The 71,188-nt window shown below is 38.5% G+C and overlaps 5 protein-coding genes across 7 annotated transcripts; 2 read left to right on the top strand and 3 right to left on the bottom strand.

Moving 5' to 3' along the window:
- Nucleotides 1–4,446: 4,446 nt before the first annotated feature.
- LOC115741869 (flavonoid 3'-monooxygenase-like) lies at nt 4,447–6,026 on the bottom strand. Its single transcript, XM_030675885.1, has 3 exons — nt 5,691–6,026; nt 4,929–5,174; nt 4,447–4,860 (listed from the first exon to the last, which is right to left on the bottom strand). Exons 1-3 carry the CDS (start codon nt 6,024–6,026, stop codon nt 4,447–4,449), a joined length of 996 nt encoding a protein of 331 aa, XP_030531745.1.
- A 30,557-nt stretch (nt 6,027–36,583) lies between these two features.
- On the bottom strand, nt 36,584–40,295 carry LOC115741850 (protein CHROMOSOME TRANSMISSION FIDELITY 7). Its single transcript, XM_030675864.2, has 6 exons — nt 40,042–40,295; nt 39,450–39,726; nt 39,272–39,367; nt 37,980–38,048; nt 37,119–37,468; nt 36,584–36,888 (listed from the first exon to the last, which is right to left on the bottom strand). Exons 1-6 carry the CDS (start codon nt 40,209–40,211, stop codon nt 36,747–36,749), a joined length of 1,104 nt encoding a protein of 367 aa, XP_030531724.1. The 5' UTR covers nt 40,212–40,295; the 3' UTR covers nt 36,584–36,746.
- A 798-nt stretch (nt 40,296–41,093) lies between these two features.
- Nucleotides 41,094–46,800, top strand: LOC115741849 (mediator of RNA polymerase II transcription subunit 27). 2 transcript variants are annotated; one of them, XM_030675863.2, is made up of 8 exons: nt 41,094–41,519; nt 41,787–41,952; nt 43,934–44,405; nt 45,716–45,775; nt 45,874–45,942; nt 46,043–46,086; nt 46,168–46,360; nt 46,392–46,800. In XM_030675863.2, exons 1-7 carry the CDS (start codon nt 41,231–41,233, stop codon nt 46,322–46,324), a joined length of 1,257 nt encoding a protein of 418 aa, XP_030531723.1. In that variant the 5' UTR covers nt 41,094–41,230; the 3' UTR covers nt 46,325–46,360; nt 46,392–46,800. The 2 variants fall into 2 exon arrangements, with proteins under 2 accessions (XP_030531723.1, XP_030531722.1); XM_030675862.2 differs by having other exon boundaries at nt 46,168–46,800.
- A 1,350-nt stretch (nt 46,801–48,150) lies between these two features.
- Nucleotides 48,151–50,969, top strand: LOC115741851 (ribosome biogenesis protein NSA2 homolog). The gene is made up of 9 exons (XM_030675865.2): nt 48,151–48,272; nt 48,390–48,509; nt 48,639–48,706; nt 49,357–49,465; nt 49,554–49,622; nt 49,872–49,929; nt 50,293–50,528; nt 50,604–50,655; nt 50,741–50,969. Exons 1-9 carry the CDS (start codon nt 48,270–48,272, stop codon nt 50,806–50,808), a joined length of 783 nt encoding a protein of 260 aa, XP_030531725.1. The 5' UTR covers nt 48,151–48,269; the 3' UTR covers nt 50,809–50,969.
- A 787-nt stretch (nt 50,970–51,756) lies between these two features.
- Nucleotides 51,757–54,770, bottom strand: LOC115741936 (protein LEAD-SENSITIVE 1-like). Of its 2 annotated transcripts, none has more exons than XM_030675976.2 (4): nt 54,651–54,770; nt 54,536–54,617; nt 54,204–54,277; nt 51,757–52,679 (listed from the first exon to the last, which is right to left on the bottom strand). In XM_030675976.2, the coding sequence occupies exons 2-4, from the start codon at nt 54,553–54,555 to the stop codon at nt 52,000–52,002; spliced, it is 774 nt and encodes a 257-aa protein (XP_030531836.1). In that variant the 5' UTR covers nt 54,556–54,617; nt 54,651–54,770; the 3' UTR covers nt 51,757–51,999. The 2 variants fall into 2 exon arrangements, with proteins under 2 accessions (XP_030531836.1, XP_048138819.1); XM_048282862.1 differs by having other exon boundaries at nt 54,536–54,624; nt 54,661–54,739.
- Between the last annotated feature and the right edge of the window lie 16,418 nt (nt 54,771–71,188).

The raw sequence follows: 71,188 nt of genomic DNA, 5'->3' as shown, positions 1-71,188 counted from the left end.
TCAAAAAACTTCATGCACTGGCACCTATGAGGCACTTACACTCTCTTGGGGTATACGTGTTGTATCCGACACTTTTTGACACTCCGACACTTCTCGACATGCGATTGACCCTTGATCAAGACTCTAGATATGTCGGCGACATACGAGTCCAGTAGCCCGACACACCATTTTGACATGCACAAGTCAAATTCAAGCATTTTCAATAAATTATGGATCAAAATATAAATTTATCAAAAAAATATATACTTAAGTTATATATCCAGTCGCCCCAAAATTAATATACTCAATTAGCAACAAAAAAAAAATAATCGTGATAGAATAGAAGAAGAAGAAGAAGAAGAAACTCACAGCTGATATGGTTTATCATGTATATATAAAAATATACATTTAATATACATATCCTAGCATGTCGAAATTCGGGCTTTTTTTTATAATATGGTAAAAAATATGATTATCAAATTACGTGTATTTTAAATAAATTTACCAAAATAAGGCATGTGCGCCTCTTATAGAGGCGCACATGCCCTGGATGCCTCTATAAGAGGCGCACTCTTCATTTTTTTTTTTTTTGTGGCACATGTTTTTTAATTTTATATTTATAATAACCTTTATTTATAACATTTATATTTATACAATTTTATAATTAATAGATAAAATTGCTAAAAAAAAAGCAAAATGCATAAAATAAATTGGTAAGATACATAAAGATGAAATATCCAAATTAAAAGAAAGTACAATAGTTGATAACAATCCATGAAACCGAAGCCGCCCTCCGCCGACCCATCACCCCAGGACCCCTTGTGCCTCAAGCCCGCGAGCCCCGTTCCACCGTCGCACCCCCCGAGTTGCCATCGTGTCGTTGTCGTCGTCATCCGAGTCGTCGCCAAGTGTTGTCGCCGCCATGTGTCGTAATCACCGCTGCCATCGTTGCCGACCACGGTTAACTAAACCAAACCGTCATTATACTAATTTAACCCATGGTTAACACTAATTAAACTAATTCTAAGTGCAATTAACGACCTAATCAGAGATGGTCTTTAACTCACAACCTAACAATGGTTGGGGATGACACATGGCGGCAACAACACTTGGCGACGACGATACGGCGGCAACTCGCGGGCATGGCGGTGGTACAGGGCTCATGGGCTTGCGGTGTAAGGGGTTCTCGGGCAGTGGGTCGGCATAGGGTGGCTTCACTTCGTGGATTGTTATCTACTGTTGTACTTTCTTTTAATCTGGATATTTCATTTTTATGTATCTTACCAATTTATTTTATGCATTTTGCTTTTTATTTTTTTTAGCAATTTTATCTATTATTTTATATATATCTATTAATTATAAAGTTGTATAAATACAAACGTTATAAATAAACGATTATTATAAATATAAAATGAAAAAAAATAAAAATTAAAAAAATGTGCCGCAAATTTTTTTTTTTTGATGAGTGCGCCTCTAGCATTTGTGCGCCTCCCTTAGAGGTGCACATACCTTATATTGGTAATTTTTTTTAAAATACACATAAATTGGTAATTATTTTTTTACCATATTATGGAAAAAAAGCCCTCGAAATTCTATATTTTTTTAGAATAACGTGTTGGAGTGTTGTGTTGTGATGTGTCGTGTCGTTTCGTGTCGAGTGTCGATGTCGGTGTTACTTAAATTGGCACAACAAAATGTTTATAACTGAATTGACAAAAAAAAAAAAGATTTAGAAATGAATTGACACGATAATAAATTTGTGGATAGTGCTCATCCATCACGAATCAATACAAGTTGAAAGACCTTTGACGTGGGCTTGATGGATTGCTTACCATCGGGGTACCCATTTCAATTTTGACGCACTATCTCGACTTCATACTATGATTTCCTCCGGGATTGTGGTGAATTTGAAGAAATTCCCACTTGAAAAAAGATCTCTTATGGTAAAAGATATATTCTTACTGATAGTCAGGCAAGAAATAGTTGGAATCTTATGTTTGATATTCAAATTACAAAATCAAGATGTTGCAGATAATGAGTACAAAACCACCAATTAGGAAAATCGGATGGTTTGTTGCACATTTACTCACGATTCTCATGTCTTGGTCCTTTCGAAATATGCATATCATCTCTAACCAAAAAGAACGATTGCCTAGTATTCCACCAATTAGTAATCATAGCGTCGAATCATTAAGTCCATTAACATGTATTTAACCATTGTGGATTTTTCATGTTGTATTACCAATTTATGATAAATCTTCATAAGATAAATTTATACTTTTACAATGACAGGTCGTAATTGATGTACCGAAAAAGTTATCCAAAACAACATACAGTTAACAAATCTACCATAAAAAGACCAAACTCTTGTAAAACAAATAACGAAAAGAAAACCCAAAAGCAAAAAATAGTTAATATGCAATATATATTATTCGACATTTCAATTAATATGCAATATATATTATTCGACATTTCAATTGTTCATATACTCACTTCGTTGAGGACCAAATTTTCGTAAGTAACTTTCTCTCTTGGTCAAAAGTTGTGCGGGCATGCACTCTTTGCATACTCTATACTGCGTTCGATCTTAACTCTACCTATTCGCAAGCTAAGTAGCACCGACACAGACAACGACATCGATAGGTGACAAGTGACACATAACATGGCATGACACGACGCGACATGCTAACACGTCATTTCTATAAATAAAAAAAATAGAAAATTCTGACACTTTGTATATTAAATGTATATTTTTCTATATACATGATAAATATATAAAAATATTAGCGGTGAATTTCTTCTTCTTATTCTTTTGTTAGGGATTCACAATTAGTTTTTTTTTTTACTAGCTAGGTATATGACATAAATGTATATATTTTTGATAAATTTATATTTTAATCCCTAATTTATTGAAAATACTTAAAATTGACCCCATGCTTGTAGAAATAGCTTGTTGATATGCTAGATTAGCATATGGTTGGTGTGTCTAGAGTGTTGACCACTTGTTGATCACATATTGAAGAGTGTCGGAGTGTCAAACACGACACGAAGGCCCTTGGAAATCGTTAATACTTCCTAGTTCGCTAGAGCCTATACTACCTTGTCGCACCCTCATCGGGCCTCTTGATGGCCAGGCAAATGGACCTGCCTGTGTCCTAGACACAACTATCACTTTGCAAGGGGTTGGAAGAAAATAAAGAAAAAATAAAAAAAATTAAAAATAGTAAAATTCATAAATTTAAAGAAAAAATTAGAAAAATTGTCCACGTCGGTGTTGGTCATGCCACGTAGGGCGGACGGCATTCACATTAGTGATTTTCGGCTAAAATTGACCTATGAACTTAATTAACAAAATGTGAAAAAGGTTTATGAGCCAATTGGCAAAATTGAAGGTTTTAAAGCTGAGTTGACCAAAATGTAATAGGTTTAGGACTTTTTAGACAATTTTCCTGTGTCAATTGACTATCCTTTTATGGGGCAATGAGTACATTAATGGGGTTAGTAGATACATGATGCTTAAATAATATGTGTGAAAACTCTTCATATGAATTATCTCCAAGGGAGCAGTTTTTGAACCGGACAATGAGCACGACAAAACATCTGGCACAACTTTAGTCGGTAATTCCGTATGATGCTTCCTAGGAGAGAATTCACGTAAAGAGTTGGAGGGTAGATGATGTTGCTGTTCATGGTCGGCCGCTTGTTTTCCCGAGAGAAAATTAGACGCCTCTGCTCTCTACAATCTGAAGGAACCAAGTTGATTTTGATTTGTTTACTTGTTTGAGTTTTCAGGGGGAGATGGTCTCTCAGTTAATTCATGTTTATATGGTTACATACATTGCGTAGTGCACTTCAATCCTTATTCTTGCTGGTGCAGATTTGAAGTCTTCGGTGATCAATGCATATGTCAGGAAGTGTGCAGTAGAAGCATGGATGCCTTTGTCTAATCACTAAGAGAGAGCTCAAGTTCGAGCCCGTTAACATATTCAGTGTGACTTACCTTCACTTAAAAGTTTAAGCCAATAAGCTATGGAATATATTAATTGCTCTACATTACATCAATTTTGACTTTCTTAAATCTAAAAGAGTTACTTATTAACTCTCTTGACAACATTAAAAAAAAGTTTTAACTTTAAAAATTAGTAAGAGAAATCATTATGATTGCAGATAATACTGAATGTTAATCCCGATTTGTAAAGAGTGTCGTGCTTAACGTTAAATAATTAGCCGATTTTGAAATGCTTCAAAACTTAGCAGTAACCATGTCTACCTCACTTACGAGAGCAATGATAATTCCAGTAAAAGGAGAAATAAATGAAGAGTAACGACGCAAAAGAAGATAAAGAACACACTGTATGATTGGCTACATTTACAATCTTACAATTATTTACGACGCACCTTTCAGACTTATTGCTGATTATTGCACTCATACATTTACAATGTTAGGGCACACTAGTATAGACAGATTTACCGCGGCTCAACTCTCGCTAGTGCTCTACAACACGGAAGCTTCATTATATTCTTTCTTTTCTTTGGAAACATCCTTCTCATCCATTCAGTACTCATCATTCTAATACTCATCTTGTACTCAAAGAGTGCAGGATTGGACAACCTCGGCGTAGGAATCACGACAAGAGGTTCTTTCTTCTTCAGATTTATGCCGAACTCCTCTGAAACATCCAGGTTCTCCTCACCACCGCCCAGCAGTTTCCATTCGAAGGAGTGCACAAGCGTAGCGAGGGAGTACAGCACCACCTTGTCTCCCATCACCGTCCCAGGGCAAATCCTGTGGCTCGACCCGAACGGTTTGTAATTCAGGGCACTCCCATTGAGGTCCCACTTGTTGTCCGCACCGGCAAACCTCTCCGGGTCAAAGTTCAACTGGTTTTCCCAGATAGAAGCTAGGGTCCCTATGGATGGCCATGTGTTGATCAGGATCCCCCGACGACGCAGGTCTCATTAGGGCAATGAGGCATCAATAGCGGAAGGGCGGGATGTAACCTTAGAGTCTCCCTCATGACTGCTTTTAAGTAGGGGAGGTCGTGCAGGTGTGATTCTTCCATCATGTTGTCTTTGCCTACGACTTGCTCAAGCTCTCGTTGGGCTTTGGACATCACTTCGGGGTTCTTGATCATCTCGGCCATGGCGAACTCGACCGAATTGGAGCTCGTCTCAGTCCCTCCAACTACCATGTCCTATCCATGGGCAATCATCACCATATAGAATTGGATTATAGAATAATCAAATCATGGTATATAAAATCGGAGTATAGGATAAGCTCTTGTTGTGACTATGGTGTGTTACTGATGTAACATTAGGGACGACTTTTTCAATATAGGACTACATTAATATACAAGTGATGTTCAAGGAAAATATTTACGTCTTTGGGGACCATGTTTTTACTATGTTAATATACAAGTGATGTTCTGATTAGTTACTGAAACTGGGGCTGAAGAGTAACGCGCTCTCTATTAGTTAAACACTCATGATAGAGTTATGTCTAACATTCAATGGAATTTATCTTGGAGCTTTTGTCGAAATATGCGGAGTTGGATGACGTGGATGAGTGAAAATTGATAATATTCCATTCGCATGATGATATACAGAATGATTTGTTTAATATACTTCAAAGTCTTTAATTTACGTATGTTCATCTCTTTGTCATATATTTATGTGAGGAGATTTAGTTTTTAAACAATAAATGCACATACCAGAAGTAGGGCTTTGAGTTGAGTCATGGTGAATGGGGCACCCCCATCCAAGTCCCCATCTGTCTTTAGTCTGAGCAAATATTGCAAAAAGTCCTGAGTTGAATTGACTTCATCACCAACGTTTTGATTCCAACCTTCTTCGTCCATTTGCAACCTGTTGGCAATCACCATATTGCAAAAACTATCAAACCTGTTGGCTAAAATGTTCGTCCTCCTCACTATGCCTTGCAAGTCGAACCGGGCCAAGCCGGGATAGAAGTCCGAGATGTTCGGCTTGGCTGCCAAAGCTATCATCTCCGTTATGATCTCCTGAAACTCCGACTCAAGCCTCGCCATCTCTTCGATTTTTTTTTTACAGTGTTACCCCATATCATGCTTATGACCACATTGAAAGCGGTCGCAAACACTTGGTGCCTGACGTCAACCCAACCCTGTTGTACAAATACTGCACAGTTTGCCGGACCGTCTTCTTGTAGAGCAGCTAAACCGAGTTCAGAGTGATGTTGCTTAACATCTTTAGGGTGCAAATTTTTCTTGGGGTTCTCCAATGTGGCCCGTACGGGCTAAAAGCCACGTCGCGTCCCCCGGTAGGTCCCAGCTACGGCTGCCGCGGTTGGCGAAGATGACATTGTGTTCATTGAGGACTTCATGAGCCACAGAGGAGTTTACCACGATGACGGTCTTCCGACCTAGTCGAAGGTTCAAGATTGAGCTGTAGCTCTGAGCCAGGAGGGTCAAGTAGGTATGAAACATTGGGTCGATAAAGGAAGGTTCCTCACTAGGGGAAGCCCACGGGGGCCCTGCGGCAGTAGCGATGCTTGAGAGTTCTGTCTCACGGACTTACTGTGTCACGCCCCGATCCCTAGGCCTGCAATAACCCTACCTAAAACGCCTCAGGTCATAAAAGAACGATGTCCTAGACACGTCACCGATCCATTATTTTATCTTATTATTAAGCGCATACGAAACGTGTAACTCCCAAATAATTATAAAATTAACAGGGATAGAAAAGTAGGAAATCACACCAGACAATCCTTTTTATTTATTTACTGTTAATCCTAGGAAGAACGTATATATACAAGCCCTACTTTAGAGCCACTTCCCACAACCCTCAAAAAATACCAAATCAGGATTATGAGTTAATACTACTCCGTGCTACTCAAAAAGAATTTGCGAACACTTCCAGCTTCTAGCTAAAGACCTGAAAAATATTTAACAACAACGGGGTGAGATATAAAATCTTAGTGAGTAAACGCCTAAGTCTGAGTAGGATATTGACTCGCTTAAGACATCCTAAGCATGTAATACAATAACGATGGTAAACTAATAGCGTGCGATCCTTGCAAACGGTTTACCTATCACATAATCATATCCAAAATCAACAGTCCACCACCAAGCACATGCAAGCTTACCCCACCTTGGTCCACACATTAAAAAATTCATATATAACATGCAATCAAATGCATACAATCAAGGCACATAACTAGAACACTCATCATAAATTGCATGCACAATGCGCCACACGTGTTCCAGTTATTAATGACTATTCTCGGTTTTAGCAAAACCATGCTCTTACGGTAGGACCAGGTACCATTCCATTCCTTCGGCAACGGTAACCGACAAACCATGTGGTTCCAAGTACTCTCGGCATGAATTAACAATCAGGCATTCCCGTAGGGAGTGTCGGTCCGTCATAAAGTGCGACCGGTATTTAATAAGTCGTGTGGTTTCAAGTACCCTCGGCACGATTACCGGGCTCGAACCCTCATACTCGGGGGTGGGTTTCGTCCTCACGTACTCGAGAAGATGGTATCCATTATGTGACCGCACACGCACGACGGACAACCAGCCAATTTTATATTTTTGTATTTAATCCAATGCACACACACAAACAATCATGCTCAAAACTTGGCTCAAGGCCATTTTCATGCTTAAAATGTCAGTCCATACATGATCACATAAATACACATATTGTCCACCGGACTTTGCATCTATATAAATAGGATGACCAGTCACAACAATCAAGACACTAAACGGTCATCAGACAATCACCCAAAAATAGTAATCCAATAAACAAGTAATTAACGTAACTAAGTATCCCGACTACGATTAATTAATATAATTATTGCAGTCCTAATTGATTGATTTAATTAAGACTTAATTAGCAATTAATAAATCTCAAATATAAATAATTAAATCTATCTTAATTAATTAACCCGGATTTAGTTAATTAATCCATCTCGATCAATTAATCCATGCTTCGATTAATTGTCACCTTAATAATAAACTAATTCGATTTCATGTAAATAATGCAATTATAATTTAAATAAATATATCTAGCATCCGCTAATTATTCTAATCGCAATCCACATTAGTTATTCTAATTCTCGAACACGCTTAATGCCCTAATCAGAGTTTAGGGGTAGACTCACAACTCCGGTATTCGATGTTGAGTCGGGCGCAGCGGTGACGAAAACGGCGACACTATTTGAATCGGGTCTCCGGTTACCGTTCGGGTTTGGTCGGGGTTGGCGATTCGGGTTAGATCTCGGGTCTCGTGTCAGGTCATTGGTTTTTGGGTCGGGTCGGTTCAAATCGGGTACTGTTCGGGTCAGGTCGGTGGGATTTGAGTCGGATAAGTGGGTTTCGGGTTGGGTTCATTCAGTGGCAAGGGTCGGGTCTCTAGGTTTTAGGGCTCACATTAACAAAGGGACTTCGGGCAAGTTCGCTTGGACCGTCGGGGTCTCGGGCTGCTGGTTTCCGGCGGCATTGGGCTGAACAGAGACCGAAAGGGGTCGGGTAGAGCTGGTGCTGGTTGGTGACGGTCCGTGGGAGACCGAAAGCGGCGGAGCCGTGACTCGTGGATCTTGGGCGAGGCGCAATTGGCGGAAGGAAGGTCGTGGGTGGTTCGGATCCGGGTTGGGGTAGGGCGCGCGCTTCGGGAACTAGTGTGGCAATCGGGACGAGCTCGGATGGGGGTCTCGGTGGCTGGAACGGAGGAGCCGGTGTCGGGCTTGTGGCTACCGGAGCTTGGCAACGACCGGAGGTGAAGGCGTCGGTGGGGGCCAGCGGGACACGAGCCGGGGTGACGGGCCGCGGCGGCTAGGTGGTATAGGTTGCGACGATGGTCGGAGCAGCTGGGGTGGTCGGGCGAGGAAGTTGCTGCAGAAAAGAAAGAAAGAGAAAGAAGATGAAGAAAGAAGAAAGAAGAAGAGGTCCGGAGAAGGGGTGGAGTCCGGTCACGTGAAGAATGAGGGAAGAGAGAGAGAGAAGAGAGAGTACATGGGTTGGTGGCGGAAAAACTTGAGGACAAATGATGTAAGCAATGATGTCATCGGCTTTGGGAAATGAAGAAATTGGGCGGCCGAATTGACACATGGAGGCCACAATAAATCAACTCACATAAATAACCTTGTCTTATACTACTAAAAATCTGGAGGCATTTTGGTAAATTGACAAAATGGGGACTGGTGGACATTTGGCTCAATTGATTGAGGGCAAAAATGGTATTTCAACATTTAGTGTTCGGACAAGATTGAATGTACGTGTGAAGGGTCTTGACACTACAAGTCAACGTTTGACTATTCAAACTTAACTTTCTCCGACGGATGTCCCGGAACGGCCAATTATCGTCTCTTAAATCCTCAAAATCCAAATTTTATTTTCCACGTTGGAATTCATAATTTTTCTTACGGACACCAAATTTCCAGGACATCATATACTGCATGCCCATGTATCGATTAAGTAGCAAATGAGGGCAAGAATGGAGAGTGCAACCAAGACTTCTTTAAGTAGATTGTTTTGTGGCCACCATGCCATGCAATGTTTGAGAAATCAGACAAGTAGGAGGAAAGGGGCATTTTGAAATCTCGAATAGAAGTATAGTCCAAATTTGAAGATCGACTTTGGCAAGTTTTTGTGATCTAAACTTTGCGTTGAAGGTTGCATATATACGGGGTTTCTTGGCTTAAGATAACAAACACACAATTCAGAAATTTGGTATCCCGAGCTTTCTAATGTTGTCCACAAGCGAATGGTATCACTTTGAGAAGCATTTGGTATTGTTGTATCTAGCAATATCATCTAAAGGGGGGTGAATATGTGATCTTAAACAATTTTGACTAGAAAATACGGATCTAAAAGAACCAAGTCAAAATGTACATAGAATCTGAATCTGAATATGTGCAGTTTTGATTCTTAACAAGAGTATGTAATTTCTAGATATGCAGATTCAGAATATGAACACCAATATGCAATATTCTATCAAACACAATGATAAAAATTTAGAGATAGAGAATATTGCACATGACGATTATAATGGTTCGACTTATATCAAGCCTACGTCCACTTTCCCATGTTGACAGTTGATTGGTTGGATTCCACTAGATGAATCAATGGAGGTTTACAATAAGTGATGATACTCTCTTTGATAGATCACACTATCCTTTCTCAATCACTCTTACAAAGCCTCTTAATGATTGTCATATAAAGCTCACGAGGACAATTATAAATCTGAATAACTTTGGCAACTTGGAATTTATGATTCTAATCCTTCACCATAGTAGCACCATGGATCTCCTTTTATACTCCTTCACCCCCAAAATAGCTATTGGACAGGTCTTCAAAGGATCGCTCTTCAATCGCTGATTGTATGCTATCAATCTTGATTGAACGAGACTATATCTAGGGAGATTTCGTGGCCGTTGGTATTGAATCCGAACCCTTCAGATTCAGTCGCCTGAACAACTCAATTTTCGATTTCCATAAGTGGAGTTCTTCAAATATTGAAGTTTTCTTGTCCAATAGAAGGTAATTTCCAATCAAGGATATTCTATCAATCATGCTGTAGAATAATCCTGTCAAACAAAGATTACAAACTTCCACAAATACCTTAGCAGCAACGGACATATGTTAGACATAGGTCTTCAAAATCTGGAGTCAATATATTTCACAGCTTATGAACAATCTTTAGAAATAGACTTCAAAAATAGAAATAGTCTTCCGTATTTGAATATTTCGCTATGCCCGAACAATCTTCATAAACAAAATTAGTCTTCAGAATGCCTAATGTAGATGCAATATCTTAAGCTCCATCTTCCGGTCCCTCCAATCGTATTGGCAATTGCGGGTTTACCTTATTGTTCACCTATCCAAGGTCCTTTCAAGCTTTACCGAACTTCTCGTTCTAGGCTTGTTCACCTTCTACTTAGGTACCTCAAACTCACAGACACCTCTACGCTCAATCCTTGTTCACCATTGATAGATAACTCATAACCTTTGGACGATCTGTTTATATACCATCTGCATAACGACTTGTGCTTTTTTCACCTGGTTCTACTCAATCAATAAATACATTAGTAGCCTTTGATTATTTTGTCATCTTCAAAAACATCACAAGGGATTTTCTTTAACAATCTTCCCTTTTTTATGATGACAAAACAATCTCCGAATATGTAGATGTGCAAACTTGTTTCAGTGATATTCAATTGTGTATACTTGAAAAGTAAACGAAATACGCTTATTTGCCAAAAAATAATAATTTAGATCAAGGCAACATAAGTACATAATACAATCTCCACTTTGAGATAAACACATGAGTTATTAGGAGATAACGGATAAATTGAGCATAATAATATATAGAAACATAATTGCAGCTCAATATTATCCATCAAATAAAAACATATATATAATCAATCGGCACATATGCATATATATATATATATATATATATTCTATCCCCTTTTTTGTCGTAATCAAAAAGCAATAATAATGGAAAGGGTATCACGTAGAGAATATTTCATCGCTTGCAAAGCATCTTCTACACTCTGAATTTAACATAAAAGATATGAAATATAGCTCATGATTTCTAAGTCAATCAACATGTATGTTCATGAACTTATATCAAATGAGCACGAATAAATTTCACTTCCTTTTTGTCATAATAAAACGATAATATAGATTACAAATTTGTAATGACAAAAAGTAAGGGAAATGGAAAATCCACTAACCAAATTACGTAGAACTTAGCAAGTTCTAATGTACATTTACATGTTCTTCCATTGTCCGACTAGTAATCAAGATTGGGATTGAAATTAGCTCAAATTCAACAAGACTTTCCCATGCTTGATCAATGCTTCCTCTCAATTTGTTGCTTCTAAGAGATGATTCTCTCCCTCTATTTAAAGCTCTCCCTAAGTGTGAGAGATGGATTTATGAACTTCGAAAACATCAATAATCACATGCCAAATAGGGATATCAATTTCCATTTTAGTTGCATCTTCAAGGAGTATCGTTCTTTTGAACAGTTTCTGAATATCTCCCATTGAATCTAATCAATGATCTCCTCTTGAATTTGATCAGTAAACTCCCTCTGAATCCAATCATTTCTTTCCTTCTCCCCCGGCCATTAAGAGTGCGTCAATGGATGTGCCATAATATTGCTGATTTTCACTTCAATTGCAACTTCAAGAATGCAATGACTGATCCGAGTATCCTCAATACTATCATCCTTGTGCACTTTTTCTAACTCCCCTTGCGTCCGAGAAGGGAGATTTTGTCTTTCTTCTCAAGTTCTCCTCGAGTCCGAATAATTTCTAGAATGATGTTCCGATGCTGATTTATGGGATTCTAATCAACCTCAACATTCATTTGCTCATGAAATAGAAGGTTTTCTTCAATCAAGCTCATCTTGAATTAAATCTGCATAAACTCAACAAACTTCTTGCACTGATTTGCGTTAAATTTATGATGTCGCGCATAAATCTATCATCCCCCTTTTGAATAAATAGAGTAATAATTGTAAGCATCTCAAGTATTTCAACGAAGATATCACTTAACCTTTCACATGATACTCTAGGGGCGTGCTCATTATATTTTGATATGCCTTCAAAGATTTGTGAAAGTTGTAAGCGAAAAAGAGAATTTCTGATCCTCCCAAAATATTGCAAAATTTTCTTCCAATATTTAGATCAAACTTTCCAGACATCTTTCTTCAGATTCTAAACAAACTTTCCAACTTCATATGGAAAGATTCTTTTACAACCTGCAATTTCTTGTAGAAGAGATAATAATCTTTGCAAATAAAATATGAAGAATATCACATGCATACCTTCCTTTGAATTGCAGATTGAACTTGCCAATTCTAAAATATAATTTTAAAATAAAGCAAGAATATATATATAAGTGTATTGCAATGAAATCTATTAAAAACAAATAGAATTTTCTTAAGCATGAATCTCATATGCATATCGAGAATATATTGCTAATGATGTTCGTAAAAAGAAATGTAAATGTTTGAAGCGACCGTTTCTTATAGAGAAGAGAATAAACTTTCTTTCTTAGAAAATATTCCTCATTAAGATCCTTCTTCGATTGCATCATGATCTGCGTTCATTTGCAATCAATCTTTCCTTGTAGAAAATCCTGTAATAAACTCATTTCCTTTTTGGTATCCAATGAAATGGATCCTTTCCTTTACATTAGCGTAAAATAAGGAAACTTCTTCAAATTCCAAGGATTCTTTCCATAATCTTATGGCATAACAAGAAATAATGTAATTAAACAACATACCTTAAGTATCTCACCTTGCAGCACAACTAACGATGTGAAACATCACAACTTTTCAAAACACAAAAGACTGAGTCTAACTCATATTGAGATGGCCAACGATTTTGTAAAAACATCTTAATAAAGTATTTTGGGAAATAATATCATGCATAACACAAAGATAACGTCCAATTTAAAATATGATAGCATAAGATTCTTTCTCAACCATAATAATATGTATAAAAATATCTCTTGAAATTTTTTTTATGCAAGATAAGATCGGCGAGCATCGATCAAATAAATCACATTAACTCTATGCAAGATATCAACCAAACACTTAATCTCATCTTATGAGACACCACCACACGAGTTTTCTAAAAAAATATTTCTAGCACAACTAATTATTGAACACGTCACATAAAAAAATAATGAATCAACCAAAGTACCATATCAAGTACAATGAGAATTTAGATAAATGAAGTATATTCGCAAAGCAAATTGAAATATAACAACACACCAATTTCTCTTTTTCTTCTATTTTATTCCTTGCAAGAAAAACAACTCATATTTTCTTAGGTACCCAAATGGGTCCATTTCTGTTAGAAAAAGCATCATATCTCCAATTGATTGATTTTGATTTCTCCCAATCATGTGGAAATTGTTGCTTATTGTGATTAGGATCACCACAATTCGAATAACTATAATAATGAAATCCAATAGACTTGACAAAATGCTTACTGAAGTGGTTTCTATAATGTTGGATTGAAGGCCTACAACTTAATCGCTCCTTGACCTTCGAAAAAACATTCTTGATTTCACTTACCTCTTCGTAGCCAAGATCGGATTTGTTGTAGTACGACATTTGTATGGAGAGGATGTGCTCCAACGTCTTTGAGCCGAGAGAAAATTTCTTTCGGATCTTTTGAACAACTTCCTTATGAAAATTATTCTCCATTTGCAGAAGATCCTTCTCTTCCTTAACGAAGGAATTCTCCTTTGCCAACTCAACGACCCTTTTCTTAATCGTAACAGTTTGTTGTCTCAATTTAGAGACTTATTTTTTTAATTTAGAGATCTTTTTCAAAGCTTTTTCATGTTCCATACATAATTCTTCAAAAGGATCTTCATCATTGAAAATAGGATTTGAGCAAATCACCTCACCTTCTTCAGAATCAGATTCAGCCATTAAACAAATATGTGCGAGTTCTTCATCATCGCTGTCTTCGCATTCGGCATCACTCCGAATCTCCGCTTTTAGAGCCTTTTTGGACCTCTCTTACTTGCCTTTCTTTTTCTTTAGCAAAGGACAATTTGGTTTGGTGTGCCCCTTTTTCCTACATTCAAAACAAATCACATCCGTACCTTCTTTTCTATCGTTGAAAGTCTTCTTTTGATCGACTTGTTTGAATGGATTTTTCCCTTTGAATTTTCTTCCCTTCTTGGCTATTTTTCTAAACTTTTTTACCATGGAGCAAGCTCTTCATCGTCCTCTTCATCATCTTCGGAATCTAAATCATCAAAATCAATGTTAGATTTTAAAGCAATCGACTTCTTACCTTTTGTATCATTTTCGTTGTTGACTCGTTCTATCTCGTTGTAGAGTCCCAACAAGTTCGTCAATGGATAATGATCTGATTGTTTGACATTCTTGAATGGACGGTTTGATGTAGTTCCAATCATCCGTAAGTCCTCGAAGAATCTTGCAAACCTTCATAGGTTCAGAAATAGGAGCACTTGCCTTGCAAGACCACTTCTAGAATTTGAAATCAGTCAATCACATCAGCAATTGACTCATCGGGCTTCATTTTGAAGGCTTCATAATCACTTAGCAGAATGCTAAGATTTGTTTCTTTCACTCATTTCCTTGAAATGTGACATGAAGTTCGTCCCATATAGTTTTTGCTAATTCTTGTTTTGCAACACGATTATATAAAGGAGTAAATAGCGCGTAGAAGAGTGCATAAACAACTTTGGAATTGAGTTCTTATCTTTTTGCTCTTTCAGTATTCGATAGGGTAGGAGTATGAGCATTGTTCCCATTTCCAGAAGTTACAGTAGTGGTAGGATTTACTCCTTTAATCACAACATCCCACATTTGATTGTCTAATGCCTTGAAGAACCACTTCATCTTATTGCACCAAACATTGTAATCTTTTCCATTGAAATAAGGAGGCTTGTAGTTGAACTGTGCATCACTTGATCCCGAAGAAACATTGCTAAACATGATAGATCGTTAACTCATAAGAAAAAATACTTCAAAATATTGAGCAACCTGCTCTAATACCAACTTTGTATCTAGCAATATCACCTATAGGGGGTGAATAGGTGATCTTAAACAATTTTAACTAGAAAATGCGGAATTAAAAGAACCAAGTCAAAATGTACATAGAATCCGAATCAAAATATGTGTAGTTTTGATTCTGAACTCGAGTATGCAATTTCCAGATATGCAGATTCAGAATATGAACATCAATATGCAATACTCTATCAAACACAATGGTAAAAATTTAGAGATAGAGAATATTACACGCGACGATTATAGTGGTTCGATTTAGATCAAGCCTATGTCCACTCTCTCACGTTGGCGGCTAATTGGTTAGATTCTACTAGATGAATCAATGGAGGTTTACAACAAGTGATGATTTTCTCTTTGATAGATCACACTATCCTTTCTTAATTACTCTTACAAAGCCTCTCAATGATTATTGTATAAAGCTCACGAGAACAAGTATGAATCAGAATAACTCTAGCACCTTCGAATTTATGATTCTAATCGTTTACCGTAGTAGCACCATGGATCTCCTTTAATACTCCTTCACCCCCAAATTAGCCGTTGGACAAGTTTTCAAAGGATCGCTCTCCAATCGCTAACTAGACGCCACCAATCTTGATTGAACGAAATTGTATCTAGGGAGATTTGGTGACCATTGATGTTAAATTTGAACCCCTCGGATTCGGGCGCACATACAACTCAATCTTCGATTTCCATAAGTGGAGTTCTTCAAATATAGAAGTTTTCTTATCCAATAGAAGATAATTTCCAATCAAGGATATTCTATCAATCATGCTATAGAATAATCCTATCAAACAAAGATTACAAACTTCCATAAATACTTTAGCAGCAACGAACATATGTCGGACATGGGTCTTCGTAATCTATAGTCAATATATCTCGTAGCTTCCGAACAATCTTCAAAAACAAACTTCAGAAGCAGAAACGTTGTTCTGTATCTAAATACTTCATTGTATCCGAACAGTGCTCATAAACGAAATCAGTCTTGAGAATGCACAATATAGATGCAATATCTTGAGCTCTATCTTCTGGCCCCTAAGCGTATTGGCAATTGCGGCTCGACCTTGTTGTTCACCTATCCAAGGTCCTTCCAAGCTTTACCGAACTTCTCGTTCTAGGCTTGTTCACCCTCTACTTAGGCACCTCAAACTTGTAGACACCTCTACGCTCAATGCCTTATTCACTGTTGATAGATAACTCATAAGCTTAAAACGTATTGTTAATACACCATTTGCATAACGACTTGTACTTCTTTCACCTGGTTTTACTCAACCAATAAATACATTAGTAGCATTTGATTATTTTGTCATCTTCGAAAATATCATCAAGGATTTTCTTTATCGGGTATCTTGCCCCCATCTTATTCATTCATACGATAGCCCAAAAAAAAGGGGAAAAAAAAAAGGATAGAAATGCACGCACCCACATAGTTGAAACTTTACTATTTCCTACTTTTATACAAGAGGGTGTCTCATTAGACAGTAATTCTATACTAGTTTTTTGAATCGTTTCTCTAATACAGTTTCATATCGTAGATGATAAGCTCATGAACAATAAAAATAGCATTGCATGTCCTTCCTTATGCTCTTGCCCCCACTTGGTCGAGGTAGAATTGAGGGGGGTATGCATTCTTACATCAAAACAAGGATTGGATGTACATTTGACATTCAAGAGTTAGGTAGTGGAATCTAATTAATCGATGTTGATTTTGTCCGTGGATAAATGAAAGAATTATGATAACAAGTGCCTAATGTACTTGTTATGTGACATCCTCAAATTCGACCCTATTTAGGATGTAATGAAATGACGATTTTAATCGATGTACCGTTAGTAATTATCGCCTTAAACCGATCACTCATGAGAATCTAACCGAAAGGGAAAGGCTATTAAGGAGTTAAGTACGCTTGACCCGAGAACTCAATCATGGATTGACACTTCGACCACAAGGATTGACGAGAGATAATTTTGAGCTATTAAAGACCGATCAAGGAACGGCTATAGAATGTTTCAACGATAGTATACAATTGGATCGCGGGTTATTCCGTTTGACTATTGTATGGATTGCGAACGACCCTAAACCAATCCCTTATGATCATGTACATTAGAACTAGTGATTGATCCCTCACAATTACATGACAATCAAGGTTATCCATGGCTCGAGAAAGCTTGCACGTGAATTGATGTCAAATCAACCAAGGGTCAAATACGCGTAACTCCTAGAAGCCGCCCGTTAACTAGAAATGTACTATAGTCGCAATCAATCGATTTTGACCATGGATTACAATCGGAATGTGGGTATCGAATTTTCGAGGATCTCGGGACTAAACCGTTGGACATCGCCTCATTGAGCTACGTATTATCGAATTTTATGAGACTCTCGAAAAAAGGATCAACGGGCCGAGATTTGGAGGCCATAAGGACGCTGGCCAAACGAAGACACATTGGGCCTCAAGCCCAAGTGTGGTTTGACCATTTGGGCCCAATACCAACCCAAGTAGGCCTTGTTAAGTCCACTTAACCAATTGAGCCCAATAAGCCTTTCTAAAGCCCAAACCTTACTCTTTTGAGCCTAATTTTAATTTATACGAAAATGTATAAAATACTAGCCCGTATACACATATAGTATTTGATACTATACTTTATGAATTTACCAAAATATCTTTACATTGTGAAATGACCAAAATGTCCTCCTTGCTTTATAAATAAAAGACAAAATACCATGATGTATGAAGACTTTTGGGGCAAGCTTTGATGAGGGATTTCTATCTTGAATTACACTTGTTCAAGAAGCCAATTTGTGATAATCTCTCTCTCTCTCTCTCTCTCTCTCTCTCTCTCTCTCTCATTCATTCATTCAAAAACCCCTCCCCTCTCTCCTTTGCTTTCAACCAGCTACCCTTTGTGGCGGTTTTGCTAGTTAGAATCATCACCAAGCGCCATCGTAACCTCATGTTATCATACGCTCTTCGTTCAAACCGTTTCTATCGTCGGATCGAGCCTCGTCAAGCTAAAACAGTTCTACCGGTTCTTTTTTACTACTGTCCAACCATCCCTAGTGGCTTCATGTGGTTTTTGCACCAAGCCACATGTAGCCCTTGCCGCCGCCGTCACGCCGATATCTTTGAATTTGTTATCGGATGTGTTTTTGCCATAATCCCTTTATTGATATATTAAACTTGATTAAGATGTGATTAGATTAGGCTAAGTATGCTTAATCATTAATTAGAGATTATATGATAGGTTATCATCATAAGTGATAAGTAGATGTGATAAGCTATCGATATTTCCATGATAAGCTATCGATATTTATGTGATAAGCTATTGATATTTTCATGATAAGCTATCGACACTTATATGATAAGCTATCGCTAATTTTATGATAAGTTATCGATATTTTCATGAAAAGCTGTCGATATTTATGCGATAAGGTATCAATATTTTATGATAAGCTATGAAATTATTTTGATAATTGATATTCTGTAATTACTTAAATTAATTTTCTGCAATTAAGTATTATATTCGTAAATGTATTCTTGTGAAATATTTTATATTAAATTGTGATATCATTATCGGGAATAGCCATATAAATTGGCTTATATAACTAAATAATATGGTTGACGATCCTCAATGATGTTGGATATAAAAGTATGCTGAGTTTGGTAGTTGAATTGTGTGCATGTAATCACGTACGATTTATTTCCTACACATTTGGCATGAGAGTTACATTAATTTGAGAAAGACCCGAATGAGTTGAAAGACCCCTGTATCAAGGCGGGCGTGCCCTCGATCGACCGCAATTGATCAAGAAGATAAATACCCGATTGAGTCGGAAGACATCCTTATGAAGACGGGCATACCCTCGATTGGCCGTAATTGATCGAAAGGATAAATACCCGGTACAGCCGGAAGAGCCCCGTAGAAAGATGGGCATTCCCTTGATCGAATAATTATATGCTCGGTAGAACCGGAAGACCCTCGTGTGAGGACAGGCGTGCCATGAGTGGCAGTAATAATGAGAATATGCTTGAGTGCACTGTGCACGAGAAAGTTGCATTATTGAATTAATTGCATTGAATTATGTACAATGGATTATAACGTGCAAGCCGTGTGCCAAGGCAAAGTAAGGTTTCCTATGATTGTGTGTTAGCATACTTGTGTATACTATATTGCGGTGCAGGTTTTATTGCATCCGAGCTGAGTTGACCTCCTAATCGAGGCTTAGGCCATTAACTTGCTGAAATTATTTTCATTGTTATTGTTTCAATATTTTTCAGACCCCCAAGCATGAATTGTCCACATTTGCTTACGCATTTTGGGTTAACCATGGACATGGGTACCATAGTAGTAGATTATCCAATAGGACCGAAGAGGTTGTATCAGAAGCATATGACAACCGTGCGGGTTGACGAGAGGTTTGAGTTATGGCAATCGCATGAATTCCTAGCATGGTTCCTTAAGGATGGTCTTGACTCGTACGGTCCCATCAGAGTTTTCGATGGACCCCCACCCCCTGTAGGTGGCGCTAGAGAGGAGGTTTAGAACCCTCTAGACCTTGACCCTCCGGATGGAGTTGTTATTGGTCCGGATACCGGTCCGGATGATAAGGAAGAGTCTCCAAAGCCTCCCCTAGGTTATGGTCAGCTATGATGATAAGTTACGAAGGCTTATCTTTTTGGACTGTCCTATTTGGTAGTGGAGTTAGGTTAACCCCAACACCCCACCCCTTTTTGAGTATGTGGTTTAGTAGGGAGCGGCCTAGTGGTAGGCCCGTACATGTTGTAGTCCTCTCGGGGTTAACTGTAATTAAATAAAAAGAGCTTTTGCAATCTGCTATTTGCTGTTTTCCTTCTGACTAGCCCTACTCTATGTTTGTCGGGGGAAGTGAATCGTTTCCACATACACTTAATTTAAAAGATAAAATAAATGGGTCGGTAATGCTTCTTTGGACATCATAATTGAACGACCAAGAAGGGATGTTGGCATGCAAATGGGTGCGGGACGTGACATGTTACATGTGTTTCTTAAAAATTATGTCAATTTTCCAAAAGTAAATATACATTATACAATAAGAAAAAAATTGTCAAAAAAACTCATAAACTTATTACAATTGTGTTTCTAACAAATCTCATCCTCCTCGATTGGAATTCTAGATGTCCGAGACGAGGAGGAGGACAACCTCGGTAAATAGTGGCGGAAACGAAGGCGTAAAAGAAAGGTCAAAAAAGCTACCTAGGATCGGGATCGGAGGAGGAGTGGGGGAAAGATGAGGACGGAAATTTGCGAAAAGGAAAATTTCGACAGATTAGATTAATCGAACGTGCTGCAGTTGGTGGATTGGCGTGGAAAGCAAAAGAATGAATTTAGGTACGATTTGGTTTTCTCAATATTTAGTTAGGATAGAACTAAATATAATAGGAAATGAAATTCCAGAATTTTGTTATATCATATCCATTATTCGATGAATCGCAATAATAAAGCCAAGCATTTTCACATCCTATTTTGTATATTGTTTGGTATGAATGACACATCAATGTAAATGAACTTAAAAATTGTACAAATGAAGATGGTAAGAATCTCTCAACACTCTTGCCTACTCCATTTTTATTTTTCTTACTTTTATTATTTTTCCTTCTCTTTTTTAATTCTTTTATTACTTTATTTCTTTTCTCCTTCCATCATTCTCTATTTTTTTTTATTAATTAGAAAAATATTTCCTGAAATAATAAAGTAACTAAATTATGTAATGCAAATAAAAATAAAATTACTACATATATATTAAAATTTTAATATAAAATAGAAATAAATTTGAATATAACTAAAATAGGAATAATAATAAATAAATTTGAAGTTGATTTAAGAAAAATCAAACTAGAGAGAATTCATGAGTTTTGATTTATTAGTTTATAGCTCGAGGGGTTTTTTCTTTTAATCTTACATGCTAGATAGAATTTAGATAACTGACGAGGAGAGATGATCTTAGAGTTTTAACTTAGTTATTAAGAATTACTAATGGGCGGCGCTATTTCCACTCACATTTTGGCTAAGACACTTTTTTCATCTAGTTAACTTAGTAAATTACTCGGAACATGTGTCGTTCACCTTTAAAGTTCTTGTTTAGACTGTTGATTATGGATGGAAATTGTCTCAGTGACTACCTATAGACATTAGCCATGAAAGATTTTTCAGGAGAGAGCGACAAAAGTCAAAGTTTACATGTTTTGGTGGCATCTTTTACCCATGTAATTATCAGCTAGCAGGGTTCTTGTAGTTTGTTCTCTGATCTTAACTCGCATCCAAACGGCTGTTGAAGTTACCCAAGAAACATATAGTTAAGAAATCTCCCATAAAGAGATCAATCCCTTGTACGTAAAACCAATGAAGAAAACCCAAAAAAGGCGAAAAATAAATAATATACAATATATAATATTCCACATTTTCTATTTGTTTTATCACTCCCTCCGTTGAGAACCAAACTCTTGTAAGGTGACAATTTTTCTTCTATGTTATTGAGATTGAATTAAGATGTCATTTAAAGAATATACCACTGAAACCCACATATTGTAAAACAAAAACAAAAACGAATTTGTTAATGAGCTAATAATATTGAAACTTTTTCTTTTTATATTATATCTATTTCAGTTCAATTTAAGTCTAATGAATCCAATTTGTCAAATGTTTTTACTCCTTTTTTTTTCTATGCTCAACGAAGAACAACCCTTTGGACCCAAAAAAAAAAAAAAAAAAAAACGAAGAACAACACCAAATTTTATACATGTTAAAAATCATTGATAATAATATAAAGGATAATAAATTTATTTAAAAATGCGTTCACTGACTTGAATTTTAGTTCACAAATTATTGCACATTCACTTAGAGAGAGAGAGAGAGAGAGAGAGAGAGAGAGAGAGAGAGAGGGGTGGAGTGATTAGCGGAAATATCGAATTTCATTGTTAATATGGTTCTATGAGATATCTTCCCAACACATAATTGGGGATAATGCACGAGATTAGAATTTGAAAATAATCAAGATAAGTACAAGGTAGTGCCACGAATATCTAGATAAGTCTCGAATTTGTATACAAAATTTATCATATTACGTTATTTTATTTTCTTGCAAAATTTCAGGATCAAAACACACATAAAATAATTGATCACAAAATCATGGGAGGAACATTATGGCTAAAAAGTGTCCCTGCGGTTGACACCAATATAGGAACAGGAGGGGAGATTGTCGGACGGAAGATTATCACGGGTAATTAAAGTATTGCCTAGGACTAAGCTTCCCTCTCCCGTAGAATTCGCAAAGACAATGGTAAGGTTGTCGCAGTATGCTTTGATGCTGCCGTAGCCCTTTCTCCACCACGAGCTAAGCAGGTACGTGCCCTGCATCCTGACGCCCAACTTGACGGTCACTGTCCCTACAGACCTCCGCTCTCGATTCATGTCCTCGATGACCGCCTCTGCAGGCCTCTCCATTGTTATCTTTGCTTTGATGACAGTCCTGTCGGTAGACCGCAGCATGAACGGCTCTGCTGGCGCCACCGCAAGCGGCTGCGCTGCATCCCAGTGCGAATGGACTGAGGTCTCCAACTCGCTGAAGAACAAGTTCCCGTAGTACTCCGGTTTCTCCACCAACAGGGCGACTCTCCAAGTAGCCCGTGGGGCCCGGCAACCGTTAGATTGGACACGCTCAGCGCCGCGACTTTCATCACGGGGTATTCAGGCCCGATGAGGGCGATAGCGAAGATGAGGAGGGTCATAAATGCTATACCAAAGGTCAACAAGGCAGTCACCAAGAGACAAAGACTCGGTAGCTCAGACTTCCAATCGATGCATGCGCATGGTGGCTGGGGATTGGAGCGGTAGGCATGGGGACGGCGAGGCGAGTCGGGTGCCTGTTTACCCAGACGGTGTCCCCTCGGCAGAGTATGATGAGCAGGATAGCCCGTGACCACTGCTGTTTTCAGGTCGGAGGACGGAAGAGGAGATGCCATGGTAAAGGAGGAGGCTTTTGAGGGTTTTGGCTTTGGGGCGATGGGCGTAGGGAAGGGTACCGGAGATAGGATTTGCGCAGAGAAAATGAGGTTATGGCGGTCGAGTTCAGCGCCCGTATAATAGGGTCGTTCCGCTGCATTGCTTCGCTTGCAGCGGAACGGTTGACAAAGTCAGAGCAACTGCTACATTGGTCGTGTGCCACATGGCCTAAATCCAACCAATTGTCATTTTTTGGTGATTTATCATTCTTATACTTTTTTTTTTTTTTTTTGGTAAGGACATTCTTATACTTTTATCGCTCATGAAATTTAGAATTTGAATCTAAGAATGGATAAAGAAAATCATCTTTAAATGTGTTTGATCAACAACATTGGTAAATATAAAGACAAATTGTCTTCAAATTAATTTCTATAGTCCTTCCCAAACAACTTATCGCTTTGGATGCATGTCATTGATTTTAAATTTGAAAATATCTAATAAAAATAATGTATCTTTAAATATATTAGTGTATCTATTTCGTGCACCTTGATTCATCACATTCTAAGCGATCTTAAGAGTGCACTCGTTGGTCCACTGAAATCAATAAGAGAGGAAAAAACTTTCTTAACATTTAAACCAACACCTTATTCGACTAAAAAAAAAACCAATACCTTATTATTATCATAATCTTAAAGGGATAAATGAATGCGATAAACTTGTAATAGAAGATATCTTCAAAATAATTCGTGCATGACTTTTCCTACTTTTGGGGAGTTCTTTCATCTTCTTTTCCTAAATTCCTTTGAAAGATCCAATAACGAAATGAATGTAAATGTTTAATTAGCAAATATTTGGTAAAACAAAGTATAATTGATCAACTCCATGCCACTGTTTTCCTTTTTCAAGTTATATATTTCGGTTTTCTCAAGAATTTTGATATCTATTAAAGCAAGAAATTAGATATCATGTTTGCTTCAAACAGTAAAATAACAATTTAGATGCAGTTTGTTTTACGAACAAAACAAAATTTCTCCATTAAAATCGGATCATCTTCGCCCTGGCTCATCACGATTTTGACTTGTTCCTGTTTAACTGAGTTGGCGGATTTAATCTAGATAGATAGTGACTACTAACAAATTCGGATCAATCATCGGTCGTTTGGTCGCATATACAATAACAATTTTTTTAGTTTTTGAAAGTAAGAAAATAATTTTTTTCATATGACAATACCGTTTGGTTGACTATGATAAATTAAAATATTTTTTAAAAAAATCAATATAACTTATTTTTGGAAAACATAATTTTTGCTTTCAATATTAAAAAATGTGATTGTTATGATTTCTAACTCTAGATTAGGGAAAGGAGAGACTTAGCTCAAAAAGACTCTTTTATTCAGGATCTCACATTCTCAACACTAAATTGATAAGAGCATAGTTTGAAAAGTTTGACTCTTCAATACAGAGTCGATAAGAGCATAATCATCGGATCGAGATATTTATCTAGTACCGATGCTCCAATTTAGTTTAGAGGGAATTGAGAATTGAATCATGATTTGGACTCGATTATTTTTTAACTTACAGAATTGAGATTTTGAAGACGATGAGGGTAAAATTGCCAATTAGGAAAATTGTACGATTCATTGCAAATTTATACCAAACTATGATTCTAGATAAATATATCAAATGGACATAGTTTAGGATTTTTGGTGGCTTTTCTCCCTTTTTTTGTAGGCCTAATACCCAAAAAAAATTCAAATTTTAGCATTTGTAGTAATTATATTCAAAAAAAATTTTTATCTCATAAACAATTACGAACTTTTACTTTTGTCTCAATTCTACCTGTCTAATACCCAAAAACACCCTCAACTTTAGCATATGTCCCAATTATATCCAAAACTTTTTTTGTGTCGTAAAAAATACCGATTTTTACTTTTATCAAAATTCTACCACCGTCGCCTTTACGTTGATAATCATTGTTAATTAATCCTATATGACTCAAATTTTCTCACCAAACTTACCGTTAAATCTTTAAAATTTAGAAACAATATGTTTTAGAGACGACAACATTTTAGATAGTTCATTTGAATATCTCCATGTCTAGCCATTATTTGGGCTGTTGAGTGCCAAAGAGAATACGAAATGCATCGTCTTGAGTAAATATGCGTGTCTTGGCAATATGTAGAGGAAGCAAAAAACAAAAGAGATGTTCGGGATTTTTTCATATCAGCTTTCTAATGTGTAATTCATTAATGATGTGAAAATGTCACGTAAGATTAACTAATGGTGATTATAGACGGAAGGTGAATGGTGGTAGAATTGAAACAAAAGTAAAAGTTTGATATTTTTCATGAGAAAAAAAAAAGTTTTAGGTATAATATGGGACATATGCTAAAGTTGAGGATTTTTTTTGTACCGGACCGATAGAATTGGGACAAAAGTAAAAGTTTGAAGTAGAATTGGGACAAAGTAAAAGCTGAAAGTTTTTTATGAGAGAAAAAAAGTTTTGGATATAATTGTCACAAATGCTAAAGTTGGAGGTTTTTTTTACTATTGGGCCTTTTTTTGTATATGCTTATAAGCTATGTATTATGTAAAAAATATGTTTCAAATTTAATCTCACCTTTGAATTATATTAGAAAAATACTACGCTTTATGATTTTGTTACAATTTTACGCATTAACTAGCGTATACCAACGGGTTTTTTTCCAATTTAATTTTTTTAAAAAATATTTACAAAATTATTTAAAAAAAAATATTTACGTGTTTGGGCCTTGCTTGGCAGCCCAATTACCGAGCAAGTGTGCTGGGCCCAACCCCAGCTGCTCGGCAGACCAACCGCTGAGCAGCCCACTTGCTCAAGAGCCCGGTTGTCGAGCAACCTTGGGTTTTTTTTTTTTTAATTTCGTTTTGTTTAAGTGTTTTAATTATTTATACTTATAATATTTTGTTTATTTCGTATTTTTTAACATGTTTATATTTGTTTTATTTATAGTTTTTTTCTTGTGAAGCTTATCTTTATAACATAATTAGTAATAATTAATATAAAAATATTAAGATCTATAATTAATAAATAATATTGTAATTATGTAATTAATTAAAAATACTCATAAAATAAAATTGGTAAGATATATGAAATTAAGGAACCCCTTCTTAATTCAATATCTTTATAACATAATCAATCGAAAACTCATCTAGACGATCCCGAATCGCAAAAATTGCCATTAATAAATCCCGACAATACTAAAAAAAATAAGAAAACCCATCTAGACGATCCCGAATCGCAAAATCCATCGTTCGTCACCGCCAACGGCAATAATAGATAGATGGGAAACCGCAGCAAAAAGAGTTAAAAATCGCATGGAAAAATTAAAAACCGTAGCAAAAGAGTGGAAACGAGTAAAAAAGGATAAAACTTTGGAAGAGTATATCTCATCGCTCGGGCGTCCATTTGAGACGATTTTTTTTTTTATTTCACGTAATTTTTCAAGACGAATCCATTGGAAAACTGCCGTAGGCGGTTTGGCCCGGCTTTTTCCCCAAAAAACGCCATTTTCCTTGTCAATTTTACATTTTCTCCCTTCGGTGCTACTTCTCAATATTGAACGAACCCTCCTTTCCCTCTTTCCTCTTTCAATCTTTCCCCAAATCGGTTTGCCAACGGCAGTGAATATTGATTAGGATGTCGTTTCGCTTCAACCGATCAAATTTGAGCCTAATCCGATGTCGTCGACCCGATTCGCCGGTTCTTAACACATCACCGTTTCGCCTTCCGATGGGATTTCATGCCATCCAATATATGAATGTATCATGAAAATCTCATTTTTTTTCATATATCTTACCAATTTATTTTATGAATATTTTAAATTAATTACATAATTACAACGTTATTTATTAATTATAGATCTTAATAAATTTTTACATTAATTATTGCTAATTATGTTATAAAGATAAGCTTCACAAGAAAAAAATTATAAATAAAATAAATATAAACATGTTTAAAAAATACGAAATAAACTAAATATTATAAATATACATAATTAAAACACTTTAAAAAAAGAAATATAAAAAAAAAACCCCACTCGGCAGCCCAGTGGCCGAGCAAGTGGGCTACTCGGCGGTTGGGCTGCCGAGAAGCTGGGGGCAGGCCCGGACGGGCTGCCAAGCAAGGCCCAAACTCGTAAATACTCTTTTTAAAAAAATAATTTCGCAAATATTTTTAAAAAAAGAATTAAATTGGAAAAAAAACCCGATATCAACACAACAACAACAACAACAACAACAACAACAACAACAACAATAATAATAATAATAATAATAATATTCCTTGGGGAGAGAGAGAGAGATCTTCCCAGCCATACTCCATCATGTTAGCCAAATATAGTGTGTAACTTTATTACCAAACTAAAGTTGATGAGTGATGAGACTTTTTTTTTTCTTATAAACAGTCAGGCAGTTTTCGTGCATTTTGATTGGTCAAATTTTGGGCGATCCTAAGAGTGAACTCATCCCCCGAAATCAATAAGAGAGGATAAAACTTTCTTACCATCTTAACCAACTTGTTCGAGAAAAAAAAATCAATACCTTATTGTTATCAAACGTTTAAGAAGATACATGAATGAGATAAACTTGTCCTAACATATATGTTTATCAAAATTCATGCATGACTTTTCCTACTTTTAAGGAGATTTTTTCATCTTCTTTTCCTTAATTCCTTTGAAAGATCCAACAAATGAAATAAATATAAATGTTTAATTAGAAAATATTTGATAAAACAAAGCATAAGTGATGAACTCCATACCACTCTTTTCAATTTTCGAGTTAAATATTTCGCTTTTCTCAAGAATTTTGCTATCTATCTTATGAAAACGGATAAAACACGAAAAACGTGTCTAGAGAATCGCTTGAATTATTTATTGAAAATGGTATATCACGTGACGAACCATTCTTTGATTTTCACACATTAAATGCTTCCAATGCAGCCTTGGGAGAGTTCTTCTTTTATTCTCATGTTTGGAAAGAAGCCAAATTAACATCTGCTTTCCTATATTCTTTCTTCTCTATTGGAAGAACATCAATTAAGATCTTTGGCAGTCACTTGTGCAGCCTATGGGCTTGGGCTGGGTTAGCCCATTATGGGTGGCCCACCCATAATCCATAAAATCCATCACTATTAAACCCAAAATTAGATATTTATGTTTGTTTCAAACAGTGAAATAACAATTCAGATGTAGTTCATTTTATGAACAAAATAAAACTTCTCAATAAAAATCAAATCATCTTGGCCCTGGCTAGTCACAATTTTGAGGGGTTCCTGTTTAACTAATTCGTTTAACTAATTTGACGGATTTAATCTAGATAGATAGCAACTACTACTAAATTCGGATCAATAATCGACTGTTCGGTCACTTTTAAAAAAAAATGTTTTTGGTTTCGAAAGTTGGAAAATAATTTTCAATGTGAAAATACCATTTGGATGACTATATAAATTCAAATACTTCAAAAACAAAAATTGATCTAATTTACTTTTGGGAAACGTGAATTTGACTTTCCATATTAAAAAAAGGGTCCTCTATGGTTTCTAACTTTAGGTCAGGAGAAGAAGACTTTGGCTGAAAAAGACTCTTCTGTTCAAGATCCTACATTCTCAATACAAAATCGATAACAGCAAAGCTTGGAAAGTTAGGTTCAAAAGAACTTATTTAAGAACCTACGCTTTCAATACAAAATCGATAAGAGCATAGTCATCGGATCGAGATATCTATATGGAACCCAAACTCTAATTCATTGAATCGGGAGTTGGGAAGGTAAAATGTTATTAAAAAAAAAGACCTAAAACTATTATATCTATATCAATTTAGTCATAAACATTTTAATTGTGCCGATTTAGTCTTAAACCTTTTGTATTTGTGTCATTTGAGTCCATCCGGCTAATTTTGGCCAAAAATTGCTGACACGGATGCCATCACCGGGCGCAGACGTGAAAATTTTTTTAATAATTTTTTCCTTCTTCTTTTTTCTTTTTCTTTTCTTTACTCTTTTTTATTATTATTATTGAGGGCTAGCCACCCTTGCTTGCAAGCCCGCGACGCCCTCGCCTAGCTTAGATCTTGTGAGGGCGTCGCGACCCTTGCGGGGTCTAGATGAGGGCTTGCGGCCCTCAATTAAAAAAAGGAAAAAATAAAAAAATTTAAAAAATTATAAAAGAAAATATATCATCACCACAACGGCTTCCACATTAACGATTTCAAGGCAAAATTGATCGATGGACTCAATTGGCGTAAATACAAAAGATTTAAGATTAAATTAGCACAATTGAAAGGTTTAGAATTAAATTGATATTAATGCAATATGTTTTGAACGCTTTTTCAGAATTGGAAATCAAGTCGAACCGTACGATTAGCTTAGAAGTGCCGTATCTTTATATTATAACTTGAACAAAAAAAATTCTAGTAGTTATGTGTATGAATGGATTGTACTTATCCATGAACCCATGGGTTGGGCTCGATTGATTGTTTACCTTATGTGGTGCCCACTTGATGCACCCCATCTGGACCCCATCCCACGATTTCCTTCGCGATTGTAGTCAATTTGAAGAAATCACCTCTTGATAAAAGATCTCCAATTGTAAAAGATATGTTCTTATCGATATTTGGTAAGAAATCATCGGAATCTTATGAATGATACTCAAATTACAAAATCAAGCTTTTGAAGATGATGAAAATTTCGACCAAAAAAAAGAAAAAGATGAGTATAAAACCAGTAATTAGGAAAATGGTATGATTCATTGCAAATTCGCCCACGATTCTCACATGTTTTCGGTCCTTCCGAAATAGACACATATCATCTGTTGTCAAAAAAAAAAAAGAATATACAATTATACATATCATTATTGTATTCGATCATCGAGTTTATTAATTCTTTTATTTTTTATTACGAATTTATTATGAATCGTCATAAAATTATCTTATAACTCTATAATGACAAGTCGTAATTGATGTCAAAAAAACATAGAGTGCACGATTCTACCATAAAGGCAAATAGTAGGTAATATATTATTCGATGTCTCTCCCCCACGTTGAGGATTAAATCTCTTTGTAAGAAAATATATTTTCTTCTATGTACTTTCCCTATTGGTCAAAAGCTGTGCGGGCGTACACTCCTAGCGTACTCTCGACCGCATTCAATCTTTAATTCTTCTGTTCGCTAGAGCCTACAATAACCGTCACGGCCTCGCCGGGCCGACTCACTGGCCGGGCGATCGTGCCCGCCCGATTCCCGAACCCGACTACAACCGGGTCGTTCTGGCAGCAGTGGAACGCGGATGGAGAGCCCGACTTCTCGTCTTCCTCGCACTCGTGGCAGGTCACGTGGGTCGCGGTCCTCCGCAGCCTCAGCTGCTCGAGCGCCGCGGTCATCACCAGGTACCTCTCCCTCTCCGCCTGCAGCTCCCTGTACTGATCCACCATCGCCGGGCTCAACCCGTTAACCGGCGGATTCGAAATGTGGGTTTGATGTGGATATTCCACCGAGTGATCCCGCCTCAGGAGCATCGCGCTCCCCGGCGGGCTCTTCGCCTGCTCGTAGCGCCCGGCCTTCCTCCTCTCCCTCCTCGACCGCTTGAGGACGACCAGGAAGCAGCAGCGGGCGCCCTCCTGGCGGGCGTAGGCGGCGGCGGCGGCGAAGTCGAACTTGGCGGTGACGGCGACCTTCCCGGGCCAGGAGCAAGGGTCCCCGCGATTGGCGAGGAAGACGGTGAGTTGGTCGGGGGGCACCCCGATCTGCTGGCTGATGGTCAGCTTCAGGTCGTGGAGACGGAGCGACGGGTAGACGAGGATCGTCCCTATGTGGGTCTCTCTCCCGCCGTCGGAGAAGAACGCCGGGAAGAACGCCCCGGCGGCGGCGGCGGCGTTCTGCATCGTCCGCGCCTCCCGATGCCGCGGCGATCCACAGCGAGGAAGAGAAGAAGGGTGCTCCGGGGAATCGGAGGTGGGAATTCGGGGAAGAGCGAGAGAGCGCGTCGTGAGCTGTTATATATACACGCGCGGAGGAGGACGCGGAGGAAGGCGGCGAGGGCAAAAGCGTAAATACGGAGGAGGGTCCACAGCTCACGGCACGTAGAAGCTGTGAAGGTTACTGGGAATGATGCGGTTTGTTTCGGTGGGACGGTGACTTGGCGACCAAGCTTTTGACCGAACGCTGACTCCATCTTCTTTCCGGGGCAGAAGATCCGATGTCTTATCGCGTCTCGAATCCACGTCATCCCTTTGACCAAAAAAAAAAAAAGCCACGTCATCGCGACTATTTACTCATACTTTTTTTCATCTAATTTCATGAAAAAAAAATTCCTTTAACGTTATTGATTAGTTTTCGATTAAACATGTCTTTAATTCTTTGTATTTGGTGATCTAAAGTACCACCACAAATATTGTTAGAGATAATTAAGAATTCTTTAGAATAATTTCTTATTTAGAGATACTTCTCTTGATTTATATATCTCTCAAGATTACACTTGATCGATATATTAGTGGCGACCTCATAAAGCCCAAAAATAGGCTGATGTGATCTTTATTACGATATATCGATATATATATATATATATATATAAATTCTCAATTAATTTACTTTTGAAACTTTGAAACTTCAACTTCTAAAATACTATAATTTGGATTTTTAAGGAAGTTTCCAATGTTGGTCATTACATTGATTGAATTCTTCATTGAGGTATTCAATAAAGTTAAATGCGGAATTAGCTGTAATTAATATGGTTTGACCGCGTTTTGATCAATCTCTTGGCGACGTAGGCAGAAGCTGCCACGTAGGCGAATTTTCTAGGAGCGAAGTGTGTCCTCCATTTGGCACCAAATGAGTACCAATCCCAAAAGGACGAGAAGAAGAAGAGTTTAGAGTGAGACAACACACGAAAAGACCGGGTCTGCTCGTGGAGGGGAAGGTTTTACAGAAACTTCGACCATGGCCGCGAAGCTCGGCCTAGCCCGAATATGGGGAACGAACCAGGCCCTGATCGCAAGGTTCGAGTTCGAACGCGTGCTCCGACTCGCTCGCTTGTGTCGGAAAAAGGCATCCTTAGATTGTACCCGACCGTGTTCCGTAACCAAGCAAGCCTCTTACCGACGGTCAAGTCTACGATGGGGGTTGCGCCCCTCCAGTTTAGAAATGAGGAGTGACACGCCACAGTCACCGATTGACATGTTTTGAGCATTAGTCGTGTAGGGGCCAAATTCTCTTGGACACTAGGGACGAATGAGTCACCCAATTTGGATAGAAATAAGAGAAGGGAAAATTGTCCAAAAAGTACTAACCCTATTACATTTTAGCCAATTCAATGTTGAACTTTTCAATTTTGACCATTGAGTCATAAACTCTTGACACTTTATCGATTGAGTAGATCCGGTCAATTTTAATCAAAAATCGCTCCTTTGGAAGTTGGTGGCGTCACGTAGGATGGTCGACGCTAATGTGTAGGACAATTTTTTTAATTTATAATTTATAATTTTTTTCATTTCTTTGTTCTTTTTCCTTTTTTCTATATAAAAATCGGCGAGGGTTCGCTAGCAACCCTTGTCGGGCCCGGCCTAAAAAAATAAAAGAAAGAAAACAATTGAAAAAACTCGTAAATATTAAAAAAATTATGATATTTATCCACAAATGCATCAATCGTGTCACGTAGGACATTCGACGTCCACGTCATAAATATTAGAGTAGACGACGACCTATGGGACCAAGAGAATTTGGCACCTAGAGAAATCACTTACCAAACAAAGCGATTCCTTGTCAACCACGATGATTCCACTTAATTGAGAACTACAAATAGAATGTCTGTAGCTTATCCTATTTATTGCTACCACTTGATAGACGAGTCCACTTACTTGAGAACTACAAATAGAATATATGTAGCTTATCCTATTTATTGCTACCACTTGATATTTAATAAAATCACATGATAAAAAAAAAATGAAAAACGATATTTATGTAAATTACGCCTAACTTATTGCTTTATAGTTTCATACAGTAGCATTTCAGGCTTCTGAAGTTGATTTATCATGAAATTTCAGTAAGTTCTTGAAGATATAAATAACAAATCGCAGTTCGTTCAGGACACGGTTTTCTCATATTCTATTAAAATTCATTTCCCTTTTTATTTATAGAAAATTCACTTATTTTAATTATTTATGTAGCTTAGGAGATTCAAGCAAATCAACTATTTATTAATTTAAGATTTTGTTGGAGCACAACCCCCTCGCACTTAATCTCGTCTTTTTACCTAATACTAAACATGAAATTGGGGAGGCAAATGGAGCCCGGAAAGATTTGTGTGAGATTTTGTGAAACCACAGCCAACCGTTCTAAAATCTTAAGTTTTTAGATGAATGCGTTTTTCAATATTTGGTTATGTAATGCTCCTCTTCCTCTTGAACGTATTCAGATTCTCCCATATTAGTACCCTGAGAGTCAGGGCTTGAAGCAACCATGAGAGTTTTCTCGCCTTCTTCAAATTGCACAACCCTTTGTTCAGCCACATGGAGCGCAGAAGGTTCCCCAACATTTTCTTTTACTTTCCAAGACGACTCAAGCCTGAGTTCTTCTAGAAGCATATAGTCACTGGAGGTCTTGTACGTTCATCCTCAATATCACTTCTTCAGATGCTCCCCTAGATCTCATTTAAGCTATCGCGCTTTAAAAAAAGTAAACATTTTCCAAAGTAAACTTCTCAAGAGGAGGAGGAGCACTACCCTGACGAGTTGGATTAGTGAATGATTCAACGGCTTGCGCTTCTAGCAAGGTCAATGATGTTGGGTTCACGCCAGAAGTAGGATTTTCACTTGCCAAACGTTATATTCAGCGTCTATGATTCAGTGGAGTTTCCTCAATTTCTTGCTCCTTTTCTGATCCTTCTAAAACAACAATGTGCTTTGGACCTTCTCTGGAAGCCCTAGACGCCGTGACTGAACTCCGCTGTGATTGATAAAACACTGGCATAGGTCGTGCGAGGAATGAAGGGCGCTTTGGTTGCCATTAAGGTTATGGGAAAAAAAAGTTTGAATCTTTGCGAGCAAAGGGAATCGAATTTCGCGAGAAAGAAACGTCTTAATCACTTCTTCAAATGCAATGCTATATCGCATTAAAGCTACGGGGGAGTGAAAAAGGAATACGGTTCACAATGGTCTAGAGTAGCCTTTCCTCATATTTGGAAATGCCATTTGTGGAGGATGCCTTAGGCCGGATGAAACTGATAATAATTTCATGGGGGATCTTGTATATGCGTCTCAGGAGTAGCAGGAATGGGAACGAAATGAAATTGATTGACTCCAATGATTTTGGAGAGATATTCAGTAGTGAAAGTGTATAGATCATCTCCGACTGAAAACAAAATTTCATCAAGATTAGAATGAGCAAGGTTTGAGTAAAAGAAAGTAGTAAGTTCAGGATACACTAGTTCAAACTCAGCGCAAAAATTTTCAAGCATGAGATCTTCAACGTAATGTGAAATAGAGATTACATGCCTTACGAAAAAGAAAAAAGGTTACAAATATATGAGGCATTATTCCTCTGGCCAACAAAGCATCGAAACAGTCATTAAGAAACTTGAAGAGAAATTACAAAAAGTGTTTTTTGATGTCTCAGTTCAGGAAGAAATCCCCTGCTATAAAAAAAAAAAAAAAACAATCTAGACATCAATGGCCGCAGTTCGGAGATAAAAATACGAAGTTTTTTCATGTTACCTCGGTCGTTAGCTGTCGGAAAAATAGAAATCGTTTCTCCAAAGAATAATAGTGGAGAATGGGTGGTTGACCAAGATGAATTGAAAGGCATTGTGGGGGATTTCTACAGGGACCTTCTCACTGAAGATGACTCAACCCCTACCGTGAAATCGCAACCTAACTGTTTTCAAGACTCGAGTTCCTCGCAAGCTTCGAAACTGGCTAAGCTAGTCGACAAAGAAGAGGTCCGCGGAGCACTGTTTGATGTAGGACCTTGCAAAGCGCCCTTGGCTAGATTGTTTCCAAGAAGTTCTCTTTGATCATATCATTGGAATCTGGTTGGTAATACAGTTGTTAATTTCATTGTTGAGGCATGGTCCGAGAATTGTAACTTGACTGAGATTAAAAAAAAATCCTCTCAATACTGATCCTAAAAGTGAAACAGCCAGCATCAATTTGCAACTTCAGACAAATTAGTCTGTATAACGCCTCTTACAAAATATGCATGCTCACAAAAGTGATCGCGAACAGACAAAAGGAAGTGCTGCCACAACTCAGTCTCGCATAGTCAAACCAGTTCATATTTCTGGTAGATGTATTCAGGATAATGTCATTATCACGAAAGGGACAATTCAATCGATGAGCAAACTTCAAGGGAAACACCCGGGGGGGGTGGGGGTGGGGTGTACATGATCCTCAAAATTGACCTTGAGAAGGCATATGATCGAGTTAAGTGGTCCTTCATTGATGAGACTCTTCACATGTCAGGTGTCCCAACGCCATGGTTCGTTTAGTTATGAATTGCATCACATCATCACCCTTGCAGGTTTTGTGGAAAGTTCCCAAGGAATACGGCAGGGAGACCCTCTTCACCATGCATCTTTGTGTTATGCATGGAAATGTCGTCTCACGTTATTAATGATGCAATGAATTCAAAACGGTGGAACCTTTCTTGTTCTCGAAAGAGCGAACCACGAATTTCTCATCTAATGTTTGCGGATGATATACTAACAGCAGATGCTTTGAGAGATCTAATGGATGTCATCATGGAATGTTTTGGTGATTTTTGCAACAGATCAGGACAAAAACGTTCATTCTTTGGGGCTGAAATCTAATCTGAGCAACATAGCTGGTTGTGGTGTATATTCAGAGAGCTAGGAAAATATTTGGGAGTAGCTTTGATTCATGGAAGAACTTCTTTGAGGCATTTCCAATTATTATTCGGCAGAACAAATGAAATACCTAGTGGATGAAAATCTGAATGCTGAGTGAATGGCGGGTCGAATCACTTTAGCTCTGTCTGCAGTTATGTTTATCCATATCTATTGCATGCAGTGCACTAGAGTGCCAACTCAAGTTTGTCGAGATTGAAAAGAATTGTCGTGCTTTCATATGGGGAACATCCCAAAAGAACCATCTGAGTTTAAATAGCTGGAATCAGTAAAAGCACAGAACAAATGTATTGTGGATTCAGATGGTTACAATTAAATGCATAGATGCTATCATTGACTATGAAGATGACAGCTCAGGGTTCCGAGTTGTTGGCCTTGTAAACAAGAAAATGTTCAGTCCCCATGTAACAGGAAGCCAATGCCTTTCCAGCGGAAGTCGGCTGAGAGAATGCCAACTTAGAATGCTCAAGAACAGTACCCGCGCAGAAACTACTCCTGCATGAGAACATAAATAACATTCATCAGATTAAAAGTTGAATGTAAAAAAGCTGAAACCATCTTGCGATCAATTGCCATGTCAGAGCAATGACAAACTTTCCCAAGTCAACTTTGTGACTTCCTACATAAGATTGCCATCAACGCATAGAAGTTCATAAAATATGTCGCAAACAATGAGGTCTAGCAGCAAATAGTATCAGAGATGTGGAGATAAGGATGGGCGTTACCTAGCAGCATCAAGTAATCGAGTGGCTATGTGCTTTCTTCTATTGGAGGGAGTGACCCAGATGGCTCTTATGCCGCAGATGGCCAATACAGCTTCATTTTCACAGCAGACTACTCCATTTAGTGGGTTCTCCAATTTCTTACTGTTTTTAAAGGAAGTGCTTTTTTTGGCCGTTTCTCTTTGAAAGACTATATTTCCAAATTGAAGGGCAGTTGACTTTACTCTAGTATCCTTCATGGTGGCACCTTCAGTTCTTCGGTTCTCTCCAAAGGAGATGATTCGAAATGCCTCTTTTGTGTGTTCTGCAACTAAACATCCAGCAATCCTCTGAGAAGTTACAAATAGATATACCTGCAAACCATAGAATGAACATGAAATAATCTTCTGGGGATCTCTTTCTTCTCTATCGGTGAATTGGGGAAAAGAGTGCAAATCTGTTTCTTTTCGAATGATAAACAAAACAAAGGCTGAACCCATTTTTCAAGTATTATGAGATGTCCAATAGAATTTCAGAAAATGGAAAGCGAACTGGAAGGTAATTGAAGTTGAGAAAGGCCAGAAGTGTCAGCTAACAACTGAATATGAAATGCTCAAATTCTTTTTGTCCCTGGAAAAGCATGCATACAACAGAACAACTTTGCTTGGATAGCATTTGTGCCATGTCAAAAGCTCAGTACGAAAAATGAACAAGTGCAACATTCACGAACAAGTCAACATCCACATCCAAATTCTTCCCCAAAGAAAAGAAAATTTAATTTCCTTTCATCTGAAATGTCGGTATAGTAGCTTAGGTGAATTTGTATATTAAATCACATGAAGAACTTTCAACAATGATAGTGCAGAAAACTGATGCTGGAATCACCTTACACTGATTATGGTAAATCCATCCAGATCCAAGCTCCACCTCCATCATCTTCACAACCTCTTGTACCTTCAAACAGAAAAGCAATCAAGATTTAGTCTTTTCATGGCCTAAATAAACTTCTTTGTGCCAAATAAACAAGATCAGACAATGAAGGAGTTTTAGACTAGATGTCTCTGTCTAGTAAAACTTGTAAACCAAACGGGGTTGAATTCATCCAATCGCTTGGGCACATTTGCTAGTTGGTACTACTGGCTACCCAATTGGATTAGTCGTTTCCCTCTCATTTAAACAGGGAAGCTAAGGCCAGAAAACATTTTCTGTCCTCTGATTCCTCCAAAACAGGCTCACAGGTCCATCACTTATTCAAATCCGGTTGCAAAATATCATATCTGCATCAGTTTCCGCAGTCACTCGCCTCCAGCCAGCATTTTTAGCTAATTGCATACCTTAGCAAATAGAAAGAGCTTCTGTAGTTTCAGTGTCAGAAGCATAAACCATCTTCTACCCACTCCTTTTAAGGAACCAAAGCTGTCTCTAGCTATTATAACAACAACACCATCTCCATCAACACAATCTATTCCAATTACTTCACATGTAGTTTTTTCTGGTTCAGTTTTAACACTTTCTGATACATTTTCACTTTTTTTAAGCTGATGTACTCAGCTAGAGCCTTTTGTAGAGCCTGCATAACTCTTTCTGGATCGAGGTTAACTATTTTAAAGAGAGCTTCAATTGTGCCACTCCAAATGCACCAACAGATGGCAATGATGCTAGAGTACTTTTCTGATTCAGCTTTCCCTTTCATATCCTGAAGTAAATGTTAAAACCATTGATCAATCATCTCCCTCTTAATTCTCAAACTCAACATACCAGACCAGATGCACTCGCACCTAGGAGATAGCAGAACTAAATGCTCAGTGGTTTCTGGTTCACCCACAAAAAGGGCATTTCTCATTAGACGTGATCTTTCTTGTCAAGAGATAACGAAAAGAGACAAAAGCATTAGAGCATAGTTTCCATGGATGCACTTTGTATTTGGGCAAACAATCTGGTGCGAGATCCATCTCCAAATACCATCATCTGTCTTTCTAGAGCATGAAGATTCACGAATATTGATTGTTAACCCATTGCAAAAGCGTATGCAGCTTTAACTGTTATTTCCCCATTTTCTTCGTGAAGAATCTCAATTGCTTGGCAGGCTTTCCTTTTAGCAAAAGGACCCACACATACATTGTGTCAGAAATAGTCAATAGCTTGTAAATATCAAAAAGAGAATTTCAAAGACAAACCTTGTTTCTTTGAGCAGGAGGGTCACTCTCCAATACCATAATGATTCGCCCTCGTTCAATGGAAGGTGTGCTTATGACCCTTTCACTGCACCAACCCTGTTTAAAAATTACATATAAGACCAATAAGTGCACATCAGTTGAAGCGAAAGGGACAAGCCAAGGTTCGAATTTGATTCACCTTAAACTGTAGTCCTTGAGTATAATTCTTGTGAAATGCTGTGTGAGCCTTCTCATCTCCTTCGTCCCCAGGAGCGTACTTGATCCCGCACTCAGGGCATGTCCGGAGAAGAAAATCGGACTGCCCCAACTCCAGATGAAACTGAGCATAGCTCCGTTTCTTGTTTCCGTTGACCACTTTTGTTCCACTGATTACTACTGATTCTGGGTTTAAGCAAGGTTCCACAGAGTCAAGTTTCATCACCCCTCCGCTGCTCGATTCCTCTGGAATTTCAGATCTACACCAGAAAGAAGGACAGAAAATATCAACGGGAAAAATCAACTACTTGAGCCTGACCGGGTACTTCTAATCGGGTCAATGCTATTCGGGACCTGAACAGCTGAACCCACAGTTACAAGTATCCGAATCGTTCATAGATGAATTCTCCAGAGAACACGAGCTTCATCTCATTGGGCATTCCTCCCCACTTTCACGTCTCCAAAAGCCCCATAATTCCTTTTTCTTACTCAAACGAATTAGACCGGTTCAGAATGAACAAATTCGAAACGAAGACCCAAGCAAAGAGCAAAAGCAACGCGGGGGGGAATCGTACCGAAGCGACTTGGAAGCTCTCCGCTTGTACGTCGCGACGAACGCATGTTGGGTCCTCTCCCAAAGCGCCAAGTCGCCGTCGTCTGGGAGGAGCGAAGGCGAAGCTGATGGGTGTGGGGACGAAGCCGGAGGAGAGGAGTTGTGGAAGAAGGAACTGATCTTGGGCTGCATCACGATCGCACGCTCTGATCCTGCGGCGCTCCTCCGATGCAGGAAGACCTCGCTCCAGGGTTTTGCCGCCAACTGAACATTGCGCGCGCTGTAAATAATTTTGAAATGAGTGACCAGTTCGTCGGAGGGTCCGACATCAATTTCTTCGAAAGAGGATTACATATGATGGGAATTTAATTAGAAAATAACATGCCCATTTTATTTCGCAAATTAATTCAAAAATTAAAAAAATTAATAATATTTACATTATCGGTACCAATTTATATTTAGATATTTTCATGAGTGATTAAATATTTTTTCGTCCATTATTTTTGCAGGCGATATAAATAATCATTTTTCAAAAAAATATTTTTTTTAAAGTCATTCAAATTTCGCGAATTCTATGCACCTTCAAGAAAATATCGAAATTAAAGTCAACTCTACGAAAAGAAAAGATGGAATCTCCCCACTTATGGGATTGTCCCTCGTTCTTCGCTCCTTTGGTAATGGCACGGAACATCTCCCCTTCCAAAGGGATGATTTTTCATTTTTCCAAGATACTATAAGGGGGACCCAATCTTAATATACGGTCCGAACATAATAATAAGTAGCAATCCAAGAAATCATCAATATTAGTGTGACTATCCCAATCATTGTGGAGAGACATATATGTTAAAATAATTTAATTCATGAGCATCCTCAAAAAATACTCGTTAAGTAATTAATTGTTTTAGATTTACAATTTTTGTAAAATTGACTCTTATAACGTAATGCACAATAAACACATTAAAAATAATTTATATTTTCAAATAAAAAATGCATAATAAATATCCCAATTTTTTTTTTTTTTGAAACATCTTCTTGATATCAGACGAGAAAAAGAAAATGACCCTTTGCTCAAACCTTAAAATTGAAAGGTCAGAGGTTACTTGTTTGTTGCCCAAAAGCTGTCGCGAAAACGGCCGGTTTGGATTCAGATTCGACGGAGAGAGATTCTTCCGGCCGACGGAAACAGCGTAAACCGGTACTCCCACAGAGCAATGCAACAGCAGCCGACGGCTCAAGTGGCGTCGCCGCCCAACCCAGCTCCTCCGACTCCGCCGCCGGCGAGCGAATCCCGGTCCGAGGCGCCGCCGAAGCAGGTGGCCCTGGCGATGGATCGGCTGTCGCAGGCCGCGCGCCTCATCGCCGACGTGAGGCTCGGCGCCGACCGGATCCTGGAAGCGCTCTTCGTGGCTGCGCAGCCTCACCAGAGCACCAAGCCTCTCCAGTCCTTCAACAAAGAGGACGCGTCCATGCGTCAACACCTCCAGGATCTTCGCGCCGTTGGTACCAAATCTTCACCTCTCTCTTTCCTGGAATTAGGGTTTCTTCAGCACGTCCTCGCTACATGAGAATTGTCGAGCATTTAGCCTTGTCCATAGTTTCTGCTTCACATACTGCATCTGCTCTTCAGTTCGACAAGGGCGTCTGTGCTGCAAAGCGTGGATTGGGAATCTGTAATTCTCTTAGATTCTCGTAGGTGGTGTGAAAAGAATTCGTATGTAATGTTTCTTAAAGTCTGTTTTCCACCTTGCCTTTTCCAATTTTGTTTAGGGAAGCTGTTGGAAGAGTCGGGGGTTTTAAATGAGTCTCTTCGATCAAGGAGTAATTCGTGGGGTCTGCACATGCCGTTGGTTTGCCCGGACGGTGCCGTTGTTGCGTATGCTTGGAAGCGGCAGTTAGCCGGACAAGCTGGTGCATCTGCTGTTGACAGGACCAGGTTGCGATGTCAATATTCCCCATTTTATTCTCTTCCATGGTTTCTTGCATCATTAAGTGGTGTTATATGGCTCCCTAGGTGCCAAGCCGTATAAGTGACTACGGTGTGAGGCATGAACAGAATCTGTGCTGGACTGAAGCAATTTTTGTTCATAATAGGATATAATTATAGAATTTTTTAGTCACCAGTAGCATCAATCAACTGATGTCTGTCAACAGCTTGATGGTCGAACTGAAAGCTCACTTTGAAGGTTTGTTAAGACAGGGTGGAAGGCTATGAAATTTACAGAGCAAACTTTCTCATCTGGATTTTGCTGATATTTAGCACTATATATCACACAATAACATCAAAGGACCTATGTAGCCAATTCCATTTGGATGAACATGCTTAGTTGCTGGTGTTATGAATTTGTTGTATGATCGTTCCTCTCAAATTTGAATTTTCAGTTCTCAGAAGTTAGCTTGAAGTCTTTACACATGTCAAAAAATTTGGAGTTCTATATGAAGCTCGACAGATTCTGATTTTAGTGTGATAGAATTCTGTTTCCTTGGTAGAACAATAACAAAATCAGTTTTAGTTGTAAAGAAATGCCGGTCTTGTTCTTTGTTCTCTTTTGTTTTCAAGATAATATCCTTGTTTACCCTTTTCTTTTCATGTTGCCTTTAAGGGCTTGATGAGCATTCCTTGTATTGCTTTCTTGGGTTTTTCCCTAGTATGTTGCTATAGTGTCCCTCGTCTTTGCCGATATGTTTCCAAATTTTTTTTGAAGATATGTTGCTAGTATTTTGCTATAGTGTCTGGTTAAACTCACTCAAGATTTTTGCCTTTTGGAATGCCGATATATTGGTATTCTCTTTGCAAGTTGAAACAGCAAGGTTAATCTGCATCTCCCTAGTTTTTTCACTCCTTAGTTGTTAATTAGTTTGGAGAGATTTCTTAAATTCTTCATTTACAAGTGAACATCACATGGACCTAATGCAGAAAAACATGATTCCTAGTATAAGATGTAGAAACTTCTCTTCAAGGTTTACTCTAAAACTGAAAATAAAGTACGGCGGAAATCAAATGAACTGTTATATGGTTTACTATTGTCAATTCATACAGAAAAGAGGTCAACCATGATGGCCCAAAGAATGGTAGTTTTATGAAAAATGATATTTCTAGAACTCCCTAGTGGAGTTGCAGCAGATTGAACTGCAGTATCGTTTGACAATAGCAACTGAATTAATCTGAAACTGTGAGTGAGCAGCGTGATAATAATCACATTAACCCCAGTTCTTTGAAAAATTGCAGAGTTGGAACAAATAGGATCAAGATTAAGAAGGAAACTATCATTTCTCATTAGTAAGACTTGCCAAGTAATGACAAATCAGCTTTTTACGAGTGTTCTATTCCATCAACAATATGGTGTGAATGTACTGTCATTATAACTACATGTTCGTAATGGATGGCATAATAGTGTGTAATGCAATATTTCTTTTCTTCATTGCCATGATAATAATTTGATGCAGGCTGTTAATCAGACAAACTGTCAGTGGCAATATTAACGTGATGGCTAGTTTTTTTTAGTGAAGAACCTGTTGAGGGGAATAACATTCCTGATTGAGTTAGGATTCTTCTCCCAATGGGATTTGATTAGAACCATAATCTGTCACTACTAAATAAGTTTCCTATTCGTTGAATTGAAATAAGAAAGCTTTACCGTTGCTTCTTGAAGTAGTTTTTTCAGTAACATCCATAATGTGATTGTCTTCTTATCCAGAACAGTGAATGAAGTTTAGGAACTCTTAGTAAGTATTATGATTGAGTACTCTTAACCTCGGTGCTTAGGAACTTGAGGTGTGATGCCTAAAGGAACTTACTCCTCGAGAGTCATCCAATGCAGCATTTTCATTTGGGAATTTTAATCCCAGTGGGATTGATTATTTTGTGACTGATTATCCTATTTCATAACTATTCCACGCTTCCCACATTTTTGTAGGTTAGCTCTGAAGGCTTTCACGGACCAGAAGCGACGATTTTTCCCTCATCTTGACGATGGTCTTAACGGCCAAAGTCTCGAAGCAGAACCCAAAAGGCATTGTGGTTCTCGAGTATCAATAGCAATTCAGGAAGATGACCGTAACAATTACAAGACACTATCTGATGTTCTTATTTATATGGAGAAAGAGATGCCGAATGTCAAAGTTTTCACACATGGTCGATTGGATTGGCTGAAAAGAGCTTCTTCCCTCCCATCTTCTGCAAATGAAAATCTTATAGAAGCATCGAAAGAACATAGTTTTCACAGTTTAAATAGGCTAAGACCGTCTTCTGTAGGAACTGTAAGTGTTAATACTGACAAGGTTGCCGTGATTGAGTTGCTGGTTCCTTCAGTCTTCAGAGCTATAATATCATTGCATCCTGCCGGTTCTGTTGACCCAGATGCAGTGGCCTTCTTTTCTCCAGATGAGGTAATCCGTTTTCCCTGACATGCTTGTCCTCTATTATTTCCCTTAAGATTCTTCTTGAGATGTTTTCATCATTTAAATTGCATAAGTTTCAGTAAGCTGCTACTTCTTTTTTTCCTTCATGTGTGTTTGTGAAAGATGGTGATAGTGCAGGCATTTCCTTGTTTTATTTAACACTCACTAAGCAGATTTCTTATTGCTGCTTGACTTTTCTCTTGCTGGTGCCAGCAAAGCACAGTAACTGTTTTGCTTAATACAGCAACACAAATGTCCCAAAAAATGCTGACATGTCTTGATGGTGAAGTTTCTTCTACATAGCAAAATAATTGCATCATGGTTTGCTGAGGCTGTGAAATAGAGTTGAAGTGGACAGACTCGATATAATTATCGTGAAAGAAATGGTTACTTTATGTTGCAGTAACTTATTCTTTGAATTAGTTCGACCCTGCTATGAATAGTGTCGACAACCAAGCCTAGATGTTTTTACAAACAGAGAATTGCCAAATGATTTTTTTTTTTCAACAAGAAAAGGGATAGAGAAATTTTTTATGTTGGGATGATGGAATCGATGAGTCGTTCCAGTTTCAGCAATTTTACAAAAGCAGGTTTCTGCATTGGGTAAGAGAAGCCTGTGGCAACAAAAGAGAAGCCTTAATGGGTGAGATTCGAATAATTTTGTGTCCCAATGATTTTTTTTTTCCAGTTTCAGCAATTGTTGCTTGAAGCAACTAAATCATTAAAATCTCAAGACATTATAGGAAGGAGACAGGTTTTCAATTCTAGTCTCATCAAAAAATGCCGGTTCACTCATAAAGCCTTGTCTTATCTTCTTGCAGTCTTTTTGAATCCACTCCAGCCACTGTTGATCCTCACTGTTATACGATTGCAGCCTGTCATATACTTGATTGGTTAACTTATTAATTTTGCAGCCTGTCATATACTGTGTACACTATATATGACCTTTCTAGAATGGTCCCACAATCATCAAACCTAAGTTCCCAAAGTTTTTTCATAACTCAAGATGTCATGACACAACACACAAAACTGTTGATTTCCTTTTCATTGGTTAGCCTGTGATAGACTTTTTACACAAGTTTGATTGTGCTTTGAGCGCTTGAGGCTTAAGATTTTGCTCAAAATAGGGGCCTGGCTAGGCTGGCTTATGTACTGCAGTCTGGAGGACAAGTTTCTAGCTGACGCATTTTGATCTTTTGTATCTAGCCTTCCTTTTTAGGTGATGTTCTTTTTGTTTCTTTGGACTCTATTGGCTATACATGCCCATAACTATGTATTTACTCGCGTATATCTAACAGGGAGGTAGCTATGTTCATGCTCGAGGTCATTCAGTTCATCATGTTTTTAGGCATATCACAGTAAGGGCTGCTGGTTTTTTTTTTTTATAATATTTTCCTGTTGCTAGATGCTTGAACCTGTCTCTCCAATGGTTTATTAGCAGTGTTTTTCTTTTCAGGATCATGCTGCCATGGCCCTACAATATCTTGTTGGAGTCAAAGCCGAAACAGCTCTGTTATCTCTTTTGGTAAGATTTTTTGGCTTACGTGTCTTTTACCATTTGTTAGACAATCTTTGTCTCAGTCTAAAATGTCTATGTTTTCTCGACTTCTTTCATGTTGTTGTAGCATTGGATCAGCAGCTATCAAACTTTATTCACAAAAGTTTGCAGGTGTATAATTCTCCTCCTTTCCATTCATTACTCTTTTTGTGTTTTTTTGGTATGATGAACAACAGCATTCTATCTCTGCAGCAAATGCGGACGTTTGCTGTCCATGGACACACGATCAGCGTTGTTGTTGCCGCCTGTTCATCGTCCGTACATGGACACTTTAGTGTCTTCAATGAAGGACCAGAGTACCAATCTCTCTCAGGCTTATCACCTTGGTTGCTACACCGAACGAACATAGTGAAATTATGGGATCTAAGGCTAAGCTGTACCCATGGCTCAAGAGGTTCATCAAAATCTAATAGTTCTCTTTTTATTTTCCGGAAATCCTAGTTGCATGTTTACCTAATGAGGACCAACATGGAGAAATATTGTACAGCAGTCCCCTGTTCCGTCTCTGTTTCCAGATTAACAACGGAGTCAACGTGGCTTTGTTGTCCGATGCGTTTCTGGGTCAGAAAACCATGATGATTGGGAATTGGAAACAGAGCAGGAGGAATTGGATTTAAGTAGGTAAAAAAATGTACTTTATTTACTTGTTTACTGAATAGCAGCAATTAGTTGGACATGATGATTCTGCTGAAGCAAGCAAGAGGTCTGTAGCCATAGTTCACTTCAGAACCCTGGAATCTTTGAGAGAAAATGTGTTACTACTCTTCCACTGAAAGCAATATTAGGAGATATGGAAATGAAAGGGGAAAAAGGGGCAAAGATTTCTAAAACCGTCAACTTTTGCATCTATACCAATTGGCATATTCTACTTTTGAAATGGGCGACTTCAATCTTGAAATTTGACTCTACTCCAAATTTATCATAGGGCAGTGCTTCTTTCACTTCTTTAGCTAAAACACTCCTCAATACAGTATTCTGACCTTTTTACCCTTCATGAGTTCCACCTTTCAGCATTAGAAAGCTATATTATGTGTTTCGGTCAAAACACAGTATCTCTTATGCTCTCTCTGCCATGAGTGTTTTCATCCTCTACCATCACTTTCGTAGAGCATCGTCATCTCCGACTACAGCTGAATTTCCTGTGTTAAGCATATGTGTTTTGAAGCCCAGTGAGCACTTTTAGACGACTGCATGAGCGTTCGGCTACGTGTTTGGTTAATTGTCGTCGTCGATGAGGAAGGCGATGTGGGTCGGAAGTGGTGGATCCAGCGGCAACGTTGGCTACTGAGAGAGAAATCAATTGAGAGAGTAAGAGAAGGGTTTTGGTATGGTTGAGGGTATGTTGGTCTTTTTAATTTTGATTTGTCCGGAGATGCAAATTGTACATTTGAGAAAAGGATAATTGCAAAAACTTTACTCCCTTCATAAAAAAAAAAAAACCTCTTCACATATGTTGAAATTTACATTTTGTATTTCTCAACGCCTAAAAAGACTTATTTTCCATAATAGGCACCCAACGTGTATATCGAACTCCTCTCCTCTTCCACCCTTTCCTTTACCCTTCTCTCTCCTCCAATCTCTTACACCCATCAAACTAAACTTACAAAGGCGCCTCAAAATCATGTTCCACATTATAATCTAGCTCAATCCTTAATAAAGCATGCTCCAACTTCGTTTGAGCTCGGCCATATCCGCCAACTTGTAAGGATCATTGCAAATGTTCTCCTTTCAGAGGTTGCCGAGTTATGTCATAATTAGGGAATGAATGGTGAGGTCGCTACCCGAAAAATCAAATACTTATTCGCTATGTGAACGGTTTGACCGCCACGTGTCATACTACGTCACACTTACTACAATCTATTGACATTTATCATTACAAGCCGACACTTGTCATGATCCGATGATCAACTTTCAGCATTAACCCGATAGATAAAAGCAGAAAACTCTACAATAATCCGTTTGGAAGTACAGAGGCTAATGCAAAACCCTTGACTCACATCTAAATTATATAATTTTTTTCTCGTTCTCTAATTTCTAACTTGCGTATCGGAGGGCCAATCTAAGTGATTAAAATCTGTTTTTCACTTGTGTACATTTTGATGTTTTACAACAAAAGTCATCCATAAGAATTATCCAAGTATATTTCCCTTTTTGCCCTCTTAAATTAGGCTTTAGAGTCCAGCCCAGTGAGTCAAAGAGGCCGAACCCACATTCACAACGGTGTTAAGTTTCGATTTAGGGTTTTCGCGCACTCTCTTCCGGGCGCCCACCGTTACCGCCTTCTTCCAGTCGAGATGGTAAGCTTTTCTCTCGATTCTCTCCGCCGTTCGTGTTCTTGAGCTTTCCGGCTTCTGAATTTCTCATCAATTCGCAATCTTGCGTGGTTCCGTTTCATGGGTCGGTGGTGTTTGTAGCCGCAAGGAGATTACATCGATCGGCACAGGAAGCTCCATGGCTATCGCCATGACCACTTCGAGCGCAAGCGCAAGAAGGAGGCTCGTGAAGTCCACAAGCGCTCTGCTATGGCCCAGAAAGTACGTGTTCGTTTTCCCTGCTGATTGAGCTTCATTTTTGCCATTTCTTTTCTTACGCTGCTGATAAACTTCTTGATGAGCTGAATTGGTCACATGTATAATCTCATGCCCTGTTTCTGAATGACGCAGGCTCTGGGTATTAAGGGTAAGATCTTCGCGAAGAAGCGATATGCGGAGAAGGCTCTCATGAAGAAAACGTGAGATTTATTTTATTTTATTTTAATTTTAGTTTAAGCCTACTTCTTTTGCTTTTAATAGATGGAAAACATGATTCTTTTTGGATAACCTATAATGATGTGAGGTTTCAGTGGGTTGGCTAAGTATTTCATCTCTCCTTGGTATCTAATCAGTTCTGTCTGGGGCAGGAAATGGAGCATTCTTGGCTGTGGTTGAAACATAACGTTGGTTCGATTGTGTCGAAGCCCAATATTGCACCTTTGTCGAATCTTGATGGTGTTGTGTATTGTCAGTCTGATTGTTTGCCTAGTCTTTCGACTTATGTTTATAGGCTTTATCAGGGAGGAGTTGCAAGGGACAATAGGTTTTGAGAGTGTTTTGCTCTCTCTTCTATCAATAGATGGTTTGCTGTCCAGATTGTCTCGTAAGTTATAAAACACAGTGGCCCTTTACGCTATCCTCTTTTGTTGATGCTGATGTTCATGGTGATGCTTAAGATGGTTTTACGGCATTTGCCTTGTCCCTTTCCTGAGTCTAGATACAGCACTAGAAATTGCTTTGGTAGTCTTGGCGTGCTTATTTCAGTGAATCTATATGCTGTACATTGCTCACATCATTTTATTGCATGACGTCCATACAGTTTTTAATTATTTGCTTCTCGTTGGATCAGGTTGGCAATGCATGAGGAGTCCTCAAGTAGGCGCAAAGTGGATGATGATGTTCATGAAGGAGCAGTTCCTGCTTATCTTCTTGATCGTGAAACAACTACACGAGCTAAGGTATGTATCTAATAGGGATGGATGGTATGATTCGACATTTTGATGGTTTTGTTCCGCTTTAATAATGTTTACATCCTGTAAAATTTAGGTGCTTAGCAACACCATAAAACAAAAGAGGAAAGAGAAAGCTGGAAAGTGGGAAGTTCCTTTGCCCAAGGTATTTTCATTTTTTAATTGCTTGTATCTAACTGAAGAATTGTCATTGTGGGCTTGCTCTTTATTATATTTTCTTGTGATTCTTTGTTCCATATCTCCCCTTCCTGTCTCATGCAGTCTCATGCAGATATTCTAGAGCAGGAAGGATCCCGTTTTTCTATTTTAGATAGATTGTTGATCAATTAATTGAATATATATGTCTACTTTCAATTACGTGATGGCATTGTAACTTGATTGCCATCCACTCCAGGTTAGGCCTGTTGCTGAAGATGAGATGTTCAAAGTGCTCAGATCTGGAAAAAGGAAGAGTGAGTATACCTGACCTCCTCTTTGGCTGCTTTTTTGTTCGTTAATGTTTGTTACTTCGAAGACATTGTGAGTTTAGCGAACTAATTTCTGCGCATCACTGTTGACTGAGCTGGGATGGATGCTTGTCAGCTTGAGAAGAGAGTTTCTTTGATGGCTATTGGGCTGGTAGATTAAGATTGTGGCCCAGACACTGTTGATAGGCACGATCTGATTGGATATGATTAAACCTGATAAAAGAGACCTGGTCGAGTGTATCATTGAGAGTATCAATTTTCCATTACCTGAACTTGCTAGTATTGCATTATTATCAAGAAGATGCAGTGCTTTTTTAACAGCCTATGTCGTTGGTTGCTTATTTTCAGCCAAACAATGGAAGAGGATGGTCACAAAAGCCACATTTGTTGGCCCTGGTTTCACCAGAAAACCTCCAAAGTATGAGAGGTTCATCCGTCCGACAGGGTTGCGTTTCAACAAAGCCCATGTTACGCATCCGGAATTGAAGTGTACTTTCAATCTCGAGATAATTGGAGTTAAGAAAAACCCTAATGGCCCAATGTATACATCTCTGGGTGTTCTGACCAAAGGAACTATCATTGAGGTAGGATTTCCCCCCTTCTTGAGCTCCTTTATAAAATTTGATGGTTTTTGACAATTTAGTTGCTGCAAATATCAGGTTAATGTGAGTGAACTTGGTCTTGTCACACCAGCTGGGAAAGTTGTTTGGGGTAATTTCATCTGTCTTATGATGGTTTTACTTTATGGCTGTCCTAATCATGTTGCTTAACCTGTTTGCTGTGAATGGGGTTGCAGGGAAATACGCACAGGTGACGAACAATCCTGAGAATGATGGCTGTGTAAATGCAGTTTTGCTTGTATGATGTTCATGGCTGCTGCAGTTCCAATTTTGTTCGTCCTATGATGCTATACTTGGTTTATTGGACCAAGTGATAGTTTTTGTCTTGACAATTCGTGTATTTCATGTATTGAATTCATGTCAACGGTGATCTTCGGAAATGAGAAATCCTCCCCAATAGTCTCAGAATCGGCTGACGTTTCTTTGGTTATTTCTCGATTTATTCTTTTGCGAACCGCTGAAAACGATAGGTTCGTTGAAACTCAAGATCCAATATATAGTTCAAATGATTCAACTGGTTGAAGCTAGGTATTGTCTGTCTGTGCCTTGTGTTCGCCACGACCTTGTTGCAACGGTGTTAAAACAATATGTCGTGCATGAACGGCTAATTTTCTTATATGGGACGTTCCCTAAGATTCAATCTTATTACAAGGTCTAGGCTTCCAAAGTTTGTTTCCATCCCAAGTCTTCATGATCAGCACAACAAAGGTCAAAATATCTGGCAATGCTTTGGTGTGTACGTATATCAGTGATTGGAAAATAGAGTTATCTTCGATGTCGCCCTCGCGGATTAACCGGGAAAATGGAGTTGTCTTTATATGGAGTGACTCCGGATTACGTACTTTCACACTCATCTTCTCTCGTTGTGGAAGCATTTCCACGCTAGTAGTTGCTTTAGTAGCTTTGGAATAGCCAGCTACCGCAATTCGAAAGAGAGCACACATCTGATGAGAACTGCAATTCGAAAGAGAACGAGAAAGTGCGAGAACTGATCTGTGTGTTTCCAGATTCATCACATAGAGATAGATTGCAGCGCGTTACCTCATACCATCACAAGCAATTTTTGCAGGCACACCTGTTTGTTAAGTTGTGTCAGTTACAATGCCAGCATTAAAAAATTGCTTGTGATAACCCGACATGGAATCACTTGGAACTCGCTTATGCAACAAATACTAAAAACAATACAAACATGAAGCAACCATTGGCAATCACTTAATTAAGGGCTTCCAAAACCCATAGCACAGCACTGAGAAAGAGATACAGATCAGGAAAGCAGCAACCTGAACCGTCAAAACATCGAGCAAAGTACAGAACAGTGATTCGTGCCGCTCAAGGTTTTCTTGATGGTAGAATCACACAGCAGTCAAGTTGCCCATATATGATAAAAGAAATGGACAAGGATAAATCACAAGATCAGCGGCATGATAAACAGATATTAAGATCCAGGTGCTGGCAAGCTCGGGGGTTCAATCACTTGGAGGAGGCCAGTTGAGAGCCTCCTTGTCAGATCCTCTGCAGAAACCTTCACCACATCTCTCCTCACGCCACTCCCAATATCAGCAGCATACCTACTCACACAATAGACTACCACTGCTGAAGCAGCCATTCCATAAATGTTTGTCGTGAGAAGGCGGAGAGGTGTAGATAAAACGGCGGCAAGGGGCCCACCAACTATGGACACTGCCTGCCCACCTTGCCCAATCGCTCCCTGCTCCAAAACCAGCAGCCCGGTCTTGCAATAGATGGCAAAGTCTTCGCAATTGTTCTTGAAAACATTGTAGCAACCAAATCCATTTTCAAGCAAATACTTTGCTCGGTGCACCACCACATCAGAGGGATCAGAAACCGCGAGAGTGCAGGTTCCTCCTCTGGCTTTTGCGAGGAATAATGCCGGGGTTACCGAATACTCAAACCGGTACAAGATGCCGTTTGAGAGGAAGCAGTTCAGGCAGGAGGAGACAACGCCGTGGCCTTCTTCAGGAGGAGTACATGTTTCACAAGGTACTAGGGATTGAGATGGCCCAGAGCTCACCAAGAGGAAATCCAGGACTGTCCCTGCTCCTTCTCTTCCCCTTCGAGTAAAGTGGATCACTTGATCATCCCCAATATAAATACCTGCATTTAGACAGACAATATTGTTGTCAGAATACAGAGGTACGTTAATGCCAAGAAAAAGGACAGAAGGTTTTCAATCACAGGGAAGTTCGATGCACGATAGAAATAAGGTTACAGCAAGTTTACAATTGCCCATAGTACCCGTGTTCTGATACAAATAACTATTGCAGAAAGATGCTACAGATACACAGATTGGTAAACAAAAATGTCATAAAAATTGAGTGAGATTCTTTTTGAGGGGTTAAATAGGGGCTCATTTCTTTAAGTACCCACGCGCGCTTTGCCACATTTTTTGCAAACCAGTTCTGTATACGGGTCTTACGATTCCTAGCATTGCTCGATATTGTACATGATAACCACAATCAAAGTCATACAACAGCATGCATTGTCTAGGATTTAATAGAAGAGGTGAGAAGAAAATTGGAACTAAATGTAATTGAATCAGAAAAAGATATATGGTCATTTATCCAAAGCAAACAAGACAGTTAAGCATCCTGCCTTGTATCACCAGATGCACAACAGGAAAGATGTAAGAGCCTGGTTCGGTAGGACAAACATAATTATACAGATGATGATGTTCACACAGCAGAGCTGTTCGCAAGCGGAGGACCACCAGCATCCTATTCCCTCATTGAGTGAAGGACAATGCATCCACTGGTTCATTGGACAATACAACCAACAAGGTGTCCTGTCAATTCATGGAGACACAAGGTTCCTATTCAACCTTTCTGGCATATTCATTAACAAGCTAGCGGGATCCTGAGCATCTAGGAAAGTAGGTTTTTATTTTTTTACTTCATTTGAGAGGGAAGTTGTGATTCTGAAGTTCAGGAGGAGTTCAAGGAAAAGAAAGAAAGAAAAAAAACAGTAATTACAGCTGATCCCCCTGGTTTTACTCCCACCAATAGCTTAGTTAGCATCTAATGTTTGCTTCAATTCCTCTAAATACAAAATGCTAATCCTGACCTTCACCAGAGAAATATCCTTTGTGTACTACTCAATACCTATGCAATCTGATTTATGATAGACTCCCAAACAAAATTAGTATTCATGGAAACAAACGTATTACTGCAAAAGACAACTACATTTACAATCCTACTAAAGATTGTGGCTCGCTCCAATGGTGCTCACACCACCATTTCTGCAGCGCCAGAAAGATCATTCTAGTGAAAAGGTCTGTACATAGAGTAGCACTACTCCATATCGCTCGTTGTGCAGGGGCTGATCAAGAAAAAACTGTCCACTTATTCCCAAACCTATTGAGGCACACAAAGACAATCCAGCTAAACCAAAAATGGAAAAGAACAAAACATTCAAACAAGAGTTAATTTTCTTAAACCACATATTCCTTAATAGACAGAGGGATTACATGCACATAATTTTGTTTGTAGGATAATAAAAGTCTAAACTTCCCCATCTAATAGAATAACTGCATCAACTTAGCAGACAACAATTAAAAAAACGGTCAAAAAAATTTCAAAATATGCAAATGGCAATTAAAACAGAAGGAAGGAGAAGAAGAACCGTGATGGGCATAAACGTAAGCGGCCTTCCAAGAGTAGATGTGATCCCCTGGCTTGAGGCTCGCCCTATCAACTCTGTCATCACACAGTTCAAGTTCCATTTCTCAAACCAATCAAATAGATCCGCCATTACAGTAGAAAGAACACAAAGACAAAACACCATCAAACAAGATCCATGGTAAATCCAGCAAAAAAAAAAACGGAGGAAAATAGAGCGACCCAAGTGTTGACGAATCCTAATAAACCCCAAAGGTCCAAAAATTTCCGGCCTTTTCCAGCATTTTCCTAAAAAAACACACAGAAATCTCAATGAAAAGGAATAACAGGAAGAACCTGTTGGAGAGAAGCCCCATCCCGCTTGTCTGCCACTTCCGGATGGCCTGGAGAGACAGAGAGCAGAGAAGCCGTGAAGAGGGGAAGAGGGAGAGAAACAGAGAGAGAGAGAGAGAGAGAGAGAGAGAGAGAGAGAGCCGTGAAGAGGGGACGATCGCAAGTTTGAAATGACGGGAGTGCCCTCTCCCTAAAACCTTCCCACAACCCGGTTAAGGAAAAGAATGCAATGCAGGGGAAGTTTGTAAGGATGGCCAGGCCAAGAGACGGACGATGATCAGGACACAAATGGCCGCGCGAAGCTTTAGTTTCTTTGGGCAGCAAATCTCGTATCTGCTGCATAATTCGGAGCAGGAAGAAGATCCATTCCTGGACTTCGGGACGTGACACCGATGGGCTTTCTTTCTTGTAAGCGAGCCCATGAAATCTAGAAGAGGAAAAAAATTTACTTGCAAGTTTTACATGCCTTTACAAGAGGATCTTCTATCACGCAATTACTAATCCCACTCCACCCATCCAATAAGGAATTGCTAACCACACTCTAGGGTAGCAAAAAAAAAAAAAAATTGGGATTAAACACGACACATCAATGTTGGTGGGAAGTCATTAGACTCATCAAACAAGTGGATCAAGTCGGGTAAAGAATGATCCGACCCAAATTAAACCATGTAACCTGTTTCGACTCATTTCATTGCAATACAAATCTGATGACTCATATTCAATTCAATCCATACTCAACCCAATACATATTGCTAAAACACTTTTATATTTAACTCAATCTAGTAAAACTCACGCCCAAACCGAGATAAAAGCATGGAGTGAGAGAGCGCAAGATCGGGTGAGGGCAAGAAAGCATGAAAAGAGAGGCATAGAAGTGGGTTGGTGTACATATGTTGTGAATTCATTTAACATCTATATTGTTTTGGGCTTTATTATTCTAAATTTATTTATGATCCATTTACTAAATATAACTAACTCATATTACAGCCCAGACCATCAAGTATGTGTTAAGAAATAGATATAGGCCCCATTTTGATAGATTTATTAGTAATCACACACACAAAGGTGTGAAATTTGTATCTAAAAAAGAATGTACAAGTGGAAGTAAAGTGTAAAATTATGGTTTCTTTTGTTATGTCGAATATGGATGGTTTCAAAAATACATTTTAAAAAATAGTTGCTTTTATTGCTTGAAATAATTAGCCAATGAAAAAAAATTTCATTATCAACAATAATTTACGTCTAAAAAATTTAGTTGAAGCCGAAAATATTTCCGTTCATTCATTTTTATAAGTGATTCAAGTGATCATCTTTGGGAAAAATGTTTTTTGAATAGTTCATTTTTTGCGAAATAAGCGCATTGTAAATAAAGAACACTGATATAATCTATCTTTTATGTACATTCATGCTTTCATGCTACAAAAAGAGTGGATAGCTCTTTTTAAGGAAGTTAATTATATGGGCATAATGACACCTCAAGTACCAATATTTGTGTAGGGCATTCACTCTGGTTCCAATATTTTTTTTAGATCACTTAAATACCAAATTAGAGAAAAAATGATAACTTTAGTGCCAATAACGAGAAGTTCCAGCGGCCTCACCAGAGTTAACACTTAAATAATTATTTTAAAAAAATGACAATTAAGTGATCCGAAAATAGATCACTTTAGGCCAATGAGGTATCGAATAAGTTGGTGAGACGCTTGGGCCTTAGACAGTTACACCGATGATGTCCTAGGTTTGATTCCCAGAGACCACGTCTTGGGGGCCTTACTTGGTGATATTGACAAAAAACCCCCACCACCTCGAGGAATAGTCCGTTGCACGTGGGAAACCTCGATTATAAAAAAAAATAGATCACTTTAGAGCCAAATCCGAGAAAAATGATTATTTTATCGTTAACGGTGAGAAATACAACGATCCCATCGGGTTTGGCACTTAAATAATCTTTTTAAAAAAAAATTGGCACTAAAGTGATCCAAAAATGGATCACTTTAATTCTAAATTGGAGAAAAAAAGATCAATTTAGTGCCAAAAGCAAGAAATTCCGACGACCTCACCGGAGTTGGCACTTAAATAATCGTTTTTCAAATAAATTAGCACTTAAGTGATCCAAAATAAATATTGGTGCCAAAGTAAGCATCGTACACAAAATATTACCACTTGATGTGTCATTTGACCTAATTATATGGCTATTGTATCGATTTGAATTTGAACACAGACCTTCCAAGATTTAACTACAAAACTAAATAATCTACTAGAATGTGAGTTTATACTTCACGAAGTTTCGAAGCCATTTTGTCTACTAGGTATATGGAAAGAGAAAGAACTCCATGCTACTATGAGTTTGCACATGCTTGATCGACTTATTGGTCTCTGTCTTGATCAAAGCTCTTGATTGCGTGTTCTTGATAATAGCATCAAACTTGTACATCGGCACAAATACCTAAGTCTTCCTCGAGCAGTCATTAGACTCTCGAATAGATGTCGATGTCTCTAGAGCGAAACCTGTCATTGTCTCACCTTGAAGTTCATATAAGCATCCATGCTTGATTCTTCTCATTATTACCATGGCACCTCATATGACTTTTAGAACTCTACCTTATGAAGAATACCCACATCCATATGAATCTAGGACACCTAAGGAAATTAAGTTCTTTTTCAATTCTAGAACGTGCCTCCCTTCAATCAATGTCTTCACAATACCATCATGCATTTTGATTATAATATCACTAACACCTACAACATCGCATTTAGCGTTGTTTCCTAACTGGACTTTACCACTACTTGTGCATTGATAATTAGTAAAACAGTTTCTAGTTGGTGTAATATGAAATGAACAACCAGAATCCATAATCCCATCCGCCAAATGAAGAATTCTTAGTGATAGACAAGACATAATCGATTCCATCAGAATTATTCTCAGCTACGGTTACAACATCATTTGTAGGCTCAAGTCTAATTCCCTTACCCTTTTCATCTTTTAGCTTAAGGCAATTTCTTTAAGATGCCCACTCTTGCCACAATTCCAATAGACAACTTTACCAATCCTAGACCGACTACGTTTGCTCATGTTCATGCTAATCCCGCTAGCACAAGTACTAGTCCTTCATCTACTCTCACCTACTAAAGCAAAGGGCATGGGTTCACAAGATTCTTTTCTACAAATGTCTTCACTTATAATCAAATCGCGAATCTCATTAAACATTAAGCTTCTTGAACTAGAGGAATTACTAATAGAAGTAACAGTAGTATTCCAACTATCGGGCAATGAGAATAATAGAATCAATGCACGTACCTCATCTTCAAAGTTAATCTCAACCGATCTCAATTAATTAACGACCATATTGAATTCATTGATATGTTCAGCAATCGACATACCTTCATCCATCTTTAAGTGAAACAGACTTTATTGATCGTAGAAGGTTTCTCGTACATGTTCGACGGGGCTTTCATCGGACCCGTAGTGGTTGTCTCCTTCACGATGTTAAATATGACGTTATGAGCCAATGTTAGCTGAATAACGCTCATCGCTTGTCTATCCAATAATTCCCATTTATCTTTCTCCATTGAATCCGGTTTCACCCCAGACCGGGGCAAGTGCATATTTTTCTCGTACAGGTAATGCTCAATCTGCATTTTCCAAAAAGCAAAATCCTTCTCGTCAAATCTATCGATTCTCACCTTTCCTTCTTCCATCGTTATCAATTCGCTTCAAGTCAGCGAAACACCGGCTTTGATACCAATTGTTGAGAAAAGAAGGGTTGAGCTAATCTGTAAAATATCGGAAGTAAGGAAAGGAAATCGAACACTGGATTCATGTGGTTTGGTCCGAATGTCGAAACCTTTGTCCATAGTGAGAGCATCACGGAATTTCACTATAGAAACAAGCGATACAATGAGGTTACAAATATTCGGGTACTCAAACACACTCTCGGTGTTTCCGAACCCTTAATTACACCCAATAACTCACTCAGTATTTAGTTCTTCATAATTCCTAATGGAACCTCACTTAAGGAATTACATAAATTCTACTGACAAGAATTTAACTGGCTAAATCGCTCAAATATAATTACAACGAGAAAATCTCACTTAGCCGAGAGCTCCTATGTTATGCTTCAGGAAAGCTCTACCTTTCTCACTTCCGAGAGCACCATCTGTATTGCTATCCTTAGACACCATTGAATTATTTATGGAATATCGTGCAAGACAACTCAAAGTTTCATGACCTAAAAATTTGAATTTCCCTATGATTTTCTCTGTCCTTTTCTCTTCCTTTTCCGTGGCTGCTGTCTGTCTTTACGTGGATGTGAGGTTCTGGATAGAGTGCCGATTGTAGAACCGTGCTCATTGATGACCTTAGGCAAGTATCTCCCTATCTTGTCTCTTTACACCAACCACTAGACTTGTAGGAAAATCTTTAATCTTGATTTGCAATCATCAATGATATCCCTCGGCCAAATGCGACCGTGTCTTCCGCCTCCACTTTTGCAATGTCAAGCTGCCCGCAGTGTGCTCACGATTGGTTGAGAATAGACATGTGAATTATGAGTCAGCGAGGATAATTGTCCAAAAAGCCCTCAATCTATTATACAACGGCTGATTATTAATAATATTTTACTAATTTTTAATATTATTCTAATAATTTTTTGAATTTTTTATTTTATTTTATTTGTTTTCTTTCTTTCTCTTTCTTTATTTTTTTTTCCCTTCTTCTTTGTCCTCCAACCAATTGCCAAGCTTGAAGACCGGCTGAAAGCGAGGGTCGGCGAAGCTCACCCCTAGCGAGGTCGGTCTTCCATGGCCACATGAGGCCGGACCTCGCCCAATGACGATGCCTTGCCTTGGTCACGAGGCTTGACTTCTCCAGCCCTTGTTTGTGGCTAATTGCCAGGTGGCTGGAGGAAGAAGAAGAAGAAGAAAAAGAAATAGAAAGAAAGAAAATAAGAACAAGAAAACAAAAAATAAAAAATTTGAACGTACTAAAAATGTTATTAAAAATTTGTCATATCGGTGCTTTAGTGCAACGTCAGCTTTTTCCAGCCAAAATTGGCCGAAAGGATATAATTGGCACAAATATAAAAGGTATAAGACTGAATTGACACAAAAAAGGTTTAGGACTGAATTGACACAATTGCAATAGATTTAGGGACTTTATGGTAATTTTTTCAAATATAAAGGGAAATCATTATTTAATGGGGTTGATTATTAAGACCATTACATAACTCTCCAATTTTTCTTATTTTCGAGGGGTGTTTTTGTTTAAGGGAAAGTATAGAGCGGGGTTTTTAAGATTTTCATCCGTTTGGTTCGCTGAAAATCATCTAGTCAACGAAAAACGCTTTTCGATCAACAAAAAATTTATTCATTAGACTAGGAAAGTGAATTCCCCGAAATAAGAAGGTGAAAACTTTTTCCCAAGTCTCTCGCTTTCTATCGAGTTACGCTCTTTCATTTGCTCCTTTTTCCTTTCTTTAGCTCTTCTTAACCAATGCTCACTATCTTGTCGTGGAAGATCCAGCTCTTCTTCACTGGCACTCTTCATCTTCATCACCGATGCTGGCTCTTCTTCCACGATGCTCAACAAAGCTCTAGGTTCTTTCTCCCCTCTCCGATTTGAAAATAACCTCTAAAAATTTGATGATTCTCATTTCTATTCATCTTCTTCAACCAAAATCTTAGAAATCAATTTCAAAATTTTCGTAGATACCAGAGTTTCCATTTATAAAGTTTAATTGGAGATTCTACCATACCACGAGAGATATAAGGTAATATATCTAACTGCTTGAACTTTTTGCTCGATTTTTCGTTGATTTGTTCGAAGTTTTCAGCGATATGTGCTTTTATGAAACACAATGTAACCTATTAGTGTGAGTCGAGTTGATTAGTGTTTCATGGTGTGATGATTTTATCTTTGTTCGTTTTATGATTTCGATTGCATAGGGCTTTTGTAGTATTAACAATTTCTTTGGCATCTTTGAGAATATTCTTTGGCTGGTTGCTGTGTATATTTGATTGAAAGGGCTTTCCTATCGTTTATTGTATAGAATTTGATAGAGTAGATTCATAGATTATGCATTTCATGTTTTGGTTCACTTAGAAGATAAATGGTGTTGTCATTTTTTGTTTCCTTGAACTATGCACTCGATGTTGTTAACCGAACGAAAGATGTTTGTTAAAATGTCAAGCCAGAAGGAAAACCATTGATTATAATTTATGGCAATACCTTGTTGAAATCGTTCATAAGCCTTGTCGTCTAGAATCTACCATTATGTCCTGCTGTAGCACCGAGTCTAACCTGCTTGAACCTTTTAGAGTTCCTTTAGCAAACTCAACGGAATCTAGTTTTGAATCCGGAAAAGTCTAGCCCTCTTGAGATTGCAAGATGTTTGTTAAAATGTTAAGTTAAGCTGCACTTGTCTTCACTTTTTGGTGATGCTTTTTCTTTTCTTTTTTTCATTTCACTGGAATGTTTGTTGTTGGGTTTACCTTTGAGATAAAAAATATGGCAAAGATGTGAACTGACTAAAAAAAAAAAAAAAAAAAATTCTTTCTTTCTCTCAACCTAGTTTCTATTGGAAAAAATTATCGAGATTGAGATAAAATGGAATCATACTTTGAGGCAAGATAACATTCTTTTTAAAGATTTATTTGCACTACAACGATGCTAATAATTTTTAGCAAATATCCTCCGGGATACAATAAAGTCTCACGTGAGAATAGCATATAGCAATTCTGACATTTTTCTTAGATCTCTTAAGCAAAACAATTGGAGAAGAAAGCTTGCATTTCTTTGAGAAAAAATAAAAATGAAAGTCTTGAAAATTGCAGTGAAGTGAAAAACGAAAAAAGAATTGTAGTTTGTTTATAAATCTATATATATACATATATATATATATATGTATGTAAAGCCTTTGCAAGCAGATATGTTATTCCAAAAATATCACAACTTTTCATGTTTGAAAAGAATGCAACTATTCGTGTTAGAAAATAGTTAAATTCGAATGCAACTCTTCATGTTTGAAAACTTCCATGTTTGAAAATTCACAACCTTTCAAAGGTTGTAAGAATGTTGAATAACTATTAGGTAGAATAAAAATTTGAAATTAGAATTAATAAAAATGAATGCAACTCCTACGTAAATAGTCGCATTGTTTCGATAGGACTCAATAGTTACATTTATTATTATAATTTCGAAAAATAAAAAATAATACAAGTAATTGCTAATTAGTGTCAATTGGTAGCCATGATCGTGCAAGTGTGCAAAGTGCAAAGTACGCCTAATAATCGCTCACCCGCATACGGGTATAGTGGGATCTAGCCCATTTGCCTATTTTTCTATTTGAAAGACTATAATAGCTTTCTAACTAATAAAGTGTCACATTTTTCCTTTCATCCTATGTGGGATACAGAAAAGGCACTTTTTGTTTATTTTGCGAAGAAACTTTAACAATCCACTACTTTGTTTGTAAAACAAATTAAAAAAATAAAATTTCTCAAAAAATACAGCAAAAATTTCCATGATATTAACACACATACATGAAGGTCTCTCACGAGTTAAACCTTCATTTAGTGCAAGTATCTCAAAACTCGATAAAAGTGACTGTCGCGACCCTCCTCCGACGGATTTCCGTGAGGCGAGAGAGGTTAACGAGCCGTGCTTCGGACCCCGGTTGACAATGGGTCTTCGGCGCACGGGTCTCTCCCAAGACCCATTACTCGAATCGCGATGTGAAGGAAATTTTATCGAGGTCGACCTTAGTGTGGTCGTGTGACATGTGCACGGTGTACATGCATATGGAGTCGTCGCCGATCAATTATTGGAGAGTATGATCGGAAACCCTACCGAGCGGTCGGGAGAAACCGTTCGGTTTTGCACAAACCAGAGATTTGGGTCCGGGGACTTGGTTACGCCGAGATTTACGTTGACGCCCTTTCGGTTACCGAGGTTGAGTGATTTTCTAACCTAAGAATTCATGCCGACGAAATTTTGGGTGAGGTAGGCTCTAAGGATCTTAGGGTATCATGTAGACGGGAATTTTCTACCCTAACAATCACAATCAGGAAATTAAAATGCACAATCAATAGTCATCACATCAATCAATCAATCAAACAAGTATGACACATGTCCAATATGGTCCTATCGACCCATAGAAAAGTCCAATCAAGTTTCGGGGTGGTTCGGGAAAATTTTGGGGCGAAAAGCCCGGAGGGGTAAAATGGTCATTTTGGGGGTTCGGGACCTAAAAATCACAAAATCGGGTTTGGCCAGTTGAATGTGACCATTTCCCATTTTTTTTGATTTTTCAGAATTTTTCTAATTTTTCTAATTTTTTTGGATTTTTTATTTATTTTCTAAAAAAGTCGGGAATTTTCCGGATCGATGTGAATCGACCCTCAAATTCTCAAAAATTCTTGATCCAGACTATAAGAGTCCCGAATCATCCTAAACATCTTTTAGAAATTTTTTGGGAAAATCCGGGAATTTTTATGAATTTTCTACAAATTTTACAATTTTTTTTGGATTTTTAGAAATTTTTTATTATTTTTTTATTAATATTTTCTGACCGGTCAACCCAACCCTGAATCGGACCGGACTCGCTGAACACTAAACGACGCCGCATATATATTTTAATTTTTTTTTATTTTCCGAAATCATTTTCCTAATATCCGAAAATATAGAAATAAAATGGACTGCTGAGATCAATCCCAGATTTGATCTCGGCCGTCCACTCGCTTGGACCCGAAACGACGACGCATTTGGCACTCCTTCTCTAAATGACGCCGCATTGCTTAATAGATGGGCGGTAACGATTAAAACCTAAGACTCGATCCGAGCCGTTCGTCCCCTCTTAAGCCTAAAACGACGTCGCCTTTGTTTCATATGTTAAACGACGTCGCCCTATTAAACAAATAAACGGCTACGGTTCAACCTCGGATCTAATCCGGGCCGTTCACCTCACTTATGCCTAAAACGACGACGTATACGGGGCTTAGCTCTAAACGACGCCGCACGACTAATGACTAAACGGCACCGTTTTGACCTTTTTTTTATTTTTATTTTCAACCGATTATACTAATATCCGAAAATACGAAAATCAGATCCAACGGCTCGAAATTAAACTCATCTAATTACCACCACCGTTGGATCAAATCTGACTCGGCCTATTCGCGCCAATGACTAGGCCGAGTCGGCGATGACTTGGACCAATCACAGGATGCCACATCGGACTTTGACTCTTTGATCGAGCCACGTCGCCTTGTCTTCAACCTTACAACGAGGACCGGACGAACGGCCGAGAGCCTCCGGCAACGATCTAACGGTGAAACCTCGACCAAAACTTGTGAAACCAACTCCTATCGACTCGTTTCGATCTCTAGTTTATTATATCTCATAATCACACCATTCTATTGGCTAAATCGCGAGTATCGGACTTCGCACAGTATCGTATTGCAGAGTTCAAATATACGGATCAAAGCCAAATCAAAGCAATTCATTCATAGGAAAGCTTCATAGGAGGTTCGGGAGACTTACCTCGAGCTCCAATCGAGCTCACAATGGCTAGAAATGTCGGGCCGGTGCTCGGCCGGACCGAGGTATGTCGGAGGCTCGATTCGGGTTTATCACGCGAGATCGATGCAAAAGTGAGATGTGATCGTGGTCAGAAGTGTTCCAGGAACAAAAGGCACACACTAATTGAAAGGATTAAGCTCGCGAGAAGATGATGCCATGAATGCACAATGAGAAGGCTCGAAGCTTGACTTACCAGTTTTGGAGGTCTATGGCCAATCGAGCTAGTGCGGTCGCTTCCGGGAGCTTGGACGAAGCTTCCGAACTTGATCCGAGGTCTTGATTCGCTCTGGATTGGTCTGACGAAGAACCCGCAACTCGAGCTCCGACGAGCGGCGATGGTGATCACCGTAACCTCTCGCTCTACTTTCCCTCTCTTTCTCTCTCTATTCTCTTATTGCGTGATCACAATGAGCTCCGCCTCTCTCTCGAATCTTCCTTAGGCTTTTATACTTGTTTTTGAATTGGGCGCGCACGGGTGAGCTTCGCCGAGACTCCCTCACACGTGCATATGCACACAATTTGGTCATCGGACGGCGACGAAATCGCTTATGATTCCGTCCACGTCCGTTAGACCCTCAATCGAGCTCAAACGAGCGTGAATTAGACTCAGATTCGAAAATGTTGGCTTTTTTAACGCTAGGGCTTTGACCGGCTCGCCGGAGCTCCTCCGACAACCATTGATCGTGGAATTGGTCCCAATCAACAGGTATTGATCCAATGCATGAAACGCCTAAGGGAATTGATTCGATTAGGCTTGAATTGGTCTTCAATTTGATCGTTGAAGTTCGGCTTTCAAACCCGCAACTCACGCAGCTTGAGGAAGACAATGCACTATTCTGGACCGGTTCGGTCGGTTCGACCGACGGTCAGACCGGTCTGAACCGGTTCAGACTTAAAAATTTCAAAAATAATAAAAATTGGTGGGGATTTTTCGCAATTAAACTTCAAAATTGGACTTAGGGGCTTGAATTCTATTTAGAAATGTGATTTTGCCGAAAAGTTCTCATCAATTTCTATAAAAACCCCAAAATTTTCAAAATTCCCAAATTAGGGAAACTTCAATTGGACACCCAAATGGCCAAATTGGATCCAATTACCTCTGCCAATCGATTCAGAACATGTGAAAACCCTAGGGGATGGTCCAATTTTACCCCGAAAGTCCCTCAATTAAAAGTAATTTCAAAAATTAAAAAGTTGAGGGACTAAATTGCAAGAATTTTAGGAATCTTTGCCCAATTTGTGCAATTCGTGCAATTGTAGGTGCAATTGATCAAATTGAAGTTGTAGAGGACCACAATTGAATGTCTTGACTTAAAATGTGCAAAAATTGCAAATAAAAAGACTCAATTTGTATTTTTTACGCGAATTCAACCTTTAGTGTTATGAAGAAACACCTAAAATTGGATTCAATTTTCAATTTTTCTTGAGGCCCATATGAAAAGGGAATTAAAAGAAAAATATGAAATATTTTTCTATAATTTTGTGACCTCGGGAAGTATTTTTTTTTATGAATTTTCTAGTATTTTCCTATTTTTCGAAAGTATTAAAAAATACAAAAAATATGAAAAATTATTTTTTGTTCAAAATTGGTTCGTTATGCTCGGCCAAGGCTACCAAACTTGGTTTTTCAATTTTTATTTTATTTTATTGTGAATTTTTGGTGAATTTTAGAAAATAAAACTAAAGAAAACTTGATTAAAAATCAGATGTCAACAACTACCCATCTTTAAAAGTAATCTCGATTAGAGGTTGCTTTCAAAGACAATGTGACACCCGAATCTTTAATCGCCTCTGTTGGGGAAAAGTTTAAAGAAAGCAATTCTCGACATTCAATCACTTTACCTGTGCCATTGAAGCCCAAGATTTTGCGGAGGGATTATTTCAGCTCATTTTATGTGAAAGAGAAATGAGGAGAGAGAGATTTACCCGTAGCTCACCTGTTAGAGGTTTGAAAATGGTTGATCCGAGGTTGAGAGGACGAGTATATTACCTTTGAATGGTTTGCGAGGTTTCATAGTGATCGGCGTCTACCGGATGTCGAGCGGCGGTTTAAAGGTTGAAAGAAAGGTTTACCCTTGTAACAAAGGGATTGACCTATTAAAAAGAGATTGGCTATCATGTAGGAAGGAATTCACCATCCGGAAGAAAGGTTTACCCTTGTAACAAAGGGATTTACCTATTAAAAAGATATTGGCTATCTTGTAGGAAGGAATTCACCATCCGGAAGAAAGGTTTACCCTTATAACAGAGGGATTTATCTATTAAAAAAGAGATTGGCTATCCCGTAGGAAGGAATTCACCATCTAGAAGAAGGGTTTACCCTTGTAACAAAGGGATTCACCTATTAAAAAAGAGATTGGCTATCCCGTAGGAAGGAATTCACCATTTAAAATGAGATTGGCTATTCTGTAAGAAGGAATTCACCATTTGGAAGAAAGGTTTACCCTTGTAACAAAGGGATTTACCTATTAAAGGGATATTGGCTATCCCGTAGGAAGGAGTTTGTTGATTAGAAAGGGGATTGGCCATCTACCGGGGATTCACCTATCAAAAAGGGGTTGGCTATCCCGTAGGAAGGAGTTCGCCGATTAAAATGGGAAGGGTGCCATTCTCAAGACCTAGGATTATTAGCGTACTTGCAGAAGCTCAAACCCGACTTTCAAATTTCAAAAGTGAGGGTGCCAATCCGAGGACCTAGGATTACTAGTGTACTTACAGAAGCTCAAACCCCGTTTTCAGATTTTAAAGGTGAGGGTACCATTCCGAGGACCTAGGATTACTAGTGAACCTGCAGAAACTCAAACCCTATTTTCGGATTTTAAAAGTGAGGGTGCCATTTTGAGGACCTAGGATTATTAGTGTACCTACGGAAGCTCAAACCCTATTTTCGGATTTTAAAAGCGAGGGTGCCATTCTGAGAACCGAGGATTACTAGTGTACCTACAGAAACTCAAACCCTATTTTCAAATTTAAAATGTGGATTCGAGGACCCGAGGATGCCGGAAGACCCGCAGAAAATCCAAGTTAGTTAGATCTTTAAAAATGTAGTTATTTCTGAGGATTTGGGAACACCGGGGAACCCGCAGAAAGAAACTAAACATCATTAGAGTTGCTTTCTGAGCAATCGAGTGGGTTAAGACCCTTAGACTATGACAAAAGAGTAGTGATCCTAAATTCCGGGGAGAAACTTTAGGAATTCTGTACAAATTTTCAAAATTGCATTTGTGAAGGAAGCATGTCCAAACACAAGCTCAAATTTCCACCGGGGGTGAATCTTGAATGTCACTACCCGAGTATTCTTCAAAAAAGTTGTTTTAAAAGATTTCAAAAGAATTTTCCTTCATCCAAGGGGGCTTCTCACCATTTGGGAAGGTTTCTCTTGAAACTCGAATCCGCTCACAAGAAACCTAACCTTGAGATTTCGAGATCATTCGAGATACATACAATTTGACTCGATCGGGAAGGCATTTAAAAGGGATCGTAATTCAGGCCGGGTCAAAGGTTCATCAAAGGATATTCATTTTGAGGTCAAGAAATGAATTTCGATCCGAAATAGCTTCTTCGGGTCTACAAGTCAAGAACTCTGAAAACATGATAAGACAAGATTGTACTTACCTCTTTAAGCGGTAGCTTCCTGTTTGATTTCTTGCATCAACTTGAAACATCTCTAGATCAGAAAAGTCTTTAGTGACAGGTTGTAACTTGGTTCAAGGTAGGCTTTTGAGAAAGGCCATATTTTCCAAGGAGGGGTAAACATCGGTGATTACCTTGACATTTTTACCAGCAATCATTTGCTTTGAAGGAGCTTCATGAATATTCTTTCTTCCGCTGATTTTGAGGATTTTCCTTTTTTCATCTTGATTTTTCAGACTTTGCCCTTTTACGGGACGTTTTTCCATGGGCTTTGGCCTTGCTTTTACCAGGCACTTTGCTCTTTCTAGCCCTTTTGTTTCTTGCCAATTTTTGCATTGGCTGGCTCTTTTCAAGACCAGGATTGAAAATTCTTCCGATTATGCTTTTGACTTATTGCTGGTAATTCCTTTGTTTTGCCCTAGTATAGGAAGGTGATCACTAACAATGGTTTAGAAACGAAAATTAAAAGCTCAAATTGGCTTATCAAAGGATAAGTGTTTGGGGTTATAGAAGCAAAGTACTTTTCTTCACTTTGAGGTGTTCCAAGCCTCTGCAAGAAATCACCCGAAACTATCACAAAAAGATTAATGCAAGTTAGCACAATAAAGTCTTACCTTGATCTTTTTCTCCAAGGAATCAACCGATCGAACCTCCAAATATGCCCCGGTGTGGGGTGGTTTTTGACAGGGTTTTATCCACAAGATTTCTCCCTTTTTGGTTTAGAATGGTTGTCAAGGGATATAAATGTATATGGATAATTTTGAAATGCAAATGCCCTTCATCATTTCAATCCATGTAATCACCGCGAATGATCCCTACGTCCCGAGATTAAGCTTTTTCTCTCTGTCACTCTCACTCATCGCTTAAGTGTATCGGGGATGTGTTTGAGGATAGGGTTTGCCTCTTTTCATCCGGAGGATCATCCTCTTGAAAAACTTTCAAAACATGCCCTTTTACAAAATCTCAGGGCGTTTTCATCAAAATTCACTCTTTGCGAAAATTTTCATTCAAAAAATGTATTCAAAAGTGATTGTGAAACTTTAAAAGGGATGTTTCTTTGAAAAGGCCCTATGGCTTTGCAGATAAAAATCTTGGATGTTAAGCACAATAATATTTCTAAATGGAAGTGAGCATTCTTCAAAAAAAGAACCCAAACCTGTCTCCTTCAAACACCGGCTTCCGTGTCCCGCATAAACGAAAGGAACCGATCGGCTAAAGATATTCAAAATTTTAAATCCGAAATGACTTCCTTGTTTGATCCATCATTCTGCAGGAATCTTCATGGCTCCGAGCTTCCCCGCAAAATACAAACATATGCAAATGCATGTATGCAGATGACATGCAAATTTTTATGTGACTCAGATTTGCTCGTCGATCATTTCAAAGCTTGATTTTATTTTAGGGATAGTATCTCTTGACAAATACTGCATTTACCGGATTTAACAATTCTTCTCCATCCATATTTACAAGGATGAGAGCTCCCCCAGATAAAACTTTTTGAATCACATAGGGGCCTTCATAGTTTGGCATAAACTTGCTTCCCGGGTGTTGAACATTTGGGAGCATTTTCCTCACTACCAGCATCCATGCTTCAAAATTTATGGGCTTGACCTTCTTGTTAAAAGCCCTAGCCACTTTCTTCCGGTAACTCTGACTATAGCAAATGGCCTTTAGTCGCTTTTCATCGATCAGATTTAATCGCTCATGTCTTTGCCGGTTCTACTCATCTTCCGAGAGTTTGACTTGAGAAAGGATCCTTAGAGAAGAAATTTCGACTTCTATCGGCAGGACTGCTTCCATACCATATACCAAAGAGTAGGGAGTTGCCCCGGTTGAAGTACGAATAGAAGTTCGATAGGCCATCGGAGCATACGGCAATCTTTCATGCCGCTCTCGATATTTCTCAGCGGTTTTGGCCAATATCTTCTTGATATTCTTGTTTACCGCTTCCACATCTCCATTCATTTGTGGGCGGTAAGGTGAAGAATTAAGGTGTCATATCTTAAATTGATCCAAGAGGTGATCGACTACCTTGTTGCTCAAATTGGAGCCATTGTCTATAATGATGGCTCTTGGAACTCCGTATCTTGAGATGATATCCCTTTTGATGAACTTAGCCACGTTGTTTGTAGTGACGTTGGCATATGAGCTGGCTTCAATCCATTTGGTGAAGTAATCAATGGCCACCAGAATAAAACAGTGTCTATTCGAGGCCTTTGGGTTGATGGGGCCAATCATATCAATCCCCCACATAGAAAACGGCCAAGGTTCCGACATTTGATGCGATTCGTTTGGTGGCGCATTTATCTTGTCGCTATATACACGGTAATGATGACAAGATCTAACATGTTGGTTGCAATTAGACTCGATGGTCATCCAATAATATCCGAGTCTCATGATCTTCTTGGCGAGAAGATGACCATTCATGTGGGGCCCACATTCTCCTTCATGGATCTCTTTCATAATAAGATTGGCTTCTTTGGCGTTTGCGCACCTCGGCAAGACCGAATCGAAGGATCTCTTGTATAGAATTTGTCCACTAAGAAAGAATTTAGAGGCTATCTTGATGATATACTTTTTATCCTCCCGTCGATTGTTTTGTGGGAACTCGCCCTTCAGCAGGTAATTCTTGATGTCATGATACCATGGTTCTTCATCGGGTTCTTCTTCAATGACCATGCAGTATGCGGGTTGATCAAGGATGTCAATCCTTAACGGCTCTATCTCGAGGCCATCTTGTACTTGTAACATGACCGATAGTGTGGCCAAAGTATCAGCAAAATGATTTTGAGTTCTTGGCAGATACTCGAAAGTGATTTTTTCAAAATGTTGGATAAGCTCTTCGAGGAATTTATGATAAAGGACAAGCTTGGGATCCTTTATTTTCCACTCTCCCTGGGTTTGTAAAATGATGAGCATGGAATCTCCGTATACCAGCAGTTTCTTTACTTTCAATGAGATGGCCAATTGTAATCCGAGGATGCAAGCTCGTATTCCGAGATATTGTTGGTGCACGGAAACACTAACTTGGCCGAGACCGGGATAATGTTGATCTTCGGGGGATATTAAAACTATCCCGATGCACGATCCAAAGAGATTTACGGCACCATCAAAATACATCGTCCATTTGTCTTTGGATATATTTAGGATTTAACTTCCATCATTTCGCTCTGGATTGCCCTTAGGAGGATTTTCAGCTAACATGTCAGCAATTGCTCTTCCCTTAACGGACTTTTGGGGAAAGGTTCTGATGTCAAACTCCGAAAGGAGCACTTGCCACTTGGCCATCTTTCCCAACAGAGCTGGTTTTTCTAAGAGATACTTGATAGGGTCATTTTCGATGACCGATTGGATATGATAGTGCAAGGTATACTGCCTCAATCTATGGAGGACCCAAACCAGTGTTACACAAGTTCTTTCCACCGAAGAGTACTTAGCTTCGGACGTGG

Source organism: Rhodamnia argentea, chromosome 7 (genome assembly GCF_020921035.1).
Source record: "Rhodamnia argentea isolate NSW1041297 chromosome 7, ASM2092103v1, whole genome shotgun sequence".
Taxonomy (NCBI): domain Eukaryota; kingdom Viridiplantae; phylum Streptophyta; class Magnoliopsida; order Myrtales; family Myrtaceae; genus Rhodamnia; species Rhodamnia argentea.
This window is presented reverse-complemented; position numbering and strand designations above follow the sequence as displayed.

What these genes read in the sequence shown, in the direction of transcription:
- LOC115741849 (XM_030675863.2), top strand. Translation starts at nt 41,231, where the DNA reads ATGCAACAGCAGCCGACGGCTCAAGTGGCGTCGCCGCCCAACCCAGCT. An exon ending in CCAGGATCTTCGCGCCGTTG is followed by an intron (nt 41,520 to 41,786) that starts GTACCAAATCTT and finishes AATTTTGTTTAG; the next exon opens with GGAAGCTGTTGGAAGAGTCG. An exon ending in TTATTCACAAAAGTTTGCAG is followed by an intron (nt 46,087 to 46,167) that starts GTGTATAATTCT and finishes CTATCTCTGCAG; the next exon opens with CAAATGCGGACGTTTGCTGT.
- LOC115741936 (XM_030675976.2), bottom strand. Translation starts at nt 54,555, where the DNA reads ATGGGGCTTCTCTCCAACAG. An exon ending in ATGGGGCTTCTCTCCAACAG is followed by an intron (nt 54,278 to 54,535) that starts GTTCTTCCTGTT and finishes GTGTGATGACAG; the next exon opens with AGTTGATAGGGCGAGCCTCA. An exon ending in TTACGTTTATGCCCATCACG is followed by an intron (nt 52,680 to 54,203) that starts GTTCTTCTTCTC and finishes GTCTAAATGCAG; the next exon opens with GTATTTATATTGGGGATGAT.
- LOC115741851 (XM_030675865.2), top strand. An exon ending in GCTCTGCTATGGCCCAGAAA is followed by an intron (nt 48,510 to 48,638) that starts GTACGTGTTCGT and finishes TGAATGACGCAG; the next exon opens with GCTCTGGGTATTAAGGGTAA. An exon ending in AGCTGGGAAAGTTGTTTGGG is followed by an intron (nt 50,656 to 50,740) that starts GTAATTTCATCT and finishes ATGGGGTTGCAG; the next exon opens with GGAAATACGCACAGGTGACG.
- LOC115741869 (XM_030675885.1), bottom strand. Translation starts at nt 6,026, where the DNA reads ATGGCGAGGCTTGAGTCGGAGTTTCAGGAGATCATAACGGAGATGATA. An exon ending in AACTCAAAGCCCTACTTCTG is followed by an intron (nt 5,175 to 5,690) that starts GTATGTGCATTT and finishes GCCCATGGATAG; the next exon opens with GACATGGTAGTTGGAGGGAC. An exon ending in ATTGCCCTAATGAGACCTGC is followed by an intron (nt 4,861 to 4,928) that starts GTCGTCGGGGGA and finishes TGGGAAAACCAG; the next exon opens with TTGAACTTTGACCCGGAGAG.
- LOC115741850 (XM_030675864.2), bottom strand. Translation starts at nt 40,211, where the DNA reads ATGCAGCCCAAGATCAGTTCCTTCTTCCACAACTCCTCTCCTCCGGCT. An exon ending in AGAGCTTCCAAGTCGCTTCG is followed by an intron (nt 39,727 to 40,041) that starts GTACGATTCCCC and finishes TTTCTGGTGTAG; the next exon opens with ATCTGAAATTCCAGAGGAAT. An exon ending in TTTACCATAATCAGTGTAAG is followed by an intron (nt 37,469 to 37,979) that starts GTGATTCCAGCA and finishes TATGGTTTGCAG; the next exon opens with GTATATCTATTTGTAACTTC.